This window comes from Camellia sinensis, chromosome 8 (genome assembly GCF_055761805.1).
Source record: "Camellia sinensis isolate YWXY chromosome 8, ASM5576180v1, whole genome shotgun sequence".
NCBI classification, from domain to species: domain Eukaryota; kingdom Viridiplantae; phylum Streptophyta; class Magnoliopsida; order Ericales; family Theaceae; genus Camellia; species Camellia sinensis.
Window position 1 is genome coordinate 122,227,520 of NC_138968.1, and position 72,089 is coordinate 122,299,608.

At 37.0% G+C, this 72,089-nt stretch overlaps 2 protein-coding genes, 1 long non-coding RNA gene and 1 pseudogene across 8 annotated transcripts; 1 reads left to right on the top strand and 3 right to left on the bottom strand.

Annotated features, from left to right (window-relative positions):
• Positions 1-15,987: 15,987 nt before the first annotated feature.
• LOC145798021 (uncharacterized) lies at positions 15,988-19,051 on the bottom strand. Its single transcript, XM_082885466.1, has 5 exons — positions 18,340-19,051; positions 17,974-18,228; positions 16,571-16,670; positions 16,306-16,483; positions 15,988-16,113 (listed from the first exon to the last, which is right to left on the bottom strand). The coding sequence occupies exons 1-5, from the start codon at positions 19,049-19,051 to the stop codon at positions 15,988-15,990; spliced, it is 1,371 nt and encodes a 456-aa protein (XP_082741592.1).
• Positions 19,052-21,717: 2,666 nt separating this feature from the next.
• Positions 21,718-24,587, bottom strand: LOC114284702 (uncharacterized). The gene is made up of 3 exons (XR_003636987.2): positions 24,041-24,587; positions 23,835-23,948; positions 21,718-22,759 (listed from the first exon to the last, which is right to left on the bottom strand). It is a non-coding gene; the product is annotated as an uncharacterized LOC114284702 (long non-coding RNA).
• Positions 24,588-28,344: 3,757 nt separating this feature from the next.
• LOC145797079 (calcium-dependent protein kinase 1-like) lies at positions 28,345-43,551 on the bottom strand. 4 transcript variants are annotated; one of them, XM_082883280.1, is made up of 8 exons: positions 42,118-43,213; positions 37,949-38,092; positions 37,664-37,816; positions 33,668-33,783; positions 33,367-33,534; positions 31,768-31,992; positions 30,980-31,123; positions 28,345-28,616 (listed from the first exon to the last, which is right to left on the bottom strand). In XM_082883280.1, the coding sequence occupies exons 1-7, from the start codon at positions 42,914-42,916 to the stop codon at positions 31,004-31,006; spliced, it is 1,725 nt and encodes a 574-aa protein (XP_082739406.1). In that variant the 5' UTR covers positions 42,917-43,213; the 3' UTR covers positions 28,345-28,616; positions 30,980-31,003. The 4 variants fall into 4 exon arrangements, with proteins under 4 accessions (XP_082739406.1, XP_082739407.1, XP_082739405.1 ...); XM_082883281.1 differs by lacking the exon at positions 28,345-28,616 and adding an exon at positions 30,172-30,448; XM_082883279.1 differs by lacking the exon at positions 28,345-28,616 and adding an exon at positions 43,427-43,551 and having other exon boundaries at positions 30,754-31,123; positions 42,118-42,922.
• A 6,756-nt stretch (positions 43,552-50,307) lies between these two features.
• Positions 50,308-58,663, top strand: LOC145797080 (DEAD-box ATP-dependent RNA helicase 45 pseudogene; annotated as a pseudogene). Of its 2 annotated transcripts, none has more exons than XR_014338131.1 (3): positions 50,308-50,652; positions 50,765-54,583; positions 55,408-58,663. The product of XR_014338131.1 is annotated as a DEAD-box ATP-dependent RNA helicase 45 pseudogene, transcript variant X1 (transcript). The 2 variants fall into 2 exon arrangements; XR_014338132.1 differs by having other exon boundaries at positions 50,567-50,662.
• Positions 58,664-72,089: the final 13,426 nt, after the last annotated feature.

The window sequence follows — 72,089 nt, forward strand, 5'->3', positions numbered from 1 at the left end:
AATTCGCAATTCGCAATTCGAAATTAAAACACGAACAGATCATTTAGTAGTCAAACAGATAGAAATGCATTTATAGACAATACACTCATGCAATCAGTTTAGGATTTCCTCCTAATCAGTTCCTTATCATGATCGGTCACAGTTTAGCAGTAATCAGAAGTGAGGGTTGTCACAATAACAGTTTCAAATTACAAAATGATATCGATATGGAAAACATGGTATCCCTTGCACGGTCTTTCCATTTAAGACATATTGACATCGTCATTCAAACTCCAGCCACGCAAAGTTCAAACGGTATTGGTAACGCAAATCGAAAAACATTTGATGTTACATTTAGTTCACCGGGGGAAGGAGACGAGTCGGACGACGACGATGAACAAGATGATTTACTCCCCAAATTTTGTCTACATGTTGACAAAGTTTTCATGTCCGCTCCATGGGCTAATGGCATTACACATGTGGGTCAAAGCTTTGAGGCGGCGCTATTGAATTTCGTAATGTTCTTCGTAAGTATACGGTTGAATGTGGATTCCGGTTCAAGTATCTGAAGAATGACTCCATCCGGAATACAGCTGTGTGCATGATAAAGGAATCAAAAGGATGCATGTGGTCTATACACGCACGAATCCTGCATGCTGATGAGTTTTTTTACATTCGTAAGTGGAATACAGAGCACAGTTGCGGTGTTGTTCGGACACCAAAAAACCCGAGGGCTGGGTCTGATTTAGTGTCCGATGTTATCTCTGAAGACAAACCGCTAACACGCCCGATCGATGTTGTTTAAGACTTGAAGAAAGACTATGGATTAGAGATAAGCTACCGAGTAGCTTGGTTGGGCGTTGAAAAAGTGCGGGGCGAAATGTTCGATGCACATTCCATTTCTTTCGATCAATTACGGTGGTATAGTAATTCTGTGATGGAAAACAATCCAGGGAGTTACATTGACATTAACTATGATAACCAAAATCACCGGTTCATACAATTTTTTATATCATTCAAAGCATGCACCGATGGTTTCAATCATTGCCGCCCTTTACTATTCTTGGATGGTACCTTCTTGAAGGGGAAATTCAAAGGGAACTTACTAGGTGCAACTGCAAAGGATGGCAATCAAGGTTATTCTCATTCATTCCACACAGTCTGTTAGTTGTATGACTATGTGTGTTGCCTTTTTTTTATAAAAAAAAAAAACCTTTGTAAGTTTCATCCACTTACTAAACCCACTAGCAATTTTGTATACAGGGTTATTCCCATTGGCAATAACAATTGTTGACTCGGAGAACACAACTAATTGGGCTTGGTTCTTGGAACATCTCGCGAACATGGTTACTACGGACAGGACGTTTATATTCATATCAGACCGACACACAAGCATACTGAATCTATTCCAAACACATTCCCATCTACCCACCATGCGTTCTGCTTGCAACATTTGCAACGGAACTTACAAGACAAGATGCAGTACACCAACAAGATGCACCGTGCCAACCGTAACAAAATTCAATTCTAGTGTAGAAAGGTTTAAGACATCGGGCCGGAGTGTGGCAATGAATTTTTTGAAAGATTTACCCCTATCATATTGAGCAAACGTCTACTTTCGGTATGCACCCGTTCACGAATATAGTGCACCAAATTAATTACATATGCTACCTATATCAATGCATGTCTTGTTCACAATTGTATGAACATATTTTTACATTTCATGTTTGTTTGGTAGGGGTGACCGATACGATGAGATGTGTTTCAATGCAGCTGAGTCATTCAACTCATGGATCTGCGAGGCACGTCACCTCCCTATCACGTAGATGGTTGGCAGCATTAAGACAAAAATTATGGATCAAATGTCAAAGCGCAGACGTAAGGCGGCCGCATGGCCTGGAGTTCTTTGCCCCAAAATGGAGTCTCGCTTGGTGAAAGCATACAACAAAGGGTGTGGCTTGTAAGCCAATCAAATGAAGAGGTGTATGAGGTGCATTCGTACCCATTAGTACTTGTCGATGTTGGCAGGGGGCACATATTCGTGTTTCCAGTGGCAGATTAAACGGTTACCATGTGCACACGAGATGGTTGTAATCCGTAACAGTGGATGAGATTTGTACGATTTGGTTGGACCATACTATCATGTGTCCGAATATTGTTTGACATATGCCTCAAGCATAACTCCAATACCAACTGTTGAGAAACCACCTTTTAGTATTAAAGATTTCGTCATACACCCACCAGTTATGAAACACCAACCTGGTAGGCCAAAGAAAAAATGAATTCTGTCAAGGGGTAAAGAAGTGCAGCAAATTTGTTGCGGACGTTGTCAACGCATGGGGAACCACAACAAAAACACATGTAAAGAACTAATTTAGCCTTCACTTTCTGCGACTACATGTCTAGCATTTTCGTCCCAAAGTTTGTCACTTCAGTTTAATTTGTTTTGCTAAATAAATGGGTGCCCAAGCCCCCAACGTATCGTATTATTATGTTTTGCATTATCACGCCGATTTTATTACATTAGTTCACCAAATAAGTTGGGTGGCACACAACTCCCACATGAACCATTTATCCAAATATTTCCATCATTGTGTTGTGCTTAATTTTTCTTTCCCACGGGGGGACATTGGTAAGTACCTTACTATTGCACGATTTTATTTTCCTGTCTCTGTGTGTTGTTTCCGTTAAGTGAATATTACAGTAAAATATGTTCACATTCAGAACACACTCCACATTAAATGTCATTTCAGACAAATATGTTCCCTTTGAATACACATTTTCAAAAGAAAATACGTTCCTCCCACCGTCATACTTGATACACGCTACACTTAATCCATATTGTAATAAACACATTAACACATACCAACTAACTCCCATAAGTTGGGTGGCACACAACCCCCACATGAATCATTTATCCAAATTTTTCCATAATTGTGTTGCGTTTAATTTTTCTTTCCCGCGGGGGGACATTGGTAAGTACGTTACTATTGCACAATTTTATTTTCCTATCTCTGTGTGTTGTTCACGTTAATTGAATGTCACAGTAAAATATGTTCACATTTAGAACACACTCCAAATTAAATGCCATTTCGCACAAATAAGTTCCTTTTCAGTACACATTTTCAAAACAAAATACATTCCTCACATTATCATACTTGATACACGCTATGCTTAAACCATATTGTAATGAATACATCAACACATACAAACCGTAAAACAATTTTTTCAAAAACAAAAAAATCGAAACACTTATCCAGTACACATACGATTTTACACACTAAAATCCAGCAACTGTGACTACATAATATATACACAGCTACACATACAGATACATTTCATATGATTGATTTGTATCTACATAGATATATAACATTCGAACTGAACATTTGCTCACATAAGAGTGCAATTTGTGGTGAAACTCAGAGGGAATATTCAGCAGTGATGTGTTGTTTTGTAATTAATTTCAGGGGGTGAAAAACTGTTTTTTGTATGTTCCAATCCAATGGGATGGGAAGGGATCTAGTTGTGTCTGTTTGTCACCAGTCGTTAATTAGCTTAGGTGAAAGCTACGAAGTGGGCGGGTGTGTACGCATCCCCTACACTGAACATTACACAACGCCTGCTGTGTGGCACCTACCAACTCCAAAAACATAAATCCTACCCGGTGGTTAAATCCCACATACTAATGTACCCAGCATAAAATTTGTAAGACAATCAAACTGACAATTGTCACACTTACCTGCCTAGTTTACTGTTCACCCATCAAACCACTGGTATACAACATCATCAAACAAACACATGTATACTTCATTCATAAACATCAATTTAAATACCAACGTTATCTACACATAGTGGCCACTCAAGGATCGTAAATCACAAAAACAAAATCATGGTTATCATGAGACCACATCGTAACAACTACCAAATTGAAATTGTTCACGTACGGTCACAAAAGAGAATCATAATGCATATACCACTATACTAACCAAAAATATATAAATTTAAGCCACTGTTTTTTTACAGCCTAAAAATATTTCAATCATATCTACTTTTTCAGCCCCCTAATCGTGTCGTTCACAAATCCCTTCACCGTGTTTGCTCTTAACACGATGCTGTTGTTACCTTGCAATGAATGGCCCACATCAAGATGGTGCACATATTTCCGCATCACTGCGCACACAATGATCGCACAATCCAGCCTGCGTTGGGGAAACACAAGGATAACTTGTCAACTACATTGCACAATTACCCAACAAGAAATTTACAATGTCCCAGTGTCAACACCAGTGTACTTACAAGTCAGCTCTTTGTTGGGGGCAGTCTGTAACAGACTCGAGGGGGTGGTTGAAGGTCTCAGCGATGCTTAACTCGCCTATTCCATCCGCTCGCAAAGGCCGCTTCATTACACTAGACACACGTTCCTTCTGTAACACACAAAATCCCCCACACCTTATAAAACCACAAGACGCCCACACTCAATCAAACATAGGAAAAAAAATGTGCATTTTATCAGGACAAGAGCTTCATTGTAATGCATGTCTGATCTGCCGTTCGACCGTTGCCTCATCGGATTAAAATGCTTCCAACTTCCGTCCTCTACATCGTACACCACGAGAGTCCAGTGTGATTGGTTGCATATTGAAAAATGAATGTACCGACAATCCTTCAATGATGCAAAAATTTTCAGCACATAACCCTCTATTTTTTTTACGTTGCTGCTTTTGATAATGTCCTACAGGACAATCAATTGTTTTTTAAAAAAAAAATCTCACACATTGCCCACAGTATAGCAGTGTCACAGTAACACTCACCGTGCAAATACTGCTAAAGAAGTATGATTTGTCTGTTAAATCATCACCCGAATCGACATTCGCCTGCTCTGTCAGCAGTATATCTGCATACGCATCAATTACCTGTCGTGAAACAAACAACACATGTGTTACGAAACTCATCTGTAAATACTGCGTATGGCAACCCACATTGTATAGTGTTTACAAAAATAATACAACACATGTAACAAAAAAGTCAGTACGTCGCCTAACAGTGCCACGTACACTCTCTCTACATACAAGATTTTTTATATCAATAAATACACCGATACACCATTGTCAACCCCAGTCCATATAGCAGCCTTGCGTAGAAAACAAACACATCAATTAACTAAAAACTGTATTCATGACGGGTAATTAAATTTTCGTGTACTCCCACGCATACCCGTCGCCATTCCGTTCATAAGCCTTTGTTATTTTCTCTTTCTCTTCAAACGTCATCATTTTCTATACCCCAAACCGGTTATTCAACTCCAAACCAGACCATTTTCTGGCAGGCACGCCAACTGTGTCAACATCAATCATAGCATAATTCAGATTACATTTGTCAACTTCCAGACCCTCCTCCGTGTGTGTGACTGTTCCTTTTCCACATTCCTAATCTAAAGGGTAGTCACAATCTCTCAGCCTCAGTTCTTCCCTCACTTTGGTCTTAATTTTGCGTACAAACAAATTTTTCCCAGCCACGCCATGCCCACCATCCTCGATGTACGGTGACACTTGCACTTCATGGTCCGACAAACTCACATCACCCACACTACGTAGCAGCGTCGGACTAGAGTCGGACACCGTGTGCACATCTACATGTGCAACACTCCCATACATATTAGCAACACCTCGAATAGGCGTGACATTATGCACGATCGTCACATCGATCCCACTTCCAACTCTGCACCGGCTCGCACCAACAACGGTGACGCCAACTTTACAAAAAGCTTGCGTAACATTGTGCACCTAATGGTCATCCAGCTGGTCCTCCAATATTGATATTGTTTTCTGTATTTCTTTGTTTTCATTTTATAACTTTCGGATTTCCTCATTTTTTACCTTCATTACACACTTGAACCCACCAACAATGTTCACGGCTAGCAACTCCATTTTACTCTTCAACCTAACAACTTTCTCCTTTAGCTTTGTTATCGTCCCCTCATTAGCTTTGTTCCGCATTTCTATGTCTGCCATTGGATTCAATGTTTTCTCCACTTTGGTGGCAACTGCCACATCATTAACTGCATTCTGCACCGGGTTGTACACATCATTTGACTTCACTCGCATGGCATCACTAGGTGGATGAGCCATGCGTACCCTCTCCTCGACAAAATCATCCGCCACATCCATCCGCTCTCCATCAACTTCACCGATGTTACGCTCGTACAAATCACCATTAACATTTATATCACCACCATCTCCAAGGTTGTTTACGTTGCTGTCACAGATGTTTCCCATTGGACCGGCTTTCAATCCATCGTCCGTAGCCAAAATGTCACGTTCATACTCCAAAGACCTTAACCTATCAACTCTTACTTGTCCCAAAAAAAAAAAAAAAAAAAACACAAATATAAGGATGGTATTGTATTGATCCATTACTAACAAATTTTATCCAACAAGGCATGTACCTTGAATTTGCCTGGTGTTAATCCAAACCCCGCATCCTGTTCACCAATGCACCAATGTTGTTACGACCCAAACCCGCCCCTATAAGTTTAGTATCATAACCGGCCAGCAATAATTAGATTACCAAAAGCCTTTTAACAAAATGACATATAATAAGGGGTTGCGGAAGCAATTATAGAAACATACATTGTCTATAAAGTTGCGATAACGTATATGAGACAGAAACTTTCGAATATATATATGTGTCTTAACACAATAATCTTACGTCACCCACATACACTGTTGTGACCAAAAATGAAAACCTGTCTCTATATATAGATAAGCAAAACAAACAGCGAAAACATTCTTATTAGGTTTACAAAACTTGACTTCTTCAAAAAAGAACCTTCCCGAGAGGCACAGTGGTTGGCTGACTCAAACACTCCAAGCAACAACTTAAGCCTGATCACGCGCTTGCTTACCTACATACAAAAAATAAATAGTGAGCGGAAGCCTAGTGAATAATAACAGAGTAAAGGGTTTTAAATGAATAATGTCCATAACAGGTACTGAAATCAAAGATCATAATAGTAACAGATATATTCATGTTCTAGTTCAACTATATACAGAAATCAGAGTTCATGCTTCGTTATACATGGTACATCCATTAGCATTAACTTGCTTGATAGTTCCATTAGGAACCTCCGGTACCGGAAAACTTGTAACTTACTTGAACCATGGTATTGTTACCCCCCGGTAAGGGCCATGAAACCACGGTATTATTACCCCCGGTCAAGGGCCTTACTTATGAAGGTACGGTATTGTTACCCTCGAGCAATGGCCTTATGCTAAGGATGCCACGAATATATTTCAAAAACTTAGACAATTATTCATTGCACGGAATATAACGTTTCATTAAGGGTGTAATAATGGCTCAGCCCGGCCCATTCGGGCTTTGTGGGCTCACTTTTTTTAGCGGGTCAGGCCGGCCCATGGGCCCCAAGCCCAAGCCCGAGCCCACTCATAATAGGGCTGCGGGTTAGGCCTAGGGCCTAGGCTCGGGCCTCGGCCCGTGGACCGGGCCTAGTCGGGCTTTTTTTATAATATTAGAAATAAATTTTTTTAAAAAAAGTATACTAGAGTATTTTAATTACGATTAATAAGATATTTTGTTTGGTTATGTAATGTTTTATGGTGATATTTAAATTTAATTATATATAACTTATGTTTTTTTAATTGTGAACTTATAACTAAAAAAATATGCAATTATGTAATTTTTTTTCTTTCGAAATGAATAATTATATATATATGAAATTGAAACTTTCAATATTACAATATTAAATTATTTATATAACATTTATTGAATGAATAATTTTTATTTCAAAATGAAATAAAATATTACAAAAATTGATATTATTAAAAAAATTAGGTGTAGATTACTGATGATGGCATAGCAATTGCATCACAATAGGTCAAGTACATCCCAACTAGGTTGGCACCTACTAGTCTACCAATCATTTGCATTATACTCCACCTCAATAATCTAATACAAAAAAACAAAAACAAAAACAAAAACCAAGAAAAAAATGAAATGAAATGAAATAGTAAAAAATAAATTGTTGATCAATCATCGGAGGAGACAGACATTTCAGTCACATTGCCCGATGATATGTCATCCAAATCATATTGAATTCACTCATTTTCACTAAAATTTTGTCTTCTTGTAAGCGTGTGCATATGATCTCTGGATATCATCAGTGCCTTAACCATTTCGGGTGAAATCCTGCTTCTGTAGTCACTCAACACCCGTCCACCTGCACTAAAAGTTGTTTTCGATGCAACTGTAGAAATAGGAACGGTTAGTATATCATGGGCCATCTGTGAAAGCACAAGCCACATAGATTCATTTTGTTTCCATCATTCCAAAATGTCAAAATTATAGGAATCATCCACTGACGGGCTTTTCAAATAACGTTGTAGTTCAGAACTACTTACACTTGTATGTTGAGATATTCTTCTACTTTTTATTGTTGTGAAAATACTTAACCTCCCACCTTGAGATTGGACTGCTAGTGTAATGTGTGTAGGTGTATTTACAGATGCAGATACAGCTACCCTGTATTCTTGAAATAATCTGTTGCATGCTTGTATAATAGGGGCAAACTGTATTTGATCAGCGAAAATACGCTCTAAAAATTCTTGTAAACCAATTTCTTTATACCTAGGATCAATTATTATAGCTAAACCTAATAGATGAGGCAAATGATGAAAATATTTATCAAATTTTTCTTTCATTGAAGTAATAATGGTTACATAAAGTTCATTACCCATATATTTTATGAAAACTTTAATTATTTCTGCTAGCATATGTAAAACAAATGGTGAAGTAGGAATATATATATAAGAAAATAATTTTGTTGAAGTATCGAAAATTTTTAAAAATTTTTTATACAAGGCTATTTGGCGCCAATTAAGTTCAGTGGGTGTCAATACTCCTCCCATTGATGTTGTTGCAAAAAATAAATCTATTGCTCTTCTTTGTTTACAAGTTATTTTTAACATATTATATGTTGAATTCCACCTACTATCTACATCTAAAATTAATTTTTTAAATGACATATTTTTTCGTTGACAAATTTTTCTATATTTTGAAATTCGATTACCAGAAGACATAATAGTAACAACTGCATTTTTTATTACAAATACAGAAGTTTCGTATACATGCATAGCTTCTTTAACAATCAAATTTAAAATATGGACACAACAATAAACATGAAATAAATTATCATGAACAAATAATTGTAAAGTTGATTTTACATGGGCTATAGTTTGATTATAATATGATACATTATCTAAACTAATCGTAAATATTTTATTTTGTAAACCCCACTCATATAATACATTTCTTATTTCTACACCAAGCGAATGACCAATGTATGGAAGTTCAACTAATTTAAATGAAATAATTCTTTTATTTAAGTTCTAATCATTATCAATAAAATGTGCAGTGATACATTGATATTCAAAACCATTATTTGACCACAGATCAGATATTAAACAAAGTCTTCCATTCAAATTTTTAAAGATATCAAATAATTCACTTTTAATATCCTCAAATTTCTTTAAAATCCTGTTTCTAGTAGTATTTCTTGAAAAACTTTGATATTACGGTGCAAAACTTTCGTGAATCGTTTCGGTAAAATCAAGACATTCACTAGTACTAAAAGGTTGTTCTTTTTTAATAATATAATCAACTACGGAATTTTGTGCACTTATAGAATCATATGAAAATGTTTGCAAATTACCAGTTGATGAAGCCCCTAATTGCATTTGACGTCAAATATCAAGTTGTTTACTTTGTAAATGTTTGCCAGAATGCCTTTTTAAATGACTAGTACCCTCTGCAGATGCAACACTAAGTAAACGTGCACAATATTTACATTTTGCTTTAACTGTAATTGTGACATCAAGATTATTTATAGATATTTTTTCAAAATGTTCCCAAACACTACTACTTCTGCTTCTAGATGATGATCCAACTGTTGGAAGAGGGATATTAGAAGGAGAATCAACAGATTCATGTGGTGTAGTATATGTATCAATATCGACATAAACATTAGGCATATTAGGATTCATAGTAATGCAAGTAAAACAATATATAAGAATTAACAATTAATTTAAATAATGTGTAAATTCAATCAGTAAAAAATAATAATTAATTATGTGCATAAATAATTAATGAAAAAAATGAGTAGTTAATAAATTTAATTAAACTAATTAATGTTACCGACTGGTGAATGCGATATAGAAATTTTCTTCTTCTGCTAAAAGTTTCTTGTTGCACAATTGCAATAACCACTTAGGGATGACACTTCAAAATTAATTGAGAGTTAAGAGAGATTGAGAGAGTTTAAGAGAGAGAGAGAATGATTTGTTGTGAAATTTATTTTGAAAACTGAAATATATTTATAATAGTTTGAATTCTAACCGTTTGAATTATGATCGTTTTATATATATCCGTTTGAGTTGTAAGAGATGCAAATTTACAATGCAACGACTCAAAATTGAGGCTAGGTTGGTACTATAATAGTAGGTAGGGGGCTGTACGGTGGCATGGCACTGGCAACAAAGTTTTAGGAAATGGTTGCCTCCTTTTCGGGCAACCATTTGGATGGTATTCTTTGGCCAGTGAGAGCCATTACGGGTTCCGTTTTACTAATCGGAACCGTTCAATATGTACAACTCGTCGAGTATTATATGTTGGTTAAAAATCACGTTGATCGGATATGTATAACTATCTGATCGGATTAGTTTTTTTTGTCAATCATTAACTATAACACCATGCATTTTTATACCAAACTGATTTGATCATGTAGTTCGCAATATCCGATTAACGTGATTTTTTACAGGCATATAGTAATGGAAGAGTTCTACACATTCAGTTCGGATTATCAAAATGGGACTCGTGGTGAGCTCCCACGGGCCCAATATTACCTTCAAACTTAGTAAATATATATATATATATATATATATATATATATATTTTTTCTTTCACGTTAGGTACACTTTCCCATCAAACAATGAAGTAAGAAATTTAAAAAAAAAAAAATGAAGGCCAGCCACACACAGACTGTGCACTGCCACTGCCAGCCACAGTGTGGCAGGGCGTAGTGGCGCATTGGCGTGATACATCATTATTTTCCATCAAACAATTATTAATTTGATTTTAATTTAATAAATCATTATTAATTTTTGTTTTATTTTTAATTTATTAACGTTATTTATTTAATTATATTAATTTTTATTTTATTTTTTTATTTTTATAAGATCAATTATTTTATGTTTTTTATTTTTATAAGATCAATCTTTTTATTTATTTAATTATTTTATGTTTTTTATTTTTATAAGATCAATCTTTTTATTTATTTAATTATTTTATGTTTTTTATTTTTATAAGATCAATCTTTTTTATTTTTTTATTTTTATAAGATCAATCTTTTTATTTATTTAATTATTTTATTTTTATAAGATCAATCTTTTTATTTATTTAATTATTTTATTTTTTTATTTTTATAAGATTAATCTTTTTATTTATTTGATTTTTTAATTTTTTTTAATTATTTAACTATTGTAAGTTGTTTTTTATTTTTATTTTTTGAAATTTAATCATTGGTAGAGAGAGGGTTGATGGTTGAGCCGAGTTGGGCCGAGTCGCCCGCGAGGCCTGAAATTTTTTGGACCAGGCCGAGCCCCAAATGGAAGGCCCAGGCCCAAGGTACTGGGTTGGGCTCGGGCCGAAACGGGCTGGGCTCACATCGGGCTTCGGGCGGGCTTTGGGCCGCCCACGGGTCTCGGGCCATTTTTACACCCCTACGTTTCATAAGCAGATCTTAATTCATATCATTCAGAAAATAATTAAAGTTAAACATAGCTAGGGCTGCAAATGAACCGAGCTGTTCATGAACAAACTCGGCTCGGCTCATTAAGGGCTTAGCTCGGCTTGACTCGTTTAGTAAACAAGTCGAGCTCGAGCTCGAGCTCGAATATTAGGCTCGTTTACGAGCTTGGTTCGTCAAGCTCGGCTCATTTATCTTTATTTAAATTATATATTAAATAATATATAAATATATATAAATAATTGTATAAATATATTTTTTTATATATTAAATAATATAAATAATATTAAAAAAATTATCGAGCCGACCCGACCCGATCTCGAGTTTCATTAATGTTAACGAGCCGAGCCGAGCCGGGCTCGAGCCCATTTTCTTATCGAGCCGAATTCGAACTCAATAAACGAGCTCGATAAGTAAACGAGCCGAAGTCGAGCTCAATAAACGAGCTCGATAAGTAAACGAACTGAACTCGTGCTCAGCAAAGCTCGGCTCAGCTCAGTTCGTTTGCAGCGCTAAACATAGCTTTACTAAGTTATTATTCACAGATGGCTCCGCTTGTAGAACAGAGAAATCAAATAACTTGTGGCGCATTACCTACACACACAAAGCAGAAACACACATTCGGTTGGTACTTAACTTCTTTCGTTTCATACTTAGGGTGTTTCTAAGTCTTAACCTCTTATTGAGTCTTAATCATGGCCTAGGAGTGCTTAGGATGCGATAAGGATGCTAAAATGCACTAGAACACATTTAACAAAACTTACAGAAATAGAGGTCATGCTCGAGCGCAACTTTCCATGCTTGAGCGGACTTGCAAACACGTAAGGGGACGCTCAAGCGCAACTTCCCTCGCTCGAGCGGTCTGTAAACTTTAAAAAAGTACTAGTTAAGTGAAATCTCCATTCGATGGCAGCTCGACTCTCGCTCGAGTGTGAGACCCATGCCCTTGCTCGAGTGCAACTCTTGCCGCTCGAGCGGTTTGCAAAACATGCAAACTTCTGGGAGCATGCATTTCATGCTCAGGCAGACTTCAGGTCGCTCGAGTGGAAGTGTAAGATTGCAGAGTGGCCGCTCGAGCATAGATTCTGGCGCTCAAGTGGAGAGCATAATTCTAGAATTTCCAGATTGCTCTTCTCAGCTCAAAACTCAAATTCAAGGTTGTAAAACATGGTCTTTTAGGTCAAACACTTAAGGAAACAATAAGAAACACTTGTAAATAATGAAACCATGGTGAATTCAAAATCATTTCACAAAATCAAGGCTCGAAAGCTTGGCAATTAACCAAAACAAAATCCAAATCTTTGAAAACATAACATTACTAATCATGTATGTAAAGGTGCAAGTTTAAAGCTTTCAAAACATAATCAAATGCGATGAATTGATGGAAAACAAGATGAATTCTCAAAGCTAAGGTAGGATGATAACATGCATGGGAGAATTCTTTGAAAACTTCCTTAAGATGCCATGATATAAACATGCATGCATGGTATGATCTAAACTCCTTCATTTTAGCTCAATTCTAGCATTACACAACTTAATTCTTTGAACTCATGTGCTAAGTGACTCAATCCCAAACTAGAAGGTTGAATTTCTTACCTTAAATGATCAATTATGCTCTATAAAGGTAATTGTTTGAAGTTCCAAGCCAATCACCAAGTTTTATAGCAATTCCTTTGCTTGAATTCAACTCTCTCTTAGTCTCTCTCTCTACACGTTTTAAGCTCAAGGAAGAGGAAATGAGGGTGCAAAAGTGTAAAAGAGGTGTTAAGGGGTGGCCTTACATAGGTTTGTTTAGGGAATTAATTAAACTTGCATTAATCTAAGCAATAACCATTAATTTGTTCTAATTAATTCGTTACAACCCGAATTTCAATTAAATCTATCATAAAATTCTAAAAATCCCAAATAACACATAAATCAAGTTAATTTCTGAATCAGATGCTGATAAGGCCTTTAATTCGCAAACCGAAATGAAAACATGAACAAGTCTTTCTACGTTAAACAGATATAACACAAATAAGGCAACATATAATGCAAAATTTCACTTTAATTACTTATTAGACATAATTAAGCATGGATTAACGTTAATCATGGGTCGGGGTTATTACAGTGTTTCCCCTTAAAGAGTTTGGTCCCTAAACTCGAGTTACCTTCATTTTGGAAGAAAACTGGATTCAAAGGAAATAATTCAGGATATCTTCTCATCATGTCTTCCCCCGTTTCCCAAGTTGCATAGGTCCCTCCGTGGTTTTTCCATTCAACTTTTACCAACGGTATTTCCTTGTTCCTTAGCTTTTTAATTCGACGGTTTACAATCTGCATTGGCTCTCTTCATAGGTGTAGTCATTTTTCAAAAGTACATGTGTTGGTTCGATGACATGGTGTGGATCTCGTAAGTAATCCTGTAACATTGAGACATGAAAGACATTATGCATATGCTCCATAATTGGCGGTATCGCTACTCGATACGTAACCGGGTTGATTTTCTCCAAAACCTCATACGGCCCAACATATCTCGGTGCTAACTTACCCTTAACACCAAACAGCGTTTGTCCTTTCATTGGAGTCACTTTAATAAATACGTGATCTCCGACTTCATACTCCCATCTCTTCTTCGAACATCTGCATAACTCTTTTAGCGACTTTGTGCAATTTTCAAGCGTTGTTGGATTAATTTCACATTTTTCGTTGTTTCTTGTACAAGTTTCGGTCCCAACAATGGTCCGTCACCTACTTTAGCCCAACAAATAGGAGAACGGCATTTTCTTCCATACAGAGCTTCATAAGGAGCCATCCCAATACTTGAATGATAGATGTTATTGTATATAAACTCGGTTAAAGGAAGGTAAGTCTCCCAATTCCCTTGGAAGTCCAACACATACATCCGTAGCATATCTTCCAAAGTTTGATTGGTTCTTTCGGATTGACCATCTGTCTGTGGGTGGTAAGCACTACTCATCCGCAGTTCAGTTCCCAAAGCTTCTTGCAATCTCTGCTAAAACCTTTAGTGAACTTCGAATCTCTGTCAGATACAATGGATATTGGCACACCATGTAATCTCACAATTTCATTCATATAAATGTTAGCTAACTTATCTGCATTATAGAAAGTTTTGACAGGCAGAAAATGGACAGACTTAGTTAAATGATCAACAATGACCCAGATAAAATCCATACCTCAAGGGGAGCGAGGCAACCCCACAATGAAGTCCATAGTAATAGGGCTGAGCAAGGAATCCGTGAAATCCGTAATCCGATCCAGTCCAGTCCAATCCGATAGGTTTGGATTGGTTTTTTGAATCCGCGGTTCGGTTCCGGATTGAAGAATTAAAAATCCGTAGTCCACGGATTGGTTTCGGATTGAATCCCACGGTTCTGGATTGGAACCGATCCAGACCGTATACAAATAGTCTATATTTTTATTATAGATCCTCCCTCATAGTATCTTCTCTTATTCTATATAAAATCTAAACTCAAAGCTAAAACCGTATAATATCTTATTTTATTACTTTTGTTTGTATTTTCTTATGGTTGTTTAAATTCACGAACAGTATGTCACTATTATAGAAAAACATGTTGCTATTATGGAACTGATATAGCGCTATGTTTATATTTTTATGAAATTAAAGTGTTATATATATATATATATTTATTATTTAATTATGTGAATCCGTGATCCTAAACCGATCCAGTCCGTATTTAAATGGATTGGTTCGGATTGGTTCCATGATTTAAACGGATTGGATTGGTTCCAATTTTTCAGGAACCGTAGATAACGGATTGGTCCTGGTTTTACTCCAATCCGGTCCAATCCGGACCATGCTCACCCCTACATAGTAATATGTTCCCATTTTCATTCCGGTACTGGAAGCGACTGTGGCAAAACCAGAGAGGTCGTTGATGTTCAGTTTTAACTTGTTGGCATTGTAGACATCTTACCACAAAATCTGCAATACACTTTTTCATCCCAGGCCACCAGAAATTTTGTTTCAAGTCATGATACATCTTTGTATTCCCCGGATGCATGGCAAATTCGGAGTTGTGAGCTTCAGTCATGATGTGTTTCCTTAAATCAGAACAATCCGGCACATAGAGGCGATTCTGAAATTTTAACACATTGTTCTCTAATGCAAACCCGGGCCTTGGTTTTGAGTCAAGCTCATTCACAATCCTTTTTAAGTATTCATCTTACAATTGTTTCTCTCTGACTTTTTCAATGATTGCAGGTTGGGCAGAGATAGCAGCTATAATTCCACCTTGTTCTCGCAATACAACTTCAATCTCATTCTTTTCCAAATCACATAGCAATTCTTTCTGACCAGTGAGCAAACATAACAAATTTCCCATTGACTTTCGGCTCAAGACATCTACCACAGTATTAGCTTTTCCCAGATGATACAAAATTTGTAAATCATAGTCTTTGATCAACTTTAGCTATCTTCTTTGTCTCATGTTCAATTCTTTTTTAGCGAAGAAGTATTTGCGGCTTTTATGGCCTGTGCACACTTCGCAAGTCACACCATACAGATAATGTTGCCAAATCTTCAAAGCAAAAACCACTGTGGCGAGTTCAAGGTCATGGGTCGGATAATTCCTTTCATGAGGATGGAGTTGCCGAGAAGCATAAGCAATCACTTTTTCATTTTGCATTAAGACACACCCCAAACCTTTATAGGAAACATCACTGTAAATCTAGAACCCATCTGTTCTATTTGGTAAAGTCAGGATTGGTGCAGTTACCAGTCTAGTTTTCAATTCTTGGAAGGCTGACTATCGTTGATCGTTCCAGCCAAACGGTATATTTTTCTGCGTCAACTGTGTCAATGGCATAGCAAGCTTTGAGAAATCTTTCATAAATCTTCTGTAGTAACCTGCAAGTCCCAAAAAACTTCTAACTTCTAACACATTAGTCGGTTTAGGCCAGTCTACAATAACTTCAATTTTCTACGGATCTACTGATATGCCATCCCCGTTAATCACATGTCCCAAAAATGTTACGCTGTCAAGCCAAAACTCACACTAGAAAAATTTTGCATATAGCTTCTTTTCTCTCAGAATTTGTAAGGTAGTTCTCAGATGATTCTCGTGTTCTTCCCTGCTTTTAGAATAGATTAGTATGTCATCAATGAATACAACAATAAACTCATCAAGAAATTGTTTGAACATCCTATTCATCAAGTCCATAAAAGCTGCGGGCACATTTGTTACTCCAAATGGCATGACTAAAAATTCATAGTGCCCATATCGAGTTCTAAATGTTGTTTTCTCTGCATCTTCTGCCTTGACTTTTAACTGGTGATACCCGGATTTAAGATCTATCTTAGAGAACACTTGGGCTCCCTGGAGTTGGTCGAACAGGTCATCTATTCGGGGTAAGGAGCATTTATTTTTCACAGTTACCTTATTTAATTCACGATAGTGTATACATAACCTCAAAGACCCATCATTTTTCTTTACAAATAAGATTGGAGCACCCCAAGGTGATGTGCTTGGGCAGATAAATTTCTTGTTTATGAGTTATTGGAGTTGAGTTTTCAACTCTTTGAGTTCAGAAGTTGACATTCTATAGGAGGTCTTGGAAATAGGTTGTGTTTCTAGTACTATATCAATCGTAAACTCAATTTCCCTATCCATTAAGTCCCCGGGTAGGTCATTAGGAAACACATTAGGAAAGTCACCAACCACGGGAGTAGTTTCCATACTAGTATTATATGAAGACACAGTCAATACACAATACAAGTAGCCCCGACAACCTTTTCTCAACAATTTCCTGGCTTTCATAAATGAGATCAAGTACAGTGGAGGGACTACCCTATTTTCCAGTAAAAATGAATTCAAGCATACCAAGTGGTCTAAACACAACAGATTTACTTACACAGTCAATAGTGGCACAATATTTAGTCAACCAATCCATACCCAAGATACAATCAAAAGGATTATTGCTTAAGGGCAACAAATCAACATACAACGTCATTTCACCAATCAAAATATCACATGTCAGGTAAACATAAGCACATATCATAAAACCCCCAAACGGTATAGATACAGATAGTAAACGGTTCATAGGTTCTAATGGTTTAGTTAATTTTCGAGAAAAAGCATGCGACACAAATAAATGCGTGGAACCAAAATCAATCAGCACATAAGCATTCTGAGCACAGATAAAGATTATACCTGACACCACTGATTCAGAATTCTGTACATCCCCAGGTATTAATGCAAAAACCCAACCTTGTCTCAAAGTTTCTCCCCCAGTATTGGCATTTACATTAGTTCTTGGTGTAGGAGCAGACCCAGCTGAACTTGCTGCAGGATGGGTAGTCATGTCGAGTCTCATCGGGCAATCCCTAATCATGTGGCCCATCTTGCCACATCGAAAACAAGCACCAGATGCACGGTGACACATGCCCCTATGTTTTCTTCCGCATTCTGGACAATTTGGCATAGACCCGCTACTTTGACTTGAACTACTTGACGATCCAGTATTTTTCTTCTTCGAAAATGATTAGCCTTTCTTGAAATTGAATCCGGCCCTTTTACCTCTCCATTCAATCGTTGGAGTTGTAGCTTGTTTCTTGGCTGCTATTATGGCCTCTGCCATCAATGCTCTATCAAGCACTTCCACATAAGTAGGCAATTTCAAGACGCCTACTCGATCAAATACTTCCAGGTCTAGTCCTTCCTCGAACTTCCGTGCTTTCTTATAATCGGTATCCACCATGTGTGGGGCAAAACGAGCTAATTCAGTAAACTTGGCCTCATATTCGACCACTGACATCCTACCTTGTTTGAGTTCTTGGAATTCTGACACTTTTCGATCTCTGAAGCATTGGAGAAAGTACTTGTTGTAGAATATCTCATTGAATTGAGCCCATGTCATATCCTCATTGTTATTTCGGACCAATAACCACCATCTCTGGGCTTCATCCTTTAGGGTGTAGGCGACCAAGAGTACTTTCTGAGTTGCGGAGCAAGGGAACACTTCAAATAACTTTTCTATTTCTAGCAACCAGGTTTCTGCCTTCAATGGTTCAATGCCACCAAAGAAGGTTGGCGGTTTTATTTTCATAAATTTTTTAGTCAAATTGATGATGTCTTTATTGTCCGGTTCAACTGGAACTGGTGGAGGACGTAAAGGTTGTTGTCTAAATTGTTGCGTCATGGCTTTAGTCAAAGTCGCAAGCATCTGTTCCATTCTGTTCATTCGGGCCTCAGAAGGTTCACTTGTATCATTTTCCCTTGTATTCTCCATGTTGCTATAGAGACACCAAGTAATAATAAACATAAGAATAATCTTGTTCATTTCTTTCAATTCATTTGTTCAGATTTAAATTTAGTTTTCACATTTATAAAGATTACCACACACTCACACATGCTGATGAAATGTTCCTAATTCTTTTTAGGACATCCTATAGCTCTTATGGACTCGTGTGTGCGGTATAACTCGTGCTCTGATACCACTCTGTCACAACTCAAACCCGCTCCTATAGGTTTAGTATCGTAACCGGCCAGTAATCCTTGGATTACCAAAGGCCTCTTAACAAAATGACATATAATAAGGGGCTGCGGAAGCAATTATAGAAACATACATTGTCCATAGAGCTGTGATAACGTATATGAGATAGAAACTTTCGAATATATATGTGTCTTAACACAATAGTTTTACGTCAACCACATACACCGTTGTAACCGAAAAGGAAAACTTGTCTCTATATACAGATAAACAAAACAAACAGTGAAAACATTCTTATTAGGTTTACAAAACTTGACTTCTTCAAAAAGGAACCTCCCCAGGAGGTACAGTGGTTGGCTGACTCAAACACTCCAGGCAACAACTTAAGCCTGGTCACGCGCTTGCTCACCTACATACATAAAATAAATAGTGAGCGGGAGCTTAGTGAATAACAACAAAGTAAAGAGTTTTAAATGAATAATGTCTATATCAAGTACTGAAATCAAAGATCATATTAGTATCAGATATATTCATGTTCTTGTTCAACTATATACAGAAATCAGAGTTCATGCTTCATTATACATGGTACATCCATATTAGCATTAACTTGCTTGATAGTTCCATTAGGATCCTCCGGTATTGGGAAACTTGTAACTTACTTGAACCACGGTATTGTTACCCCCGGGTAAGGGTCATGAAACCACGGTATTATTACCCCCGGGCAAGGGCCTTGCTTATAAAGACACGGTATTGTTACCCCCGGGCAATGGCCTTGTGCTAAGAATGCCACGAATACATTTCAGAAACTTAGACAATCATTTATTGCACGGAATATAACGTTTCATAAACAGATCTTAATTCATATCATTTAGGAAATAATTAAAGTTAAACATAGATTTACTAAGTTATTACTCACAGATGACTCCGCTTGCAGAACAGACAAATCAAATAACTTGTGGCGCGTGACCTACACACACAAAGTAGAAACACACATTCAGTTGGTACTTAACTTCTTTCGTTTCATACTTGGATGTTTCTAAGTCTTAACCTCTTATTGAGTCTTAATCATGGCCTAGGAGTGCTTAGGATGCGATGAGGATGCTAAAATGCACTAGAACACATTTAACAAAACTTGCAAAAAACAGAGGTCACGCTCGAGCGCAACTTCCCACACTCGAGCGGACTTGCAAACACGTAAGGAGACGCTCGAGCGCAACTTCCCTCGCTCGATCAGTCTGTGAACTTTGAAAAAATACTAGTTAAGTGAAATCTCCACTCAATGGCCGCTTGACTCTCGCTTGAGCGTGAGACCTATGCCCTTGCTCGAGCGTAACTCTTGTCGCTCAAGCGATCTGCAAAACATGCAAACTTCTGGGAGCATGCATTTTACGCTCGAGCAGACTTCAGGTCGCTCGAGTGGAAGTGTAAGATTATAGAGTGGCCGCTCGAGCGTAGATTCCGGCACTCTAGCGAATAGCAGAATTCTAGAATTTCCAGATTGCTCTTCTTAACTCAAAACTCAAATTCAAGGTTGTAAAACATGGTCTTTTGGGTCAAACACTTGAGGAAACTATAAGAAACACTTGTAAATGGTGAAACCATGGTGAATTCAAAATCATTTCACAAAATCGAGGCTCAAAAGCTTGGCAATTGACCAAAACAAAATCCAAATCTTTGAAAACATAACATTGCTTATCTTGTATGTAATGGTGCAAGTTTAAAGCTTTCAAAACATGATCAAATGAGATGAATTGATGGAAAACAAGATGAATTCTCAAAGCTAAGGTAAAATGATAACATGGATGGGAGAATTCTTTGAAAACTTCCTCAAGATGCCATGATATAAACATGCATGAATGGTATGATCTAAATTCCTTCATTTCAGCTCAATTCTAGCATTACACAACTTAATTCTTTGAACTCATGTGCTAAGTGACTCAATCCCAAACTAAGAGGTTGAATTTCTTACCTTAGATGATCAATTATGCTCTATAGAGGTAATTGTTTGAAGTTCCAAGCCAATCTCCAAGTTTTCTAGCAATTCCTTTGCTTGAATTCAACTCTTTCTTAGTCTCTCTCTCTCTACACATTTTAAGCTCAAGGAAGAGGAAATGAGGGTGCAAAAGTGTATAAGAGGTGTTGAGGGGTGGCCTTACATAGGTTTGTTTAGGGAATTAATTAAACTTGCATTAATCTAAGCAATGACCATTAATTTATTCTAATTAATTTGTTTCGAACTGAATTTCAATTAAACTTGCCATAAAATTCTAAAAATCCCAAATAACACATAATTCAAGTCAATTTCTGAATCAGATGCTGATAAGGCCTTCAATTCGCAAATCGAAACGAAAACATGAATAGGTCTTTCTACGTTAAATAGATATAACACAAATAAGGCAACATATAATGCAAAATTTCACTTTAATTACTCATTAGACATAATTAAGCATGGATTAACGTTAATCATGGGTCGGGGTTGTTACAAATGTCCCATTTCAGGAATCTTGGGAACATATTCTCCGTTTCTGGCTTCACTATCATGGAATGTTCACAGATCCAATACTGTGTTTCAGGCACAAAAATCATTACATTACGTCGTTAGCAAAACAACAAAAGCATGGGTAAAACAATGCAAATAGTCGCAAAACATTGAACACTACATATCAGCATGATAACAACACATCCAGTGACCTTTTCCGACGTATGGTGAAAATCTTTGATTAAACCCATCAACATTTGTAGTATTGCACTAGTCCAATTGTATGCACGAACAGTCTTCAGGTCATCTATGTGTTGCACAAATGCCCAACTTATTGTTTCCCTATAATTAGCAAAGAACAGTTTCCCATACACATACAGTGTCAACAACTTCGTTGCGTCCTCCTCGTCTACCTTACTTCGCCCACATACAGCTTCTTCGAACAATGTCTTCATAATCTTCGATATTATGCATACGGTGTTATGACCTCTCTGCTGAATGAAATCAGATGTCGGCCTCTGACAAGGGGAGAGATCAAGATGCTTAGTACCACACTGGATCCCAAAACAAAAGTTTTACACCACTCCTACAGAGCTTCAACAACTCCCCACCAATGTTGAATGCGTCATAATTTTTGTCGTACGTTCGTATGATTTTCAAAATTGCATCGTCAAACTTCCTAAAATCATTGTGATTCAGTTTGTTTATTCGCAGAGCCTCAATCATGATCCAAAATAAAGTCTTTTTCAACTATTCAAAATGACCACCCCTCAACGGCGATGTTGTTACAAGCTTAACAATGCTCGCAATGTTTGGACGGAAATTAATCCATGTAGGTGCACTGCATGACGGCAGGCCAGCATGATTAACACCTCGTTCACTAACTTCCTGCTAGATGACTTTAGATTTCTTGAACAATATGCGTCCTTGCATGTTAACACCAAGCCTGTTTGGTTTTAAATCACATGCACCTTTGAGATGTTTTCGTTCACATGAATGCGTCCACGGACTCCAGCTGATGTCAACATCTGTAATAGCACAAATAACATATTAATTCGCTACCAGTACATAACATAACACACCATAACCAACATACAAATTCCACAACGCATAAATACAAACAACATGCATGACACCCCAGCCCGATTAAACAACCATGCCAGATATAATGTTGCAACGTCACACATATAAACACATGAAGCGACATCTGAAATTCCACACAGCCAGCCCACACAACCAACCAATAATTACGGACAAACTTAAATACAAACAGCGGAAACCATGTCCACTATTAACACTAGACAATTCACAACCATCCAATGCAAACCATGCCAGAAACAATGTACCCATTGTTCGGTAAACATATGACATATACCAACTACTTCCACTACATACTAATTGGCACTATTTACACCTGTTTCCATACTCACACTCACATCTCTTACATCGCTTAAACCCCAAAATTTAACAACACTCCATGTGTACACACCACAACATATTTTCACACACATCACACAAAACTAAAAAACAAGATCATTGCACTAAACAAAACCACACATATAAGCAACATTGGTCATCACCACAAAGCACTTTTGACATGTTCACATTCGGCACTAAACAACGTGAATCATAAAATCACAATACACACAAAGTACCCACACACCCTAATTGAGTCGGACCCACGTGCCACATACCATATACATCAACAAGATTGCACAAACCTGACAACACCACAACTCCCTTGCTACAAATCACATTGAAACAGGATAAAAATGTAACGCTGTCTCAACGCACATCGCAAAACCCAATTCATCGACAACATACAATCACCCAAAATATACTAACCCAATAAATAATAGACACACCCAACACACATGGGTTCAGATATGTGAAACATACACCTTACCAATATACACAGAACACGGTAAATAAGTTGCAATATACAAACACACACACACACAATGCCATCGACATTTTTCAATTAATACTCATCTGATATGGACACATCAAACAAATATCATCAAACCACAACCACCTAATGTTTCAACCATACATGGAACATATCGACCATGGAAACAGCGAAAAAACAGTGGTGTCACGTACCTTCCCCACCCATCGTTCCAACGGCCGACAAATCTAAACACATCCTTCAACGTCTCTCCCGTTCCCTTTGCGAACTTCCTTCGACTATCGTTATGTTGTAGTGCCACTAATCACCTTCCAATGTCATACATACAAACGATCACAACTTTTCAATTCTTGGAAATAATTCAAATAGAATCGCAACAATTAGGGATTTCAAATCTTACCTAATCCACAATCGCCAAAAATTATGGTTGTCAAACCTTGCCTAATCCATACCCAATAGGGGATTTCATCAATAGGATTATGTGTGCCACATGGAAAGCATGCCCCCCAAAGTAAGAAAGCACAAAAAGCCTTAGTGAACTTTCCAATGTTGTGGCACCTAGCGATCACCCTGAATATGACACGTGGCAAATACCAATTTGGGAAACACACCAACATGTGGTTGTGCCACACCACACAATCACCTATTCACGCATTCAGAAAATATATAGTGGTATTTACGTCATTCAGCAATAGAAAGGATCAAATAGATCAAAAGAAAAAAAGTTGAGACTAAATGGAGCACAATTTCAACATATAGGATTTATTGGTAACTTTCCCATGCTTTTATTACTTTCATTATTATGATTGTATTTATAATATGTTCTATTTTCTAACTTTGATATATGTCTAGATTGTACGGTGATTTTTACTTGCCAAAAGTGTTGCGCAACTGATTTAGAGAAAGGTCTTCAACAAATTAAAATAAGGTATGTTACGTTATTATTACAAATTACAATTTCATTGTGAGTGAGTTTTGAAAATTCTATTATTTTGTTGAATTTAATTATTTTTTTCATTTTTACATTTATATTTTTAATATATATTAATATATTTATGATGTAATTATGACGTCACGGTTCGACCGCCTTTCAACCACTTTGACCTGGCGGTTGAACTAGTGACCCGTTCACCCGGTCTCTTTTTCGGTTCGCTCATCGATCCGGTTTTCAAAACATTGCACACACATGTTTGTTTGGACGCACTGAATAAAGGGAGTTATAATTTAGTGAATTGTTAATTTTGAGATACATAGTCTTTGGATTATTGGATTAAAAATTATGTGTATTTTATATTTATTTAGCTATAAAATTAGATGTTAAAAAATAACTATCTTATTAAATCCTATGTTTAGTTACAATATTATAAAGAATGATAAATACTTAAAAAATTATTTTGTCCTTTTAATTTCTTACTAGGTAATAGTAAATTTGACTTATAAGTTTTATTTTATTTTTTTGAATATAATTTACAAAAAAATTAAATAAATTTATTTTACTTTTTGATTGAGATTTTAAATTTTATTCTATTTTATCAAATGCAATATATAACATTAAAAAGATTGTCAAAATTTGTATTTAAATTTTTTAAAAATTATTTTTTATTTTTTTATTTTCTTCATGAAACTAGTTTTTGTTTTTATTTTTTTTTAAATTTAAAAGTAATTTTTGGAAACCAAACCAAATATATTCTAAATATTCATAGAGTAAAATTTTCTTTTTACCAGCTAATCCAGAAAAGGGATGTCCAAGGACTGTGTATCCCATCTTTCCCCTAGAACAAGGAAAGAGGGGTCACTGCTGTGGTTAAGGCACAGCAGTGACTGTTGTACTTCAATTTGAGATGTATTATAAATATATTTTTATGATCCGAATCGTTCATTTTGTAGGATTTGTTGAGTACTTCATGTCTACCAAAAATCATATTAATCGGATATCAATAACTATATGATCGATAATCAAAAAAATAAATAATAAGTTTTTCTTTTCAGAAATAGCATAAAAAATATACTAGTTGATCATATATTTATTGATATCCGATTAATATGATTTTTGGTATGAATGAAGTACTCAACAAACCCTATAAAATGAACGGTTTAGATCATAAAAATATATTTATAATACATCTCATATTAAGATACAACAGTCACTGTTGTGCCTTAACCACAACAGTGACCCCTCCTCCTAGAACAAGATAGTCCCACATATGAGAGACTAATAATCTAGTCCCGATCTATAATTTTTCAACCAAATAATAAATTACTTTATATGGTGGACATAAACTTCAATCCTTCCAAGCAAACGTCCCTAAAGGATGGTGAATCAGAGGTGTGATAGCTTTTTTTTTTTTTTTTAATGTGAAATGTATGGGAATGATCCTATATTTACTGTAATTTTTTAATAAATTATAATAAATCTTACAATTTTTACATAATTACAGCTACTTTAATTTTAATATTGAAAATTCTACCATACACTTCTTATTATATGCACTCTTAAGTTATGTTATTTTTCCCTTTAGTTATGATTAATTTTCTTCTTTAGTTATAACCTTATTTTAGTTATGACTCGTGAAATTTTTGGTTATGCCTCATGTATTGTTTGGTTATGACCTTTATTTATTTATTTATAATTATGACTCTGAAAATATAAAATTATATAATTTTCTTCTATAGTTGTAAGGTGCATACAGTACATACCATTTAAGGAATGTGCACCATAGTCTTTCCCTTTTAATATAGTTAAATAGACCGAAACAAATGTAAATAGTGTGAAAATACAAAAATAAAAAACAAATTACATAGACCTCCTTTAAGGTTTAGAGAAAATACAGCAAATCTTACAGTTTTGACATAATTACACTGAGTTTTCTTAATGCTGATGATATAAAGACACAAAGATGTGCATGGTAAAATATACATTTTATTATAAAAGATATGATAATACCATTTTTTTTCATTCATAACAAATTTATGATGAAAAGAGGACCGAGTGTTATATTAACTAAAATCTTAAAGAAACTTAATATAATTATGTCAAATTTATGAGATTTTTCTTCAAATTTCAAGAGATGTCTGTTTAATTTACTAAAAAAAATAACGTAAAATATACATTTTCATGTAAAAAATATGTTGACATCAATTTTTTCATTTATATATTATTGATAAAAAAAAAAGTCTAAGTGTTATGTGAATTAAAAATCAAGGATTATGTCTAACTTTTAAAGTTTACTGTAATTTTTGTAAAACTTAACTCTTGTTTAGAACGAGCTAATTTAGCCTATTTTTTAGAACTTTTTTTGTTGTGAGAGAAAATTAAAGGGTGCCTCTATTTACACACCATATTTGCTCTCAAGGCACACCACTGCCCAATTCACACCTTTAATAATTTGAAAAAATATAATTTTTCTCAACACACACCACAACGTTCTATTTTTGCCCTTAGTTCCACACCATTTAGTACACACCTCAAATTCAAAAAAACAAACTTACCACCAGCAGTACACCCACCACCTCATAGATCGCCGTCACCCTCCGGTGAACCACCCATAGCTCTCCTCCCCCTCTGGCGAGACTCGCCTAGTCCTCCTCCTCCTTAGACAGAGATAAGAAGTGTAGTGAACCAAGACCAACGCCTCTCCTCCACCCAACAAAAAGATAATATATGCCTTTGGAAAGGCCTTTCTCTCTTCTCCACTTGTAATTCTGGCTTGTGTAGTGAATGTGTTTCTGAATTTTTCTCTTCTAAATCTAATCACACACTCTCTCAAATCCATGGTTGCATTAGCCTTATCATCCTCTCTCCACGCCTCTAATTCATCAATCTATGGTTCAATCAAACTCAACCCATGTTGTCCCACACCATCACTCCTCATTGCAACAAAAATTTCTCAGAATACTACAAGGAAAAACTCGTCTCGTTCTCGCAGATTGACAGTCTTTACAATGACCGAGGGCTCCAGCAAAGAGAAGGAAGAAGAATCAATACCTTCATGAGCTAGACCAGACTCGAACGAGCCTCCTCCTTGGGCTCGAGACGAAGCTTCTCAGAATGCTTCGCAGCAGAGCTTTCAGATCTCCTTCTTCGTCTACTTGCTTGCCTCTGCTATCACTGCAATTGCCGCAGTGGGCTTCCAAACCCAATCCTTTTTTCTTTTCTTTTTTTTTTTCACTCATTTGTGTTTAGTGTTTTGGGTTTTTTGTTTTTTTGATTGAAATTTGTGGGTTTGTACAGATTGGTTTTGTTTTTTAGTACTTGAATCAAAAATTTGTTTTTGGTGTTTTGAGCTCAGAGCGTCTTTTATGCTCCGTTGCTCGGATTCTTTGCAATGGTGGCTAGGGTTAGGGCTTGGATGTGTATTCAACTATGGTGTGTATTCAGTTGTGGTCATTTTGGTCATTTTAAATAAGGTTATTATTGTAATAAAAAATAATCAATTAATGGTGTGCCTTGAAACTAAATGTGGTGTGTAAATAGAGGCACCCAAAATTAAATGATTGTATTTTAGATGTGACACTTTGTTTTATTGGCTAAATTAGCCTATTTTGTTCTTATTGACTAATTTAGTCAAAATAGCTTATGCCAAACGAAACCTTAATGGAGATCAATGTAAAAGAGAGACACTATGGTACACCACTTTCAAAAGATGTATACCATATGTACCTTATAATTGAAGAAGAAAATGACATAATTTTATACTTTCTGAGTCATAACTAAAAACAATAAAAAAAAAATGTTATAACTAAGCACAACATGAGACATAACTAAATATTTGATGAGTTATAATTAAAATAATGTCATAACTAAATAAGAAAATTGATTATAACTAAACAAGAAAATTTGCACAATAAGAGGTGCATATGACACATCGTTTTGAAGAGTGGGCAGATTATAATTTCTCATAATTATGAATTTATTTGCATCAAATAATAAATATAAAAATTCTATAGTTATTGTAGGGCTGCTTGTTGAATGCTACCTGCAAAAGTAAATGGAAAATTGTTAAAAGTAATTTAATCTAAATTAACCAAAAAAAGTTACTTATTTTAGTGATGAGTGGATTTTATTTCAGATACTAAAAGTATAACATCAATATGTAAAAAATTACAAATTTTATTTGTTTATGGGGGTGTTTGGGAAGAAAAAAAATAGCCTAGTTTAGGCTAAAAATTACAAAAAGACAAAATAGGTTAAAATAGTTAATAAGACAAAATATCACATCAAACCCATAATCATTTCACTTTTTCTCTCACAAACATCACATCCAACCACAAAAAAATCCAATCATCTTCCCAAATACAAAAATTTTAGTCTACTAAAATAGTCAAAAATTAAAATAGCCTACTAAAATAGTCACTTCCCAAACGAGGCCTATATATCATTTTCAACTGGTATATACATAATATTGCGATAAAATACAATTAAAAAAGAGAGATTATACATCTACATTTTATCCTCTCACATAAATTTACTAGTATATTTTTTTAATAACAATTATAATAATTATGTCATAGCTTAAATCAAGAGTTGCTTTTTTTGTTTTTCACCGTTTATTGGTGTTTTAACTTATTTTCTAAATTTACGTTGATTTATGAAGTATATTGAGCCTTCGTTTGAGATGTAAGTTGATTTTTTAACTTTTTGACTTTTTAGGACTAAAAAGTCTCGTTCGAGATGGGGCATTTTAGTTTTGTTTTTGTTTTTTTTTTTTTTTTAAACTTTTGTGAGAGAAAAATAAAATAATTATGATATGGATGTGCTATTTTATTTTATTGACTTTTTAGCTTATTTTATCTTTTTGTGGTTAAAATAGCCAAAAAAAACTTATGCCAAACATAGCATTTCCCAAATTGAAAGTGAAAAATTATATCATTATTCTTTAATAAATTAATGTAATTGAATCTCACCTATTTAGCTTTCCATAATCATGGGAAAACTTATAAGGCATACAACTACATCAATTCATTAAGGAATAAATGATATCAAAACAGAAAAATGTGAAAAGTGCAGTGTGTTTTAAATATAACTCGTGTAATATTTAAGATAAATCTCGGCTTCACCTTCGATCTTAAATATTTAAGGTAGTTTACATTGTCTAAGAACAATACTTTAGGGGAATGTTTGATTGGAAGGATTAAAGCATGGGATTAGGATTATTAATCCATGGGCCCAATCATCCTATGTTTGTTTTGATATTTTGGTTTAGGACTATTAATCCAATGAATAATTAATCCAACAAATTTGTAGGATTATTAGTAATGAGGTAGGGGTGGGATAGTTAATACCACACTAATTTAATAGGATTATTAATACCTCACTATTAGTATTATGAATCAAACATGGCCTAGGTACTGATTTACTTTGTATACAGAAGATTGTAGAATTTCCATACAAAAAGATGTGCCCCTTATCCTCCTTTCATTTCCAATTCCAACTAAAACACCCTTCGTTACAACTTACAATTTTAGCGTTGTCACCGACATCATTTTGATAAAGTGTTTTTTTTTTGGGAAGGAAATTTTGTTTGTAAATTATTTTCATAGATAAAAAGGTCGTGTTTTGATATTTTGTGAATTTTCTTGGCACAAGCCTATATTGCAGCAACAATTGGTGGTGCTGCCACCTCTACGCGCACAGAGAGAGAGAGCTAGCGGCGGCTTGGAAAGGGGAGAGAGAAGAGATAGTAACATGAAAAAAACTCGACTGCTCATCTTATCTGCAACTTGCATGGAACTGCATCACGAGAGAGACGAAGAGAGAGCAACTTTTGGCAATGTCCATCCATCACCTTGCCAAAAGTTTGTTTCAATTCTGCAGGCAATTTACAATGCAAAATTTTACCATACTAATGCTGTGTTTGGTTGAGGGATTTGAGGAGAGATTTGGAAAGGGAAATAGAAAAAGTAGGTGAAATGTGAATAAAATATGACTTCACCTAATTTCACACACTTTTTTCCTTTCCTTTTCCAAATCCCTCCCCAAATCCTCCAACCAAACACAACGTAAAGGGCTTCTAAAGATGCCAAACAATCTGAACGAGAAGATATCAAGACATTAATTTCGCATTGTATCAATGACAATTAAAAAATGAATAAAAATTTGAAGGAACAAGGATCAAAAGAAATAACCAATTAGCCATTTTCATTGACTAAGTATCCAAGTTATAACATAATAGAGCTCAATTCAGTTCAGTCGCAAAACAAAATAAAATGGAAATTTGAATGATTCGTTAATGTACATGAAAGAGTAGGGCTGCCTCGTGGGCGAGCACTGGTGCTCCATACTATAAAATGCAAACACTGCGAATATACTTTCAGGAAAAAAAAAAAAAAAAAGACTCACCAAAGCCTATATATGCTGCTATAGTCATAATGCCCCTCTAAACCCAATGCTGAAATTGTTCTCTAGACCCTTCTTTCCACCACCACCACTCGCATTTCCTGTATGCATCATGGCCACAAACTCATTGTAATCTATGCGCCCGTCCTGAAACATCGAATTACAACACAGATAAATCATATAGCACATGAAACCTGCATTTCACAAATATAACAGAATTATCCATTACAAATGAACTTTGAACGGAAATATCACCTACGAGACAAGGAATCAAGAACACCCAAGGACAATATGATAATTGGACCTTCAATTAATTATGGATTCAAATGTGATAGGTTTAAAACGCACCAGAACTCTGGACCGAACTCGAGTAAACTCAAATACCTAGAATCCAAATAAGGGAACCTCCCCTATCACAAAAAAAAAAAAAAGGAAAAAAAAAAGAGGAAGCCTATGGATGTCTGGTATAAGTATATTGAGTGAAGTACAAAATTTCAAAAACAAATCATCGAAAAACCATGACTTGGTGTGACTACAATGGATCAGATCGGTTGACAAAGTTGTCAAAGGTGTTCTTGAATAAGTTTTCAACAAATGAACTCAGAACTTGACTGTATTAATAGACTTGGCTAAGTTTTAAGTTGATTTGGCAATTTTAGCTTATTGGTTCCGTGCATTGTGGATTTGAGTGAATTCCTTAACAGTCAAGATGAATGGCTATTTCCACACTATCCAATCGCTATTTCATAATATAGTAATAAGTGGTAATGTTATGCAAATGAATAATTTACGTTGTCTTGGTCAACTTCTCGGATCATATCTTCCAAGGTGACGTCCTCTATGCCAAACTCCTCACAGGCTTGTTGGAGCTCATCTGGGGTGATATATCCACTTCCATCCTTATCAAAGTAGGAGAACGCCATAAACAGATAATCTTCTCTCTCAACCTTGTTTAGATGCAATGTAGCAGCTATGAACTCCCCATAATCAATTGTTCCACTGTTATCAACATCTGCCTGCAATTTCAGAAAATGCAGCAGGATCAGAGGCAATTTAAAGAAACAAAAATTCTCTGATTGAATTGCATAGGAAAGCTTTAAGAATAACACAACCTTTGGAATATCATATCACTTTTTTCCCTCCTCCTGTTGTGCAAGATAAAGAAAATCCATATGTTGCAAGGAAGAAAGTTTTCAAGAGAACTAGGCATATTGAAAATAAAAGATTTCAATATGTCACGGACTACATCAATGTTGTTTCTTAATCAATTCCAAAGGAAATAAGTGCAAAAGTAAAAATGAAGCTGATCAATTGATAGGATGTAGTTCAATTTCAGAATTGATTTTTCATATCAAAATTTTATGATGTGTATGAGGTGAGACACAAGCCTCAAAATTCAATATAGCAAAAACTTTAGGCTCCTGTCTGAATCTTCGACAGAGCATAGAAAAGAAAAGAAGCATGCTCATACATGCTTTACAAAAATATTTCACCTTTAAGCACTCTCTTTTTCTTTCCTTCTTTTCAAGATCTAAAAGGAGTCTAAAGAACGGCAGAAGAATAAAAGGGCTAAAGCAATTTACTGCAAACTATGATTTTTTCCCCCCCCCCTTTCTACTTCATCTTTACCCATGTTGTTGCTCCAGGTAGGCAACGTCGTTCTCTTAAGCATATCATGTGATATTACCCTAATTTTAGTCTCAATGAAAATGATTATGAGATGAACCTGTCTAATCCTCTGTTGCTCCAAAAATAGAATGTAAGAGGCCTCCCAAATCCAGCAGATAATTTTGCGCTCAATAGGGTTGAATTCTCTCCCCCCAAAAAAATTGAGTATGGTTCATTATATTTACTTTTTAAGGGATGAAACCACCATTAACTCAATGATCACTCTTAATTCTATACAAGTTGACTTGCAGGACAAAAGAAGCAATTATGCTCTCTGCAAAATTCATTGACAAACACTATCTCTATCATTAGTTTTTATTGATCTGAATGTACATGTGCAAATTTCCAGTAGATAAAACTTTTAAGAAACAGACAAATTGATGACTCTTCAATTGAATGTAACCCTTCATTTACTTAGGTTAAAATAGGTGGGTAGTTTTGTGATAACATAAATTTCAAGTGTAAATGGATGGAAATTGACAAAAAAGAAAGAAAAAAAAAAGATAAAGAAAAGCAAAAGCAACATCAAGTTTTTGTTGGGAATAATCTTCCTCTCTCTTTGAATTTATATTATTCTTAATCCAGATTTATCAATAATGCTACATTTTGTATACTGGTATTTACTAATAGATTTTTAACTATTTGAGAAACACCATTTTTTCCAACTACAAAGAAAATATTGCCTCAAACATAACTAAGACTTCCTTTGATCTGATACTTACTGCTTGCATTAGATCATAAATTTCAGACTCCTTAAGATTAGCGCCAACTCTTTTCAGTCCAGCCTTAAGTTCTTCAAAAGTGATTTGACCACTATTGTCAGTGTCTATCATCTTGAACATTTCTTTCAAGCCAGCAATTTCTTCTTCAGATAGGTGCTCTGCAATAATCTGCAAGAAAAGTATATTTGTTTGGTATCAGAAATCCTGAGGACTAATATTTCAGCCTGAATTGTCTATTGATCTTCGATATAAACAAGTGGTAGTTATTCCAAGAACATGTCTTGCCCATCTAGAGACTTACTCTGAGGGCCATTTTCTTTAGCTTATTCATGGCAGAAAATTGTTTCATGCGACTTAGAACTGCTGAATCCAGAGGTTTGTCCGGAGCCACACCATCAACTTGAACCCATGGGTGGCCTGCAAAGAATTTTAGAATATCAATTGCCTATCATAAATAAGGTTTTCCAAATAAAGATATTCATTATATTCTAGGGAACTAAAGGAAGCTTAGGGCTTTAATAATGAAATCAAATCCAGCATACTAAGGCTGTGTTAGGATCATGGATTTGGTTAGGGATTTGGAAAAAGAGAGAGAAAAGGTAGGATCATGGATTTGGTTAGGGATTCAGAAAAAGAAAGGGAAAAGGTAGGTATATTTCATTCATCTTTCACCCACCTTTTTTTCCTTTTCCTTTCCAAATCCCTACCGAAATACATCATCCAATTGAATGGGAATAATAGAGATAATAATATAAAACAATCATCAAACATTCCGGATAGTCAAAATATTAAGAGAAATTTGAGAAAAGGTCAATTAAAAAGAAATGCAAACACAATTTGTGAGGAAAAATGTCTAGCTAACCCTTGGTCATTTTTGTGTTGGCAATTTCATTCCAAAGCTTGAATGTGTAAATTTATTTTAGGCTTGGTTGAGTCTTGAACATGTTTCATAATGAAATGTGTCATGTAACTTAATTAGCCATCGGGCTTGACTTTAGAATGCAATAATGGACTTTTAGGCTTTGAGAATTTAAGCTCATAGTGTTGATCAGATCATTAAAACTTGTACTTATTTGAACGCAAAGCCATTGTGCATTAGAAAGCAAACCCTTTGTGTGCAAAGTTAGAGCACATTTGAATGAGAAAGCAGTTTCAGAGACACATAGAACATTAACCTTACACGACTGAACACAAGACTGGTCCATTCAAATACGTCATCTGAATTTGCATTTTAAAGCACCAAGTGTAAGACAGTTGTCTCATTGTTCGAACAAGGTATTGCACTGTTTGAACGCATGTTGTTGGAACATGTTTCCTTGGCATATCTAGAACAAAAAATCCTTTGTGGTTCTTGATTCCTTGTTCCCTTAGGGATTTTTTTTTTTTTTTTTTGTTCAAATAATTACTTGTTCCCTTAGGTTTTCCCTTTCCTATAAATGTCTTTACTTATTTGTTATAGTGTGACACAGAGTTGAGTATACATTGAGCATCGATAGCACTTGAGTGAGGGTCATATTGTCCATATTCTCTCTTCTTTCACATTCTTGAGAGAGGGTTGATAGGTCTAGAGCATAATTGATAAAGCTTGAAGAATGAAAATTGTATTTGTGTGGTGTAATACAAGTTGGAGACAGATGTGGAGGCAGATTGATCTACAAAACTGCTCAAATGCATGAGTAGGTAGTATCTGTGAGTCTGGATCTTGGTAAGCTTTGCATTTGATATTAATTACTAGTGGCTAGTTTGTGTCTCTGGTTCTTTTCTTGAGTTAGGGTTTCAATGTAAATCTTTGGCTCTCTTCTTGTGATTTTGCTCTTTTCATTATATATGCTCAGTTTAAATGGATAAATAGCTTAGATTAATCTGAATTAAATCTGTTGGATTTAAACATTCCTGTCAAATTTTCTAAATTGAAAAGTAACTAAAGCTATTTGCAATCAGACGAAAACTTCTTTTTCAAAACCAGCTTCACAACTAAAGGAAACAAGAGAAATGAACTCTTGTAGCTATTGAAGGCTTCATCAAAAGTGAATGAAAATGAAGTTTTTGAGTAAATTATCAACAAATGACAACTGAAATGCATCCAAAGGAGGGGGCAAAAACTAAACTCCTAAAAGAAGAATAAGAAGAAAGATCAATACTAATACATAAAAATAGTTCTCTGTTCACAACTAGCTGGTGACATTAACCTCAAAGGTTACTCTTTTAGATGGACAAAAAACTAACATGAATATCACAAGTACTTAAAATTATTCATTGGTTGGTGAAGTAAAGTAGGGGGAAAAAAATTCATTACACCCTGGAACAAGTAACTACCCTTCTACTTCAATTATTTTTTTAAGGTAATAGAAATGTGACTAACACAATCACAGGGTGCCCTCGTAATCAAAGATCCTATTGCTCTTAGGACTCCTGCATTATTGTACCAAGTTTTTGAGTTTCGATTGGGAGTTGATTAGAAATTTGTAATTTTTTTAAGTTTGAGAGCTGAATTAAAGTTTACAAACCATAGAAAGTTACGGGGAAAAAATTAAATAAAAAAATAAATAATTCAATTGCATAAATCTCTTGTAATCTACAAAAGACAATATTCTGTGGTGATTTCCTAAAGCTGATTCCCAAGAGGATTTAGAAAAGTAATATCCTTTTTATTCAAATGTTCTGGAAAAATTAAGGCTATGTTTGGTTTGATTCTCAAACCATGATTCCACACTAATAATCAACCCTTTGTTTGATTACAGTTTTCAAATTATGATTTCAAATCAATTTCAAAACACATTTTGAAAACATGTTTGGTAAACCAGAGAGTTTTTGAATTTTTGGTCTACCCGGTCGTCAGTCCAAACATCCTCCTAGACAGTTTTTTAAGTTTTTGGGTCTATCCGGTCGTCCGCAACAGTGTTTTTCTTTTTTATTTTTTTTAACAATTGGCACCTGTTATTTGAAAATATATATATGTGTATATATATATTTGTTTTTGATATTTTTTAAGTATAGAAAATATTTTTTTGAGACCAAAATGACAAATTATTTGGACATTTATTTAAAATTAACAAAAAAAAAAATTAGATAAAAATTAATTTGTCGCAATAATTTTTTTTTTTAAAAAAAACATTTTTAAACAAAACAATTAAAAAAAAATTTCAACCAAATATACAATAAAAAGTAATTTTAAAGTACTAGCTGAACATTTTTGTTAACAAATAATAATATTTTTTTAATATTTTAAATTAAAAAAAATCGGAATTTTTTTAATTTTTTAAACAAAAAAATTATTATTTTCAATAATTATTTTTTTGAATTGAATTTTAAAAAGAGTTTGGTTATGAACTTTGAATAGAATTTTTAATCGAGTTTTGAATTGTGTGTTTGGTGGTTATGAGTTATAAGTTTTTAAATTAAGTTTTAAAAACTCTTTTCAAAACTCATAATCAAATAACTTTTCATAAACTCAATACTGATTTCAAAAATTCAACACTCAATTCAAAACTCATAACCAAACAAATTTTCTCTTTTCAAATCATAATTCCAAAACTCACAAGCTCAAAATACAACTCCACACTCAAATCATAATTCTAAACACAAACCAAACGCTACCTAAAAGGCGCCATCTCTATTGTGCAAATTACTTGACAGGGCTGTGGTTAGATCACTTTGATTATGTTATCAAAGTATGAAATATTGCATTAGTCAGTAAGTACTACAAGTCCTTGAGATCAGTAAGAGTTGTTAAGAAAGAAAAAAAAAAATATACCATGGTAAATATTTCAATTTATTTTATTGGAAACCAACAGTACTATGATGTTGCAGGAAGTCCCATACGCCTCTGGTATAGACCTCGTGTTCATACCTTCACATCACACTTTAACAGTTACCACTAGCTCTGAAATCAACAATAAAAATGCCATTTCAGTGTTCAAATACTCTGTGATATTATTCCACACATAGGTCAATGTAAGATTGCAATGTAAGAGTTTGTCCCACAAGAAACAATGGTATCACCCTGAACAGAATGAACGGGAAATGGAAACAACTATTAAGTGTATGTCAAGTTTTAACACTGTGTCCGCTATTGTGATTCAATTTTCAAAAATGACTATTATCACCCAATACAACTTCCCAGATTTATTTCTGGTTTGCTTTGTTTTGTTTTGTTTTTCCTCTTATTGTAGTAATGAAAAAATAAAGAACTTCCTTATTCATCAAAACAAATAAATAAATAAATAAAGAACTTCCATATGTGAATCCAATGGTCCTTAGATAATCAGCTAAAAGCAATACAATCAGTAAGACTCACATAAAACTTCATGTGCAGTTAGTCGCCTTCTGGGGTCTCGAACGAGCATTCGCTTCACTAAATCTTTTGCACTTTCTGAAATATTTGGCCAAGGATCTAATGAGAAGTCAAGCTCACCATGGAGGACCTCTTCAAATATTCCTTTCTCGGTTTCTACATGATCACAACGAGAAAGAAAAAGAAAGAAAAGAGTATAAATGGTTACAATCAGCATTGAGAGTTAGATAAAATGTAAAGACATAAAAAGGATCTAATTTTCAATGGCAAAGGAATTCAAATTCTCACCAGCCCAGAAAGGAGGTACTCCACTTAATAGAATGTAAACAATTACACCAGCACTCCAGACATCTGCTTCAGGACCATAGCGCTTTCGCAACACTTCTGGAGCAACATAGTATGGGCTGCCAACCAGATCATTAAATTGTTCAGCTGAAAGGGTAGATCAATCAATATGAAACACATCAGAAAGTGGAATCTATAGGAACTACAATGAGTAATTATAAATTCATTAAAGTGTCAAAGACAAGGGAAGACTGAAACCACAGAAATGGTGACTAACTACATACTCTATGAAGAAAGCCATCATTTAATGAATAAACATAACTGCATGTGCAGGTGAACTAAAATTATATTGTTGATTAAGATATTAGAAAATCAACTACAATTTAACCTAGAACTGTTCAAAAAATAGATTTCAATCTTCCAAATTGTCTAACCCTCGGAATCCGTAGAGGGATGATGTTTGGAAAGAAAATCTCATGTTCAATAACATCTAGAGATCAACCAAAATTAGGAACCGAAAAAATGTCAACCAGAATAAAAAAATAAAATGAGCAGAAAAAGAGGAAGTAATGTGGTTCAGTAGACGTAGTCAAACTAGGGACTACACCAAGGGTTACAATGATTTGCAGTTTTCTATTTTGAAGATTACACCAAATTAAATGACATCTAGCAAGCCAGCTTGGAAGGCAACTTATGACACCAATAGATTGACAATCCTTATCATAAACATTTTTTTTCTGATGAAGTACACCTTTAACTGAGCATAAACATCAGGTATGAGGTTCGACTCCCATTGAGTGCTATCAATCCCTTGCATTGTGTTTGGATCATGGATTTGCATAGGGATTTGGAAAGAAACAAAGAAATGGAGAAAAAATTTCGCTTGCATTTCATTCAACTTTTTTTTCCTTTTTCTTTTCAAATCCCTACCTAAATCTACGATCCACATACAACCTTAGGCCATGCGCACGGGCATAGCCCGACCCACGTGGAGGGAGTGCTTTGCGTATGCCTCGGGATTAGTTGGGTTTACCCGGATACCCAATTATTTAAAAAACCATAAGAATCTGGTGGATTCACTTGTCAGATCCGATGCCCAGCTCTACACCAGAGTTGCAGCAATATTCTAGTCAAAACAACCAACAAAATAATTGATTTAGTGGACTTGGAAGCTGATCAGTTTTTAAATAGTGAATCCCCAAATAATCAATTAGACTCCGTGTCGCATGAGGGAAGGGTAGGCACAGAGAGGAAAAGGGCAACATAGATGGTTTCCACCATCTAGTTGGGGGAAATCTTTTACTCGCATTTTCGCTCTCTATACAACTCCATTGTATTAATATGCTGCTGTATAATGGTAAAAGATACCTTTTTCTTCCCCTTCCCTTCTTCCTCTCAACCGACCAACCAAAGGAAATGGCAGTATCCTTGCCCTGAGGGTATCTTTTCAGAACCTCCAACTTTTCCTTTATCTTTAATTTCAATTTCTTCAACCGAATGAAGCCTTAAGGTCTTTTGGCCTGAACAAACTGTTTTCCTACAGGACTACAAAGATATAAGCTACAATATAAGAGATAGTGCCAACTGATTAGAAGCAACTGTAGCTAGAGTTAAACTATAATTTAAACTTTATAGCATAAGTCTATATGTGGAAGTGGTAAGAGAATGGATAAATCCTTTTTTGCTAGTATAAACTTCGAATATGGAATAATCAAAAAATGATATAAAACAATTAACATCAATGAAGAACAACAGGATTTATATCACACAACTTCTGGTTCATTCATATAAATTCCACACGAGATTTGAATTCATCGTGTCCATTAGATTTTGAGAAATGTAGAAAGACCTCATGTAGTTATAACATGGTGAAATCAAAGTTCCCCAACAAGGGAAATGACCAAAATTGAAAAGGACATTTATTGAAACAAATTTTGGGTGGATAGTACTGGTGGAAAGGCCAAGATAATTAGCCAATAGTAAAGTTAATGTTAAATAAAAAAATTACAAAAAATAAAAAATAAAAAAGGATTAATTCATTCAAAATCTAAAAGTAACCTAATAAATTAAGTAAATAGTTCTTCACAGTGATATCTGTTAGCATGATATGTTATTAATTGGTTATTATCTTGTAATTATGCTATGCCTTATGGCTCTCTTGTAATTATTAATCTTCATTAATATAAATAAGGGATGGTATCCTAATCATTCCCTAATCTTGAATTCCTAAAATTATTGGTTTGAGAGATTTAGGCCTCGTTTGGGAACATGCTATTTTAGTAACTTTTTTATTTTTTACGAAAAGATGTGCAGAAAAGTAGAGAGGTGATGTGACAACTTTTAGTAACTTTTTAGCTTTTTGGATAAAATAGCCACTCCCCAAACGAGGCCTTACTCAGGCGATGCTTAAATATGGCTTCAAACAGAGTCAGGCAGATCACGCCCTATTTGTGAAACATTCCTCACGTGGTAAGACTACAACACTTATTGTTTATGCAGATGACATAGTTCTTACGGGCGATGATAGTGAGGAAATATCTCTATTGAAAAAATATTTAGCTTGTGAGTTTGAAATCAAAAACTTGGGAAGCTTGAAGTATTTTCTGGGAATTGAAGTTGCTCGCTCCAAGGATAGGATATTTATCTCACAGAGAAAGTATGTGCTTGATTTGTTGAAGGAAACTGGGATGCATGGCTGCAAGGCCTGTGACACTCCACTGGAACCCAATCAGAAATTGGGGGATGATGACGGAGGAGAAGTTGTAGATAAGGGAAGTTATCAGCGATTATTAGGTAAGCTCATTTACCTATCTCACTCCCGTCCTGATATTGCTGTTGCTGTCAATGTGGTTAGCCAGTTTATGCATACTCCTCATCAGATTCACTTCGAAGCTATCATGAGAATTTTGAAGTACTTGAAATTTGCTCCTGGTAAGGGTCTTTATTTTTCAAAGTATGATCATCTTCGTGTGGAAGCCTATACAGATGCTGATTGGGTTGGATCAGTAACTGATAGGAGATCGACTTTAGGGTATTGCACCTTTGTTGGAGGCAACCTAGTTACTTGGAGGAGTAAGAAACAGAATGTGGTTGCCAGGTCAAGTGCAGAAGCTGAGTTTAAAGCTATGACACAAGGGGTATGTGAGCTCTTATGGATCAAGTTATTGTTGAGTGATCTAGGTATTGATCAGACGGACTCCATGCGGTTATACTATGATAATAAGGCTACTATCAACATTGCTCACAATCCGGTTCAACATGACAGGACAAATCATGTTGAGATTGATCGCCACTTCATTAAGGAGAAACTCACTAGTGGCACCATATGTACTCCCTTTGTGCAGTCTAGTGAACAACTTGCTGACATCCTCACCAAGGGAGTTGGGATTAAACCATTTCATGACATCTTAGGTAAGCTGGGCATGAGAGATATTTTCGCACCAGCTTGAGAGGAAGTGTTAGCATAATATGTTATTATTTTGTAATTATCCTATGCCTTAGGGCTCCTTAGTAATTATTAATTTTCATTAATATAAATAGGGGATGGTATCCTAATCATTTCCTAATCTTGAATTCCCTAAAATTATCAATATCTACATTTATATATAATATCAATTTCTAATATTTCTTAAATATCAACAGGAGTTTCCTTTTTCTAAAAATTGTCAGAAAAATCTGATCCAAAAGCATGATAACCTTTTGATTATCTCTTAGCTGCAATGCAGGACTACCTAACAACATGATATGGATATGAAGGTTTTGATGTCTGCACTTCATAAGACAATTATGCAGCTCGGTTGGTCTCTATATACACGTGCTGTGCAAATGTACGTGAACTCCATTCCAATGCTATTAAATTAACAATGCAATAGCGAAATGACAAAAAATGCATTCTATTTCTATATACTACAAGCACAAATTGATCATCAATTCTAAGCTGACTACTTCTGAAAAAATGATAGAGCTTAATTATAAGTCAAGTTCATTTTGTTAAGTTTACAACAATAGTCAAAACTTAATTTCTATTTTGCTTTTCAAAGATTGGTGAAACTGGTGTATTTACTAGAACCAGTGGTTTAACTCGATTCCAATATGGAAAATCTAAGCGTATTGATAAAGAATCAAGACATATCACAAGAACTGCTTCAACAATACTCAAGATAGAAATATACCTGGCTTGAAAAACACTGACAATCCAAAGTCGATTGTCTTGAGAAGCGAATCCTCCTTCTGATCAACAAAAAGAAAATTCTCGGGCTTAAGGTCACGGTGCATAACCCCAAGGGAATGACAAGCTTCCACAACTCCAACTATAGTCCTAGTAAGCTCAGCAGCCTTTCTCTCCGTATAATGCCCACGTTGAGTAATCCTATCGAAAAGCTCACCCCCGACACACAACTCCATAACAACATGAACAGCCACAGCATCCTCATAAGCACCTTTGATTGATATAACATTTGGATGCCCAGCCAAATGGTGCATTATCTGAACTTCCCTCCTCACATCCTCCACATCATCTTCAGTCAACAACTTCCTCTTAGCAATCGATTTACACGCGTATTCTTTCCGGGTAGCTTTCTCCACACAAAGAAATGTCATCCCAAATTGACCCTGCCCTAGTTTCTTCCCCAAAGAATAGAACTCCTTCAAATTACCAGTATTCGTCTGTAAAACCGATTCAGTCCTAAGCCCTGCACTAGAAACCCTCCTCATGTGTGGGGTTTTCTTGGATTTTCCTTGTGGCTCTTGTTTTGTTGGTTCAGTTTTTGGAATTGTGACTTGTTGAGGGGGTTTTCTCTGGACCGGCATAGACGATTCGGGTTCATTGATTGAAGATGGTGTCACAGGGACACTTTCTCCAGTAGGAGTAGAACCATCATCACCCTGGAATCGGGTCCGCCAAACCGCGGTTGAAATCGATTGAATGAAAGCATTCCTTGAAAAACTTGGTCCAACACAAGTATTCCCCATATAATTCTACAAACCACAAATACACTTAATCGATCCTCATCTAAATCTAGTTACTTATGCTTGAAGAACAAAGGAGATCTGATCTTTGATGAACAAATTAAAAAAAAAAACCCTCTAAATTCAAGTCAAACCTAGTCTAAATTTTACTCTAAACTTGTCAAGAAATTGAAATGAAAAAAGCTCAAATCAGCTTGCAAAAGCAAAGCAACAACAAATTCAAGTGAATTGTGAGTAAAATTGAAATCAAAGGCTGCAGAGCAAGCTATAAATCAAGTGTTTCAAGTGATTAGCAAACGAAACGATAACAGAACATAGAAGTTAACGAGTCAAATACCGATCAAATCGAAGCTGTCAACACAAACAAAAAGAAAAAAACACAGTTTCCTTTGTTGTTTCTTGAACAATTCAATTAGGAAAGTCACAAAAGTCAAAAAAAAAAAAAAAATGCAGTACAGTGAAGGAAAAAGATTTGACATATTGATAAGAATTGAGTGACAACAAGAACAACACCTTAGGGAGTGTTTGGGAGGTGAGAAATGGTAGAGAACGCTTTTTTGGGGTTTATTATACAAGTGGATGAATGATTCAGACAGGTTGGTTTGTCTGTTTGAAACTTTCACACGACAAACGCAGAGAGTATTGTGAGGACATTCCAACCTCCAGTTTTAGCGGTTTCGACTGTTGTGGCGGCGCTAAGGCTACGTTTGGATATTTACGAGATAAAAAAGGGAAAAAAATGAATTAGGCCTTGTTTGGGCAGGATTAAGGAAGTTAAATTAATACAAAAAGACAAAGTAGGTTTGTCAAGAAGATAAAATTTTATATATAAATCATAATCATTTCACTTTTTCTCTCACAATCATTTTATTCAAACAAAAAAAAGTCAAAAATTTCTCCCAAATGAAATTAATTTAAGTAGGTTAAATTAGCCAAAGGCCCTATTTGGTATGGGTTATTTCTAACTTATTTTAGCTTTTAGCTTAATTTAAGCTATTTTGATGTGTTTTGGTTCAGTTTAATAATACAGCTTATAGCTTTTTGTAAGTTAAAAATCAACTTATTTTTTGAGTGGGAGAAGAGAAACTTTATAAGTCAAAAATCAGGTTATGTTCACAGTTATAAGTTATAAGCTGTTAGGTTATAAGTTATAATCACTTTACTATAACTCTACCAAACGAGGCTAAAAAGTCAGGCTAAAATAATTCTTCCCAAACATAGGCATAGTGAAGCTCAACTTGTTTTGGCGTAAAATATGTTTCTTAATGGTAAACTCTAAATCATATTTGGATATTTGTCCAAAATATGAATTATTTTATGTGATTTTAGAAATTATAAATTTTTTATTATTATAATTTTTTATTTAATAAAAAAAAAATCAACTACAATCATATATAATAATAAAATTATTTAAATTTTTAATTGAAATATATTTATAATATTATTAAAGATTGATAATTGACTTAAACTCGGTTTGTTTGGTCAGAAAATATTTTCTAAAAAATATTTTTCATATTTTCTAAAAAATATTTTTCATATTTTCTAGTGCTTAGTACAATGGAAAACAAAAGTTAACAAAAAACAAATTTTATTATCAATGAAAAGCAAACCTATTTGGATATAAAATATTTTCTACTTTTAAAAGGCGAAAAACGTTTTCAAAATTAAAATTTTACCAATGTCACCATACCACCACCACCACTCTCATCTCCACCACCGTCACCGCAGTCACCACCGCCATCACCGCCGCTGTCGCCCCACTACCATGCCATCATCTTTACCTTTGTTTCACCATCACTACTACCATCAAACATAGAAAAATATTTTTAAAAAAAATCCTAAAAAATATTTTTCATATTTTTCACGTAAACAAGCAAAGCGTTAATGATTTATTAATAAAATTGATCTTTTATTATATAATTAGAAACTTGAAAGGACACGATATAATTTTTAAAATTATAAAAAATAATTTGTATTTTAAACGAGTTTCATAAGATATATTTGTGATTTAATAATATTTTATATATTTTTTGTTTGGTTGGCCAAAAGTAGGTAAGATATTTTTAAGTAAAATACTTGATATCATAAAGTGTAAAATATATTTAAAATTTTCATAAGCTAGTATTTTTTTTTTCTTATCACAATTGATACTCCACGATGTACAGATTAAGTTTCACTATTGTTATCTCCATTGAACATTTTTTTTCTCTCTCTCTCTACATATATATATATATATATATATATATATATATATATATTAGCAATTAATCCGTATAATACACGTGTTATTTTTTTAAAAAAATATTTAATGACACGATGTGTTTGTTATAAAAGAATAATTTTAATGTTAATAATATTGACGCTATTGGATAATCCATTAAAATAATAGTTTTCAAAATATTAATAATTCCATAATTTATAATATTCAAAAGGTAAGATACAAAAAAATATTCTATACCTTTCTAACCTAATCCTCTCCTACTATTTTTATTTCCTTTAAAAAAAAATAAAAACTTACTTTTTACTATATTACTGTATTATTCATGCCATATATATCTACTCTTAAATCTTTAAAATTTATGATAAAAATTATAAATCTTCAAAATATTTTAATTTAATTACACACATTAAATTTCTTTTGTACACAATTTTTTTTTTCTTTTTTGGTTTGTTTTATGCACTCATATGCACTAATATTTATGTCTAAGTTATAAATTTTTTAATAAATGTAATGGGTGTTAAAAGAAATTGATTATAAGCACCCTTCCTATTAACCACATTCATTGATTTTTTTTTTCAAATAAAATAAAAAAATTAAAAAAATTCTATATCTCATCAATTTAATTCTCTAGTTTATAGATTTTATTTTTAATATAGAACTTGATCAAAGTCTCAAAACAAATCATAATTTTCAATTTAAATTTAATTTTTTTTTATTTAATACAAATTTTCATCTAAAATATTTTAATATTTTAAAAATAATTAATTATTTGTTAAATGAAGTTGCCATTATAATAATTCACTTTTTTCATCTTTTTTGGATTATAAAATAAAAGTTAACAATTATTTGAACGGGAAATTATTTCTAATTAAGCAATTAGTCTTCAATCTTTAATCAGATCAATTTTTTGTTTATTTTGAATCAAATAAATCTAACTATCATATTTTGTAAAACCGCTAAAATCGTGGTTAAACCAACAAATCAGTCAAACAAAAAATGATTCAGCCTAATCAGCTAGGTCAAAAAACTAAACAACCTTACACAAAAATCAATTAATTAAAACTTTTAAATTTTATTTTAAAAATGAATAATGTTATATGCACCAATTGATACATTAATTAGTGTACTAACAGATGATATGACATAATTTTATAAGTTTTGGGTATTTATAATTTGTATAATGGGTGTGGTCAGTAATAATGTTGTAATACATGTTGGTACACTAATTGGTAATAGTTTTTGATACATGTAGTACCATCGTTTTAAAATTTAAACTATATTGAATTGAAAATACACAACACTACAATATTAAATGGGAGTATATAATTCACTTTATATAAGTGGAACAACTCACTTTTTCCTTCATTTTTACTATGTGGGATAATGAAATAAATCATAGACTAATTAGAGTTTATTTTTATATGGTTAAATGGAAGTTAGCCAATGTAGATTTTCTTAATTGTTTAAAATTAAAAAAATTAATATGAGATATTGAAACTTTTACAAGGCTCCTTAAATTAGTTTTTATTTTTTTAAAGTCAAATATGGCGACAACTTTGATATCATTATTAAATCAATCGAATAAATCAAAAAATTCAAAACTGAAAACATTTTATATATTAAATATATCGATCACACATTAAAATCCTAACAACCACCCATTACATGATTATCATCCAAACACATAATAAAAATTACTTTTGTAAAATAAATAAATGTCTAAAAGATTTATCAATTTTACATAATTTTATCTTCAGTGGGTAGAAATAATTTTTAAAAATTTTAAATTAATGATTTGCCATTTGAAATTAAGTAATAGTATTTTCAATTATCCTTATTTATAACAAGATTTAAAATTCATGATCAAATGCGTCATAATTAAAAAGTTAGAGATCAAAATAATATAATTTTAAATAATAAATTATAATATATTGTTCAATTTTTATAAAATATATATAATATCTATTGAGTTTTTTATTATATTATATATATAATATAATTTTAATATATATACAATATATAATATATTTTTGTAATTATAAATAGTATTTTTAGTTTTAATTATTAAATTTAAATATTTTTGTTAAATTTCTTATTGTGTTGTGGATCGGGTAAAGTCGGGTGTGGGGGGCAAGCGGAGGAAATGGAGGTGGAGGTGGAGGTGGAGGTGGAGGTGGGGTAGGGGCCTTCGACCCATGCCCTACCTGTTGCCTTACCATCCCTAGTTACGTGGTTGTTAATGTGTTATTTTCTGTTTATTTTTTTTTTATATATATATAAGGTAGATTTGAAATAAATTGATAAAAATATAAAATATAAAGGGTTAAAGTGAAAAAAAACGCTTGAAGGACTAAAGAAAAAAAGTAAAGTGCAATTTACCCTATATGTATATTATGGTTGAGCAATTTATTAGGGTGTGTTTGGTAACGTTTACGTTTTCAGTTTATATTTACAAAAATTTTATAAACAGGTTTTTGTTTATTTTTAGAAAAACATAAACTACAAACGTGTTTGGTAATTGACAAAATGTTTTAAAAAAATTTAAAATATAAAAAAGAGTGAGAAATGGCAAGCGGCGGCAAGTGGCGGCGAAAGACGGTGGTGAAAAGTGGTGACGGTGGGTGGTGGGTAGCTGGTGGTGGTGGTGGTGGTGGTGGGTAGGTGAGTGACGGTGACGGGTGGTGGGTGGTAGCGAGTGGGTGGTGGTGGTGGTGGTGGTGGTGGCAGGTGGTTGGTGGTGGTGGCAGGTGGGTGGCGGATGGCGGTGGTAGGGGGTGGTAGCGGGTGACGGGTGGTGGCGGTTGGTAGCGGGTGGGTGGTGGTGGTGACGGGTGGTGGTGGTGGGTGGGTGGGTGACGGTGGTGGGTGGTAGCGAGTGGGTGGTGGTGGTGGTGGTGACGGGTGGTTGGTGGTGGTAGCAAGTGGGTGGCAGATGGCGGGTGGGTGGTGGTGGCGGGTAGGTGGCGGGTGGTGGTGGTGGTGGTGGGTGGCTGGGTGGGTGGGTGACGATGGCAGGTAGCGGGTGGTAGCGAGTGGGTGGTGGGTGGCTGGGTGACTGACGATGACAGGTAGCGAGTGGTAGCAAGTGGGTGGTGGGTGGTGGTGGCGGGTGGTGGTGGCAGGTGGGTGGTGGGTGGCGGATGGCGGGTGGTGGCGGGCGGGTGGGTGACGGTGGCAGGTGGTAGGTGGTAGCGAGTGGGTGGTTGTGGCAGTGGTGGCGGCAGGTGGTGGGTGGTAGTGGCAAGTGGGTGGCGGGTAGTGGTGGTGTTGGTGGTGGTGGGTGGTGGGTGTTGGTGGTGGTGGTGGTGGTGGGTGGGTGGGTGGGTGACCGTGGTGGGTGCTAGGTGGTAGCGAGTGGGTGGTGCGTGGTGGTGGCAAGTGGGTGACGGGTGGGTGGTGGGTGATGGTGGTGGTGGTGGTGGTGGTGATGGCGGCGGCGGCGAGGGGTGGGTGGTGGTGGTGGCGAGTGGGTGGCAAGTGGGTGGTGGTTGGTGGCTGGTGGTGGCAGGTGGGTGGTGAGTGGTGGTGGCAGGTGGGTGGTGAGTGGTGGTGGCAGGTGGTGGTAGGGGTGGGTGGTAGGTGGTGGTGCCGGAAGACGGTGGTGGAAAATGGTGGCGGGTGGTGGCTAGTGTTGGGTGATAAAAAAAAAAAAAATCAAAACGGAAACACATTTTTCGTGTTTTCATTTTTTGGCCAAATTTATAAACTGAGACAACTAATTTATAAATCAAAAATTTTACCAAACAAGTTTTTATTTGAGTTTTTAAAATTTTTGTAAATATAAACAGAAAATTAAAAACGTAAGTGTTACCAAACGACACGTTAGAATTAGAAATTATATTTACATTGCAAGTTCTGACACTCTTTTAAATTGCACTTTTCAAATTATTATTATTATTATTATTATAATTATTATTATTTTTTATCTCATACACTTATCATAATTTTAAATACTTTAAACTTTATACCAATCAGCTTGCTTGGTTCCATTTTTTTAAAAACAATTTTTAGAAAATTCTACTTTCTTATTTTCTGTATTTTTTTATTTTTACTGAATTTTTTTAATATTTTATGCAAATTTTTTACCTTTTAGACACACCTAACATAAATACACTTAAAAAGTAAAAAAATTGTAAAAAAAATCTTTTAAAAATTCACTAAATACCAAAAATATAAAAAAAAATATAAGAATTCTGTATATTTTTTATATTTTTATGTATTTCTTAATTTTTAAAAATATTTTTTCACAATTTTTTTACTTTTTAGATACATCTAAGTAAGGTGCATTTTAAAAAGTACAAAAAAATGTTTAAAATTTTAAAAAATTCACTAAAAACAAAAAAAAATACGAAAATCAAAAAATTCAGTTTTCAAAAAACTTAATCCAGAAAACTCAAACCAAACACACTGAATAACTTCTAAAGTCTAATTCCATCTCTACATTTGGTTTCTACAATCCCTATCTCCAATTATCATGACGTTCACCTCTCATTGTGAACTTTTTCTCTAGCAAATTTTCTCCCCTAATCTCCTCTCCATGCTGAACTCCTAATACTCTTACAACATCACAAACAAGATCTAAGATTTTCATATATAGAACCAATTTTAAAATTTTTAGATCTAGAAAAAAGAACAAAAAATTTAGATTACCAGAGCTAAACCACTAACTTAGGCCTAGTTTGGGAAGATTGAAAAAAGACAAAAAGTCAAAAAGTCACTATCTTATTTAAATCACATCATCTTATTTAAGTCATATCACCTCTCTAATACATCACTTCAAACCCAACCCAAACCCAATCCATTTTTCATAAAAAGTCAAAAAATGTACTTATTTAGTCTTCCTAAACTAGGCCTTAATATTTAGATTCAGGCAATCGAAATTGAACCAATGACATCTATTTAGTTTCTTAATGTCAAATTGATTGTGTTATTTGAAATATCAACAAACAAATGAAAATGGGAAGGTCAAGGAATTGATTAGAAGTGTTGAAAACGCAGGGTGTAGAAGGAAAAGACTAAGGCCTAGTTTGGGAAGACTAAATAAGTGCACTTTTTGACTTTTTTTGTATTATGTGTAGAAAAAGTAGAGAGGAGATGTTGATTGATGTGACCCAAAAAAGATAAAAAGATGAAATAAGTGCACTTTTTTGGGAGTAGTCAAACTAGGCCTAAGTATAGAGGAGAGGGTTGGAGGTGATATTTGTCGTAACGAGGGATGAAATTGTAACTTGTTAAAAAAGTATAAGATTTAAATGTAAAATTTTAAAATTTAGAGTTCAATTTATTATAGGAGAAATTTAGAATCCAATGTATTATAAGAGTCATATCTCTTGTTATTCAATAATTTTCCAAAAAAAGAAAGAAAAAGAGCTGATTTATTTATTTTAAAATTTTTAAATAGAATAGGATGGAGAGGAACGAAACGAAGAAAGAAACAAGGAAGAGCGTTGCAGGGAAGCGATATTAGGGTTTCTGAACTGTTGCCTTCCTTTCTCTTCCAATTCACCATAATCATCAGGTATATCAAGGTTTGGATGTTATGTTTGTCTCATCATATATCTAGATTTGTAGTTTACGAATTCACTGACTTTTTTGTTTGTTCGTTGTTAACATTGAATAATTTGTATCAGATCTATCTCTTGCACTGTTTGAGAATTTCTCAAACTATACTAGGGTAATCGAAGTATTGATTCATTCAAGCTTGGATTGCACGCTGTGAAAGTTGTTGCAGAGCCAACTAGGGTTTGCTTTGCCATTGCAGGAATTATATATATAGTAATAGAGGTTATTGTTGATTGATGTTCAGTTTATAGTAGTAATGGTAGTGATGGAAGAGTCGAAACGCAAATCATCTAGGAGGGAAGATTCAGAAAGCAGGGAGGATTCAAAGAGTAGGAGTCATCGGAGGGATAGGGAGGAACGTGATCATGAGCGGGAGAGGAATGGAGAGAGGCACAGAGATAAGGACAGAGACCGCCACCGTGGTTCTTCCGATAAGAAGAAAGACAGGGAGAGTAAGCGATCCGAGAGGGAGAAAAGCATTGATGATGACAAGTGTCGGGAGCGGGAAAAACACAAGGATAGGCATAGAGACAGGATCAAGGAAAAGGACAAGGACAGGGAGAAGACGAGGAGCCAGGATGATGAAAGAGCCAAAGATAGAGATAGGGTAAAAGACAAGGAGAGGGACAAGGAGAAGGAAGATAAAGTAGAGGCAGAAAGAGAAAGGGAAAGAGAAAGGGAAAGGGAAAGGGAAAGGGAAAGAGAAAGAGAAAGGGAAAGGGAAAGGGAAAGAGAAAGAGAGAGAGAAGAGAGGGAGAGGGAGAGGGAGAAAAGAGAGAGGGATAGGGCAAAGGAGAGGGAGAGAGAGAGAGAAAGGGAGAGGGAGAGGGAGAAGAGAGAGCGTGAGAGGGAGGAGAGGGATAGGGAGAGGATTCGGGAATCGGAGAAGCGTCAAGATGATAGTAGTGATGATGGTAATGTAAGAGATCATGATAGAAAGAGGCGGAGGAGGGAGGATGACAACAGGGAAAGGGAGTCCGAACGGAGCAGCAGGTCCAAGAGGCATAGGGAGGACATTGGAGATAGTAGCCCCAAGAAAAGGAGTGGTGAAGGCTCATCCGAGAAGAAAGAGGCGAGAACTCGAGAAGAGGATATAGAGGAAGAGCAAAGGAAATTGGATGAGGAGATGGAGAAGCGGAGGAGGAGAGTTCAGGAATGGCAAGAGTTGAGGAGGAGGAAGGAGGAATCAGAGAGAGAAAAGCTTGGAGTAATGTCTAGTGCTGATGAACCTATGGCTGGAAAGGCCTGGACTTTAGAAGGAGAATCTGATGATGAAGAAGCAGCTGCCGAGGAGAAACCAGAAATGGATTCGAACATGAATGGAGATGCCAATCCTATGGATGAGGATAGTGATGCAATGGTACTTGACTCTGAGAGTGGAACTGCAGCACCTGCTTCACAAAATGAGGGTGATGGTGATATGGTGGATGAAGAAATTGATCCATTAGATGCTTTCATGAATTCTATGGTATTGCCAGAAGTTAAGAAGCTGAACAATGATGTTGTACTTTCTGCCTCTGACGAGAAGAATTCAGAATTGAAGAAAGGTAAGAATGATAATCAAAGTAATGGAGAACAGCCCAAAAAAGGTTTGAATAAGTCAATAGGAAGAATCATTCCTGGCGAAGATTCTGATTCAGATTATGGGGACACTGGGAACGATGACGATCCTATTGAAGATGAAGATGATGATGAATTCATGAAAAGGGTGAAAAAGACCAAAGTTGAGAAACTATCAATAGTTGATCATTCAAAGATCGAATATCTCCCATTCAGGAAAAATTTTCATATTGAAGTGAAGGAAATCTCAAGGATGACTTCTGACGAGGTTGCTACGTACAGGAAGCAATTGGAATTGAAGATACATGGAAAGGATGTGCCCAAACCAATTAAGACCTGGCAGCAGACGGGATTATCAACCAAAATTCTTGAGATGATAAAGAAGCTTAACTTTGAAAAGCCTATGCCAATCCAAGCTCAAGCGCTGCCCGTAATTATGAGTGGTCGAGACTGTATAGGTGTTGCAAAGACAGGATCTGGTAAAACACTAGCATTTGTGCTGCCAATGTTAAGGCATATAAAGGATCAGCCACCTCTGATGTCTGGAGATGGGCCTATTGGGTTGATAATGGCACCTACTAGAGAGCTTGTTCAGCAGATCCACAGTGATATCAAGAAGTTTTCAAAGGTAATGGGCGTCAGCTGTGTGCCTGTATATGGAGGTTCTGGTGTTGCTCAACAAATTAGCGAATTGAAGCGTGGGGCTGAGATTGTGGTCTGCACTCCAGGTAGAATGATTGATATACTTTGTACCAGCAGTGGCAAAATTACAAATCTACGTAGAGTTACTTATCTGGTCATGGATGAAGCTGATCGGATGTTTGATATGGGTTTTGAACCCCAGATCACTCGAATTGTTCAAAACACTCGACCGGACCGTCAAACTGTACTCTTCTCTGCTACTTTTCCCCGTCAGGTTGAAATATTGGCACGTAAAGTGTTAAACAAACCTGTGGAAATACAGGTTGGTGGTAGGAGTGTTGTGAATAAAGACATTTCCCAGTTGGTTGAGGTGAGATTAGAAAATGAAAGGTTCTTGAGACTGTTAGAACTGCTTGGTGAATGGTACGAGAAGGGGAAAATTTTGATTTTTGTACACTCACAGGAGAAATGTGATGCTTTATTCAGGGATTTGCTCAAGCATGGTTATCCTTGCCTCTCCCTTCATGGTGCTAAGGATCAGACCGATCGTGAGTCCACCATTGCTGATTTCAAAAGTAATGTATGCAATTTGTTGATTGCAACCAGTGTTGCTGCCAGGGGTTTAGATGTAAAGGAGCTTGAACTGGTAATCAATTTTGATGTTCCGAACCACTATGAAGACTATGTTCACCGTGTTGGTCGGACAGGACGAGCTGGCCGAAAAGGCTGTGCTATCACATTTATTTCTGAGGAAGATGCAAGATATGCACCGGATCTTGTGAAAGCATTGGAACTTTCTGAGCAAGTTGTGCCGGATGACCTGAAAGCTCTTGCTGATGGTTTCATGGCAAAGGTGAATCAGGGACTTGAGCAAGCCCATGGGACTGGTTATGGTGGAAGTGGTTTTAAATTTAATGAAGAGGAGGATGAGGTGAGAAGAGCAGCAAAGAAAGCACAGGCAAAAGAGTACGGCTTTGAGGAAGACAAGTCAGATTCAGAAGATGAAGATGACGGGGTCAGAAAGGCAGGCGGTGACTTATCTCAGCAAGCAGTCCTTGCTCAAGCAGCTGCCCTTGCTGCTGCATCTAAAGTGAGTGTGGGTATGTCGGTACCTGCCTCAGCTGGTCAACTGTTTCCAAATGGTGGATTACCTGTTTCTCTGCCAGGTGTTCTTGGTTTAACAATACCTGGTCCGGCAGCAGTTGTGACTGGGACTGCAATTACCGCAGGTGATGGGGCCGCTAGGGCAGCAGCATTGGCAGCTGCCATGAACTTGCAACATAACTTGGCCAAGATTCAGGCCGATGCCATGCCTGAACATTACGAGGCAGAGTTGGAGATAAATGATTTTCCTCAAAATGCTCGTTGGAAAGTGACGCACAAGGAAACTTTGGGTCCGATTTCTGAATGGACTGGAGCTGCCATTACGACTAGGGGTCAGTTTTTTCCTTCTGGTAAGGTTCCAGGACCAGGGGAACGGAAGCTGTACTTGTTCATAGAGGGCCCTACTGAACAGTCCGTGAAAAGGGCAAAAGCAGAACTGAAACGTGTGTTGGAGGACATCACGACCCAAGCATCATCTCTTCCAGGTACAGCCCAGCCAGGCAGGTACTCGGTTTTGTAAGAATCAGGCTTGATTCTCTGGATGCTGGAGTATTGTTTATTTCCTGCTCTGATAACTCAAGGTTAGTTGCTTTAAGTTTAATTATGGTTAATAATTTGCTTTTGGCATTTAGTTTCATCCGTAGGTTTTTTTTTTTTTTTTGTGGGACTTGTATGGAATACCTTTTTTTTATGATTAAAAGCCAAAGTTCTTGGTCAGTTTTCAAAATTGGGAATTGCTATTAGTTATCCACTCACGAGCTGTGTGCTATGAAATCTACAAACGAAACAGTTTAGATTTTTTTTTTTTTTGGGAAAAAAATTGAAGCAGTTTTGTATGGCATGACGGTCCTATGTAATTGTTCATGTGTTGGCATTTTCAGAAATTAAAAAAAAAAGGATAATAAGCTTCACCAACTTTAGTTGTAGGCTTTATATAATAAATACAGATAATTATGAAATGTTTTGGAAGTATTGGTCATGCATCCATAGCTTAGTACTTTCCATAAAAATCAACTGGACTGCTCTGTTTCCATGTGCTTACCTGCTTGCCCTTTTTAGCATGAGAGAGAACTTGCAAGATTATGGGCAAGGGTGCCTATTTTTGGTTCATATCATATCTAAATCTTTATAATTCTTTATTAGTCATCGCCTCTTTTGCTAAATAAAATATCCTTGTCCTTGCTTCAAGGGAGGATTCAAGCCTATGCTTGAGTCTGCTATGTTCTCTATGCTTGTTTTCTTTGCTATAACAGATTATTATCACAATAGTAAATTTTTTCCCCTTTGAGCTTCCTTTTGCTGTAGTCCATTTTAAGCATGCAGTTCTGACTTGTCTTTTGTTGCATTTTCATTCATTTTGGTTTTCACTGTTGGATCTGGTGTGAATAATCTTTTCTGTTTGTAGGTTGGGGAAAGGGAGAAGCATTGAGAGAGAAATTCTATTGGCATATCTTTTTGGCAAATCTTGTTCAGGAACTATGGATATGATTATATAGTATTCTGATATTCCGACCAGATTGTTACAGATTTATAATGTTGATGCCATTGGATGTTCGTTGCGGAGCTTGTTCTAAGTTTTGTAATTATGAACCTCCTAGTCAACCAAAAAGGAAAAAGAATTATAATGTTTGTATTGATACATTGATTAGGCACTGATGCCTCTACTTTAAAAAGTTTAGTAAGATAGTAATGCCTTTTTCTTTCTTCTTATTTTTTATCTGATTTAAATCTAAAAACCCTCAGATTTATTTTGAAGACTGGAAGATTAATGAAGCTTTCATTCTGAAAGAATTCAAGACAATCACTGATTTAGGTGGTGGACTTGAAGCTTTCGGAATCCTTATATGATCGTCTATAAATGCAGATATAGATTAGGGATATAGTTTCTACTCAAGGTACTGCTGCGCTAATATGAATCCCATCTCTGTCTCCTTCCATACCATGGAAGCCCTTTTTTTCTTGTTATCCTTTGTCAGTAGCCCAGCTTTTTGCAATGCCCACCAACAGCAGAATGAGATTTTCCAGCGACAACATGACTATCAACCTAATCTTCATACATCATATGCAACATCAGCATCACTATGAATTGATGCAAGTGATGATTTTGGAAAAGACATCAATGCCACCACTCGATATGCTTGCCAAAAGGGTCAAGACTACTGCGAGAGGTCAGAGACTGCTTAAGCTCCAGGAATGTGAATATAATCATGTACAAATATTCTGCTTGGAGCAAGTCATCTCTCTCTCTCTCTCTCTCTCTCTCTCTCTCTCTCTCTCTCATATTAGTGTTTGAATGATAGTTTATCTATATGATTCCTATATTTTGGCATTACATTTTTCCGGAACATGCATTTTTTTTACATTTTCGTGCAGAGTGCTTGAAGATGCCTGCAAAACTGATGCCAATGGCTGAGCTATTTTTGGTGGTGGCATTGACAATCCTGACCTTGCAGCGGAAATGGGTATTGCCTCATCTACTTCATGATTCATCTCCTTGTTTATAGTCATTGCTGTTGCCCCAACTATCGTTCCTTTATATAATACTTATATATGTATATATCTGTTGGAGTGTTTATTTGGTCGAGTGTTCTTGAACATGAACCTCAACAAGCAATGAATTCACCTGTTTTCCCCCTGCTGGTGAACTGTTGACTTTAAGTTAGGTTCTTTCTGTAATGAATAATGTTGATGTGAACATGATGCTAGGATGACAATTTCTTTGCCATGCCTTTATTTTGTTCTGGTATTAGTAATTTAAATACTAAATATATCAACTTTCAACTAATTGAACCATCAATAGATATGAATTATGATGTATCAAGAATGACCTAGGTATACGACATATGGTTATCTAACTATATGTTGTTACACTTGCACACAATTCCGTTGCTAAGCACGAATGTAGATATAAGGGAGTGCATTGCTTAATAAATGAATATGCTTCGGTGGTGCTTGTTAAAAGAATGGGTTAATTTATTATAGGGTGTTTGATACATTCTTAGCATCAGGAAAAAACTTGCAAAAAAAAAAAGAGGAAAAAACGAAAATTTGAAAATCCGAACAAAAAATCTGGGTAAAGTAAAGCACTCTAAACCAGAGAAGTTACCACCAATGGTAAATGTCACCACCACATATTTTTCATAGAAGATGAGATATAAAAATTCTGCAAAGATAGACTTTTCCTTGGCTTCTTATTAGTTACATTTATAAGAAGTTTTGGTTATTAACATGTAATGGATAGTGATGCAGATGGAACTTTAAGGATTATATATTTTATTTTTATTATTATAAAACTTGTATGTGATTAGCTATGAAGCACCGACATTTTAAAACTAGTGCCGTATCCGTGTCGGATATACAGACATTTCGGAGACACTTGGACACTTTGGGAATACATATAGAACGCACCACGTGGCGTGTTCTTTTATTTAATGAATTTATTTTTAGGAGACACACCTAGAACACTTCGGGGACACACTAGGGACATGTCAAGTTGTCTTTTTTCTCATTTTATTTAGTGCTTTTGATGAATGTTAAATGTTTATTATTTTTTTCTTACATTTAAATACTTAATAGATCATTCATAAAAAAAGATATAAACTATAAGTGTTCATTTAAATGTGCTTTAAGAAAAAATAATAAAATAGAATTAGAGTTAGTTTTTGTGAATGTTGATTGCTTGTGGATGTAATATTAATCTAAAAAGCAAATAAAAATATATGAAAAAATATTTTATTGTTGTGTCTCTGTCATGTATGTGTCACAATTTTTTTGAAATCGCCGTGTCCCGTGTTTGCATCCATGTCCGCATCTGCATCTGTATCCGTATCCGTATCCGTATGTCGTGCTTCTTAGTTGATTATGAATATTTCGATTTAATGTTGAGTTGTCTAGAATTAGTATTTGTTTGGTATTTATACTATTCTACTGTAATTAGTATTACTTGATCTACAAGACTGATCATTAGTTTCCTAATATATATTTTCCCTTTTTAGTATTCCCTAATTGGATTTATATTATTATGAATAAAGTTGTAATCTTTAGGGCTCTTCAATTTTGTCCTGGAATTCTTTTGAGAGTTCTTTACCGTTTTCTTATAATTTTAGCAATCATAGGATTTAACAAATTTGTTGAAGAGTTGTGTTTGTATTGCTTTAGATTCTGCGCTTTACATTTTTTGTTACGTAGAGCCTTGGTCGATTCCTTATGGTACTTGAAGCTTGTGGCGGTTACATGGGATGTACAACTAGAGGCATAATTCCAACACTTCAAGCTTTGTCGATTGAAACAACAAAAATCGCTTGGAGGTTTGCTTTGATGTGGTGACAGAGCAGCTCGTTGCCTTGCCATTGCTGTTGGTCAATCTCAGAATTGTTTGTTGAATCGACGATATGTTAATAGAAATCATGCTAGTGATTTTTCCAGTCGCTTTTTGTTACCAAAAATGTTTGGGGATTGGTTTGAGGGGCTGATAGAGCAACTCGTCGCTTTGGCCATTGCTATTTGTCAATTTAAGAATGGTTCACTGAATTGACGATATGTTAATAGGAATCACTATTTTGTCGACTTCAGACTCGTTAGGAATCACTATTTGTCAACTTCAGAATCGTTCGTTTAATCGATGATATGTTAATAGGAATCATGGTAGTAGATTTCTTCAATAGTTTCACTCAAGTTCCTCTATTTATATGGGTAGAGGGAACCCTCTGATATTTATTTGACTGAACGCTCTTACACTTGATCCATTTTTAGTTGTATTTGGTATCCAATACAGTTTATATTTATGTATAATTATGTAGGGAGCTACTATATGGTGCACCCTTAAGAAAGGGAGTATTGTATGTATCCTTTATTAACCACAACGTTCGTAACAAATATCATAATTTTTCCCTTAGCATTTGTCACTGCAAACATTCAAATAACACTTGCATCAATTTTAGTTAAAGATTTAAGAAGTCATTAAAAAAAGTCAAAGAAAGTCAGAATTTTTCTCTTTTCTACATTTTATATATATAAACAGTAAAAAATAATCTCTCTCACATTTTTATATATAAAAAATTATAAAGTCATTTTTAAATATTTTTTTACACACACTTTATATTTTAATAAAAAAATCACTAAAAAATTCACTTCTCAAATAGCGCAGTCTCCAAAATTGAAAGTTTGTCTTGGTTTTTGAGGTTGCGTTTATGTTGTGGAAAAGTAATTTTGTGTTAAAATATTTGATATGAATCAGTTGATATTGTGTGTATTAAATTTTATAATTATAAATAAATATTTCTAATAAATATTATATTTGTAACAATCAAATATCCAAAATATAGCGGTATTGATATATATTAGGGGTGAGCAGCGGATATATTGATTTGTCCAAACTGATTGAACTAAATCAATCCGCTGCATTTTGGACGGATGCGTGATGACGAGCGAATGATTGCGAATTGATTTTTTCTAATGCGCCTAGTTTTGGACGGATGACGGATTTGAGGTTCATTTAGCTGCAATAGAATCGTCATATTGCGAGCATTCTTAGTAATTTGTAAGGCTTTGTGTTTTCAATTTGTGTAGACTGTTTGTGTTTTCAATTGAAAAAGAGTTTAGATATTCTGTTGAAAAAGAGTTTTTAACTTGAATATATATTTTAAATTAAAAAAAATTAATGTATTATTTATCTATATTTTTTGATTTTTAAATCTAATTTTAATAATAATAAATGAAAAAGATGATTGTGGGAGCCGAATAAATAGAAGAGTCGGAAGGTACGTATTCCAGAAATTAGATATTATTCGGCTCCATATTGCGTGATTAGGATACCGAATACGTTAGGAAGGCCGAATAGCCGGAGATCGGTAGCTCCGAATAAATAAAAGGGGAATGGGATAAAAGTAGGCTCAGGCCCCGAGGCTCAAAAAGCAAGTATAAATATAAGAATCACAGATTTAGAAAGGTATGTAAGAATCACTTCACTTAACTTAGTAAATAAGCTATCTTGAGTGTCTGAACTAACTTGTCCGTCAGAGTGCTAATTCCGGCACCCCCGACCGGAGTGTTTGTATCTTTTAAGGTGACTAGCTGAGGATCACTAGCGTCTCCCAGAATCTGAAGAGTATTTCCAAACTACTTCTCTACAATTGGCACCGTCTCTGGAAATACTCAAATACATCTATGGCAGGCGTGACTGAAGATCCTTCGATAGCCACTGACGAGACCACACAGAGAGATGACCTCACTCCAGCAAACTCGCTTGGACCAAAAACCATCGCAGCAAGACTTGTCTTAGACCTCTGCTCATCTTCAAACCCGACGCAAAAGACAATACAAGCGACCACGACACAAGCTAGGCAAACCAAATAGAGGTTGGACAACATCATCGCTGAGAACGAACGCCTTTGTCGCGATCTGGCCTCGGAAATAGCAAAATCCAAACAAACAGTGCGCCAGGCTTCTGAGCGACCCCCGAGGGCAGATGATCGACGATCTCGAGCCCGACAGCAAGAAACTGACGGCCGCTATGCCTCAACAGATCATCTTGAGGAGTTGGCAAAGGACGAACGTCTCCAACAACGCGTCCAGAGGAGTGCGATCAAAGCACCTGCCCTTCCGAAGGATGCATTTTCGCTTGACACCGTCCATATGATATACAGCCTGCCAGCAGCCCTGGCCGTACATGCGATCCAATCACATCTAGGCCCCCAACAGTAACTCACGCCAGCAAAGCGGCCCCGAGAAACGCCAAGTATCACCTTTGACGACTCCGATTTGATCGGCTTAACACTTCCTCACATCGATCCATTGGTTGTTGAGCTACGCGTAAACCGGTTCACCGTCGAACGCGTTCTTATCGACCAGGGTAGTACTTCAGAGGTTATGTATTATAAAACCTTCATCAAACTTGGATTCAACGCGTCAGACCTGAGTCCTGCTCCTTATCCACTATTCGGCTTCAATGCCAATCCAGAGTACCCATTGGGAAAGATCAGCTTACCCGTCCGAGCAGGTTCCAGAACGGTGGATATGGAATTCTTGGTCGTCAGGCTGCCATCGCCATACAATCTCATCATGGGACGATTGTGGTTGCATACCTTGTAGGCCGTCCCAAGCACCTATCATCAACTGCTACGTTTTTCAACAGAACACGACATTGAGCAAATCCGCGGCTCCCAGAAATCAGCACAAACATGTTATCTCCTTGCCGCCAAAACACCAAAGGAACTGCAAGTAAACTCCATTGAGGTGCCGAATTGGGAGATCCTTGATGACGTTAGGCGACATCCAAATGAGAAGGCCACGGAAGGTTTAGACCGAGTGGACATCGATGGAAGCCCAGAAAAGTTCCTCATGATCGGCGCTTCTCTGAATCAGGTCTACAGGCAGCAGCTGATCTCTTTCTTGCTCAACAACTTGGACGTCTTTGCGTGGACTCCATACGAAATGCCGGGAATAGACCCGTCAGTTTCACAGCACTATCTGAACGTCGATCCCAAATGTAAGTTGATCATTCAGAAAGGCCGGTGGTCAGCCGCGGAGCACACTGCCGCCGTTGTTGAGGAAGTAGACAGACTGCTTGACGTCGGGGCAATTAGAGAAGTCACTTACCCTACGTGGCTCTCCAATACAGTGGTGGTAAAGAAGAAAAATGGGACTTGGCGAGTGTGCATTGATTTCACAGATCTGAACAAAGCTTGCCCCAAAGACTGTTTTTCTCTAACCAGAATCGACCAGCTTGTTGATGCGACGGCACGCCATCAACGCATGAGCTTCCTCGATGCTTACAGAGACTACCATCAAATCGCCATGCATGCAGATGACCAGGACAAAATTGCATTCCTCACCCCAAGAGGAACCTACTGCTATAAAGTTATGCCTTTTGGGCTGAAGAATGCAGGGACAACCTACCAAAGACTGGTCATCGCCATGTTCAAAGAGCAACTCGGCCACACTATGGAAGTATACATCGACGATATGGTGGTCAAGTCCAAAGAAGAACATAATCATATTGCCGATCTAGAAAAGATATTTAGCATCTTACGCAAATACAGAATGAAACTGAACGTTTCCAAGTGTGCGTTCGGAATCGGCTCTGGCAAATTCTTGGGTTACATCGTCAATCACCGAGGAAAGCCAACCCGAGGCAAGTCACAGCAATCTTGGAACTCGGCTCCCCCCGTTCAGTAAAAGAAGTCCAAAAGTTGATGGGGATGGCCGCTGTACTCAACAGGTTCATTAGCCGGTCTACAGATCGCTGCCGACAATTCTTTTAGACACTACGGCAGGGTAAGGCTTTTGAATGGTCCGTCGAATGCGAAACAGCTTTCAACGAACTCAAGACCTACCTCTGTTCAGTACCTCTCTTGACAACACCCGCCTCTGGTGACTCGCTCATTCTATATCTGGCAGTTTCCGATAGGGCTGTCAGCGCCGTACTGCTAAAAGAGGAGGAGGGAGAGCAACGGCCAGTGTATTATGTGAGCAAGGCAATGGTTGACGCCGAAACACGCTACCTTCCGCTGGAAAAACTCATCTTAGCCCTAGTCACGGCGGCAAGAAAACTGATGCATTACTTCCAAGGACATAGCAGTGGGGTGCTAACAGATTATCCCCTCCGATCAATACTACGGAGTGCAGAAGCATCAGGACGTTTTTCAAAATGGACTCTTGAACTCGACTAATATGACATTCAGTTTTTACCTAAAACCTCAATCAAGGGGCAAGTGTTGGCCGACTTTGTTGCCGAATTCACCGGCGAGCTTGCCAACCTCAAACCTGATGAAGTTCGACCAAAGGCTGAAGTTCGACCAAAGCCGAACTGGAGAATTTATGTCAGGGATATTTGACAATTATACTGTGATGGATCGTCTAACCAAAGGGGCAGCAGCGCTGGAGTTGTAATCATATCTCCAGACGGTGCAGTAATTGAGCAGGCCATCAAGCTTGGCTTCGAAGTATCAAATAATGAAGCTGAATACGAAGCCCTTCTAGCCGGTTTGCGGAATGCGCACCTTCTCGGCGCTCGACGTCTGCTTGTGTTTTGTGATTCAAAATTGGTAATCAGTCAGCTAAAGGGGGAGTACGCGGCAAGAAACGACCGTATGACGACCTACATGAAAACGACCAATTCCTTGCTGGCAAAATTTGACCATCACGAACTGAACTAATTAACACGCGACCAGAACACGCACGCGGATGCGTTGGCGTGCCTAGCCTCTGCCATCAATTCTGAGATCAAACGGACTATCGAAGTAGGTTTCATCCTGGAGCCGAGTATTGGCCCTTCGGAGGAAATCCATGTCAATGTTATAGAATCCGCACCAAGCTGGATGGACCCCATTGCTGCATTCCTCTCTTCTGAACAACTCCCAGAGGACAAAAAAGAAGCATGCAAGCTGCGAAATAAAGCCCTGCGATACTATCTGGATCCGCAAGGAGGGCTTTATAAAAAGTCCCTCTCTGGTCTATATTTGGAATGCGTACACCCCGACAAAGTGGAGGAGCTTCTGACAGAGATACACGAGGGCAGTTGTGGTGCCCATTCTGGCGGACGCTCCCTGGCCCATCGAGCTATAACACAGGAGTATTATTGGCCGACAATGAGAGCTGATGTGGAGAGTTATGTAAAAAAATGCGAACAGTGCCAAAAGTTCTCCCCATTAACCCATCTGCCTGCCGAAGGGTTGAACTCTATCACCAGCCCATAGCCGTTTGCTCAGTGGGGACTTGATATCGTAGAACCATTGCCGAGGGTCCCAAGGAACAAGCGATTCTTAATCGTCGCGACAGATTACTTCACAAAATGGGTTGAAGCGGAGGCTTTAACACATATACGAGATGCCGACATTAAACGCTTTGTATGGAGAAACATCATAACACGATTCGGCATTCCAAGAGTTCTCATCTCAGACAATGGCACCCAGTTTGATTGTAGCGTATATCGAGAGTTATGTAGCAAATATGGCATTCGGCCTTACTTCTCTACACCGGCCTACCCCCAAAGCAATGGTCAAGCCGAAACCTCTAACAAATCCATCTTGGACGGCATAAAAAAGAGGCTGGAAAAAGCTAAAGGCAAATGGGTCGAAGAATTGCTGAGTGTATTGTGGGCTCATCATACTATGCCGGGGAGATCCACTAGAGAAACGCCGTTTGCTCTATGCTTTGAAACCCAAGCAATCTTACCCCTGGAAATCGGCCTCCTAACTCTGAAATCACAAGTTTTTGATACGGGCCGAAATGACATGATGCTTGCCCTGGATCTGATTCTAATTGAAGAACGAAGAGACCGCGCCTTGGCATCCATGGCACGGTATCAGCAGCAGCTCGCCAAGTCGTACAATCAGCGAGTTTAGTTGCGCCGATACACGCCAGGAGAGTTGGTCCTAAAGAAAGTACTTCCAGCCGATCGGAGACCGGCTGATGGAAAATTGGGTCCAAACTGGGACGACCCCTATCAAATAGAATCCATCGCAGGAACAGGGGCATACCGGCTCTCAGACATGTCAGGAAGAAGCCTGCCACGGCCTTGGAATTCAACACATTTATGTAAATTTTATCATTGACCCGACTTGTGGGCTTGATATTTGTACATATTCCACCGTTGCAATACAAAGCTTCTCATTTTCTCAAGCTCGCTCCCAAGCCTTTAAGGGCCGATTAAGCCTTCTAAGGCCAAAATAAAGTCTCCGGATTCGGAGGCCCCTTTTGGTGCATGACACCTTAGGACCGATTAAGTCTTCGGATTCGGAGCGCCCTTCGTGGATATCACGATTGGCCAAATTAAATTCTCTGGATTCGGAGTCCCTTTTGGTGCATGACACCTTAGGGCCGATTAAGTCTCCGGATTCGGAGCGCCCTTCGTGGATATCACGATTGGCCAAAATAAAGTCTCCAGATTCGGAGCCCCCTTTTGGTGCATGACACCTTAGGGTCGATTAAGACTTCGGATTCGGAGCGCCCTTCGTGGATATCACGATTGGCCAAAATAAAGTCTCCGGATTTGGAGCCCCTTTTGGTGCATGACACCTTAGGGCCGATTAAGTCTCCTGATTCGGAGCGCCCTTTGTGGATATCACGATTGGCCAAAATAAGGTCTTCGGATTTGGAGCCCCCTTTTGGTGCATGACACCTTAGGGCCGATTAAGACTCTGGATTCGGAGCGCCCTTTGTGGATATCACGATTGGCCAAAATTAAAGACTCCGGATTCAGAGCCCCCTTTTGGTGTATGACACCTTAGAGCCGATTAAGACTCCGGATTCGGAGCGCCCTTCGTGGATATCACGATTGGCCAAATAAAGTCTTTGGATTCGGAGCGCCTATCGTGGATATCACGATTGGCCAAAATAAAGTCTCCGGATTCGGAGCCCCCTTTTGGTGCATGACACCTTAGGGCCGATTAAGACTCCAGATTCGGAGTGCCCTTCGTGGATATCACGATTGGCCAAAATTAAAGTCTCCGGATTCGGAGCCTCCTTTTGGTGCATGGCACCTTAGGGCCGATTAAGACTCCGGATTCGGAGCGTCCTTCGTAGATATCACGATTGGCCAAAATAAAGTCTTCGGATTCGGAGCCCCTTTGGTGCATGACATCTTAGGGTCGATTAAGTCTCCAGATTCGGAGCGCCCTTCGTGGATATCACGATTGGCCAAAATTAAAGTCTCCGGATTCAGAGCCCCCTTTTGGTGCATGACACCTTAGGGCCGATTAAGCCTCCGGATTCGGAGCGCCCTTCGTGGATATCACGATCAGCCAAATTAAAGTCTTCGGATTCGGACCCCCTTTTTGGTGCATGACACCTTAGGGCGGATTAAGTCTCCGGATTCAGAGCCCTTTTTGGCGAATGACATCTTAGGGCCGATTAAGCCTCTTAAGGTCGATTAAGACTCCGAATTCGGAGCCTTTGTGAGATGCATTCGGACCACTCCACTGGCCGAATAAATATTCACTGAGAATTGTTCTTAATTCGAGCCGGTCAATACATGTTTAAACATTTGCACCACGCAACACAAAACTTGCCAGTAAGTTGAAATAATACGTTTAATTAAGCACATAACATTTCGAGATCAAATACGAACGTCGAAAATAAAAGAAATTCTATTTGTTTGGTGCGAAGTCTGTTCTCGCATTCCAAAGTCTATTTATTCGGCACTCTCATCGTCGCTCTTTTCAATTTCGAAATCGGAATAGGGTAAGTAGTGACGATGATACAGGGGTGAAGCCGAATCAATGCCCACGGCTTCGAGAGCTTTCTCGGTTTGAAGGGCCTTGATCTAGCCGTGCTTGAATCCACGATTTTCACATCGGCAGACCTCCTAGGCAAGGTCTTGTTTGGCCTTCTCTATCTCGACCTTCAGGCCGTCCTGAAACCCCTTTTCATAACCCGAGGTCCGTTGGGTCATTCTCTCCTTAACGACCAATTTAGATTGACCGATTGCCATCGACGCGCTTGTTTGAACATTCTTCAGCTCCCGAAGCTCACGCTCAGCCTTTTCCGCGCGAATATCCAGACTGCGATTCCTTTCGTCATTTTTCTCACTCTCACGTCGCGCTTCCCGCAGACGGATGCCGACTTCATAAGCAGTATATAGTCCTTTCACGACCCCATGTATGCCGTCTCGAAATACTTCGAAATCTTGACGTCCGACCATCGATTGTTGGACTTTCGACGGGAAGATCTGTCGAGCGAACTCGACTGCCACACCTGGGTCTTTAATGATAGAATCCACCTCCGTCATTGGTCTATTCCTCACAAAAACCACAAACTCAACGGTCGTGGCATCGCATCGGGCTCGATTCTCGGTCGCGGGCGCGGAGAATTTCCCCGCTGTTGCCTGTCCTTTTGGGGCGATCTGTTTCGACGACTACGAGGTTGCTGTGTTTCCCGATCCTTGGACGTCCTTCTTCTCGTACGCATAGGCTCGCTACTGCGACTCATTGCAGCGCCTAATTCAGCTAATTTTCGTCCCTTCCAAGTTGCCTGAATGGAAATAAGTAGGGCCTCTAGCGTGCACCCGCCCCATTTATCCTTCAATGTATGCAGCTCTCCCGAGGCAACATTCGTAATCCCAAACGTCAAAAGACGGATGAGGTCGGCCATGTTTTCAAGCGCAAGCGCCAATTAGTCTGTGCCTCAGCCAGCCCACGAGTTAGGCCCATTCGGCTTCCCAAGTTCGCGCCCTGGCTAAGGCAAAGGCAGCTTTACTAATCTGGTCGGCCATGTTTTCAAGCGCAAGCGCTGATCAATCTATGCCTCAGCCAGCCCACGAGTTAGGCCCATTTGGCTTTGCAAGCTCGCGTCCTAGCTAAGGGCAGATTTACTAATCTGGTCGACCATGTTTTCAAGCGCAAGCGCCGATCAGTCTGTGCCTCAGCCAGCCCACGAGTTAGGCCCATTCGGCTTCGCAAGTTCGCGCCCTGGCCAAGGCAAGGGCAGATTTACTAATCTGGTAATCAGTCTGTGCCTCAGTCAGCCCACGAGTTAGGCCCATTCGGCTTTCTAAGCTCGTGCCCTGGCCAAGGCAATGGCAGATTTACTAATCTGGTCGGCCATCATGATTTAGGCCCATTCGGCTTCGCAAGCTCGCGCCCTGGCTAAGGCAAGGGCTGATTTACTAATCTGATTGGCCATGATTTCAAGCGCAAGCGCCAATCAGTCTATGCCTTAGCCAGCCCACGAGTTAGGCCCATTCGGCTTCGCAAGCTCGCGCCCTGGCTAAGGCAAGGGCAGATTTACTAATCTGGTCGGCCAAATACCTAAGCTAAGCAGTCGATCTAACCATAACCGAAAGCAATATCATTCATTAACAACATTTTCCTTAGCAAGTTAAGCACAACTCATGAAATTTTATATACGCAAATTACTAAACAAAAAGCTACAAACTCGCATGAAAATGTCTAGCAAAAAACTATGACTGTAACAACACATGAAAAATACCAAATTAAAAACTGTAAAAATACATTCGACATCCTAAAAACTATGTCAGTCGCCCAGATCAGTCATCAGAATCAGACTCCAATGGCTCAGCATCCACTTGCTCATATGGTATTGGCATAATCAATGAAACTTTAGCAGCAGCAAGGGCTTTGTGCCAGCCATGTTTGAATCCCTGATTTTCAAACTTGGGGACTTGGTCCAAATACTCGGCGAGTCCAGCATTTTTCCCGGCCTTGAATACTTTGGAAGCCTCCGAGTCGGCTATTTCCTTCGCCGCCTTCATTTCAGCCAACTCAGCCTCTAATTTGGAGACCGCCTTCTGGGCCAATTTGAGCGCATCTTCGCTCGCGTCCGCCACCTTCTCGGCATCCGATCTCAATTGATCCGCGCTACGAGCCCTCTCCACCTCGGCCTCGGCCCTTGAGGCTTCCTTGTTCGCCCTCAAAGCTTCGACCTCGGCCCTTCTCCTCTGGCCCTCAACTTTCTTTCGTAAACAACCAATCTGTTCGACGGTGTCGCGATGGCGACGGCCCATATCAGCTATCCTTCCGACGGTCTGTAAAACAAGAATTTAAAACCATAACTTCAACAGTATTTGGATTAAGTGAAGCAAAGTCCAAATATGTACCAAAAGCGCCGATTGGGCGGCTAATACTATCGCATTCAGATCTGGTTCCACCCGGAAAGCCTCTCTGTCAGACGGCAACGACACGGACGTAGCCAAGTTGAATGCGACTTCTGGATCTTTAAGCACCGAAGCATCAGAAGAAACCGGTATGTTTTTTATCATCGGCTGAATGACAAAAAAAAACGATCACATTCGATCCCTCTAATCGAGGACGTTTGCTGCCTTGTTCTTCTAAGCTAGCCTCAAATTCGGCAGGGCGTTTCTCTGCCTCTTCCTCAACTTCTTGGCCGTCTTGCATGATCAAAGTTGATTCGGCATTCCGATTTTTTGCCGTCTCCACCTCAATAACGCGCAAGGACTCTGATTCGCTAACAGACAGGGAGAGTTGAGATTCGGTGGTGGGTGGTACTTCAGACGGAAGGACCTCTGCTCTTCGCCGCGCGGCCAACCTTTTTGCATTCGCCTTCCTGGCAAGTTTTGTCAGGCTTAACCCGACCATGTCTTCGGGGCCTGCGGCGGGAAGATCCTCTAAGCCGTGAAAAACGCCGTCAAGTGAAGCATTCCTTCGGCCCGAAGCGGATGGAGGATCGGCCGAACTCAATACCTCGTCAGACTCGTTTTCGTACTGATCTGATTCGGTAACATTAGCTACATCCTGCTCCGAATCAGACCCTTCAAAACCAACCTGCCTCAAGTTTTTGAAGTCGGACAAAATAAGAGCGATAAGAGAATCTTCACCCTCTGGAACCGGGATATTTTCCGCCGCCGAGAAGGTCGTATATGTCGGCTCGTAATGAAGTAGAACGTGGGCCGCCCTCCTTTGTTTCTGAAGACTTCGACGGCCGAAATACTTGAGCGCGACTTTGATATCCGAAAGAACGGCGTCGTCAGTCGAAGACAGGACTTTCTTCAAATCGTTCCTTGCACAAGCCAAGCCATAACATTTCAAAGAAGAGGCTTTACAACAAAAATAAACAAATAATAAAAGCGAGAAGGCAATCGGCCACCTGGCTCGCCCCTCTTTCTAGGAATAGGGTTGACGTGATCCTCCCCTTCGCCAAATTCCCAGTTACCCTGGACAACGACCATAACATCATCAACTCGTTTCCTAGAACTGGAAAGCATAGTAATTAGCTGATGGTCGATATCTTTGGCCCTAAGGAAGAAACGCCCGTGCCGACCAGAAGACTTAGCCAAGGCATAGCAATGCCGGATGGCTGGAATGCCAAGGTTAATTCTAAGGCGACGGTTGTGCGCTATAACCCCCATTATAATTCTAAAGAAATTTACATTGAATTAGGAAGGGATTAAACCCCAATGGCGAAGCACAACCCTAAAAAATGGGTGAAGGGGAAAACGGACTCCACCCTCTGCGATTGACAAAAGAGGAAAGACAATCGAGGTTTTGTCCTCCCTCTCCATATCAAGAGTGCCGTCTGCCACAAACGATAGACGGACATCATCAGGAATGGAGAAATGGCGTTTAAAGCCAGCAATTCGATCTGACGAGAGGAGGTGTTTTAAATGTTTCGCCATACCCTACAGTTTATAAGAATATGCCAAGGAAGGAATAAACCAGAAAGAGTCTTTGAAGCAAGGAAGGAGAGAACTTACAAAGGACGAAGAGGATATCGGAGAAGAGAGTTGCAGGGACGATTCAAAAGGTAATTCAGCGACGAGCGTCATAAAATACATACTAAAAAAGACGTCAAAAATTTAAATCGCAATAAATAGACACGTACAAGAGCGCGGGAAGTCGACACGACAACCGAAAGGGGTGCGCTTAGATATCCGCATGAGGATGAGGCCAACCACCGAATTTTGGCTCTGGTTTTTCGAAATTCGGAACCAAGCACTCCAGCCAACTGTCGTTGGTAAAGTTCTTGGGGGGTAATTATGGGAGTCGAATAAATAGAAGAGTCGGAAGGTTCGTACCCCAGAAATCAGATATTATTCGGCTCCATATTGCGTGACTAGGATGCCGAATACGTTAGGAAGGCCGAATAGCCGGAGATCGGTAGCTCTGAATAAATAAAAGGGGAATGAGATAAAAGTAGGCTCAGGCCCCGAGGCCCAAAAAGCAAGTATAAATCTAAGAACCACAGATTTAGAAAGGTATATAAGAATCACTTCACTTAACTTAACTTAGTAAACAAGCTATCCTGAGTGTCTGAACTGACTTGTCCGTCGGAGTGCTAATTCTGGCACCCACGACCGGAGTGTTTGTATCTTTTAAGGTGACTAGCTGAGGATCACTATCGGCTCCCAGGATCTGAAGACTATTTCCAAACCACTTCTCCACAATGATATATGCTGGTTGGTTTTTGTTTTCAAAAACAGATACAGATATAACAATACAGAGGTATATAATCTCTACTACTGCTCTGTTCATAGTTTTGGTGGTTTGAATTGTTTTTATATTTTAAGAACCACATATATTGTAATACTTTATTTGGATGAGACATGCTGTGATTGTAATGTGTAGATGAGGCATACAGTGATTGTAATATTCTAAAGTTTCAAACTTTTTTTTTTGGATGAGGCATGCAGTGATTGTAATTTTTTTTAAGTCATTGACTGTAATATTTTTTGTTTTTTGTTTTTTATTTTTAGGAAGTGCACAAGTTGAATTACATTGAAAATTTATAAAATTTTAAACTGCCAAATCGATTCGTATCCATTCATCAATCCGTTCAATTCACATCTGCCAAATTAATAAATGAATACGAATTAATTTTCTCCAATCTATCAATTTAATGAATAGATGACAAATTAAAAGTTTCGCAAGGTCAACCTAATATATATCGTACTACTAGTAAAAATCGTACAGCGTTTACAGTAATGGATTGGAGAACAAAATTCCAATTAAAGCAAGCATGATTGACGGGTAACTATAACAATAAAATATTTGTCCACCCAATATATAATAAAATAATTTGACTACTTTATATTTTCGTAAAAAGAATCTCTTATTAAATTTTATGGAAGAATAATATTAGAGATTTTAGAAGTTCTATTAAAATTTCTATCAAATATTTTATATGAATATGGAATACATATGAGACTTATATAGTGTGGGTTCTACATCCATATGAGACATTTGATATAAATTTTGATAAAATTTTTAAATTTTTTAATATTTTTGTTTATAAAATCTTATAATGTTTATAAGCAATTTAAATTTTGAAATCCGCATTAGATGAAGATCAATGTTGAGCTAATTGTTAGAGAAATCATCAAACTATTTTCTCCCACTCCCAATCACCTTAGAACCTACAAGCTTTCTTTCAGAGATTAATTTGCATTAGATGGAGATCAATGTTGAGCTAATTGCTAGAGAAATCGTCAAACTATTTTCTCCCACTCCCAATCACCTTAGAACTTACAAGCTTTTTTTCAGGCGTTCGGATCCTCTAGAGTTTTTTTTCCTAAGGTGATCTCTAGAGTAGTTCAATGTGGTGCGACACCTGTCCTACTTGAGTAACCAAGGGTTGAGATCAATTCCTCTTAAAAATGGCGTCGTTTTGGTGATG

Bases quoted from the DNA above. Each gene is read 5' to 3' on its own strand.
- LOC145798021 (XM_082885466.1), bottom strand. From the start codon at position 19,051: ATGGAGAATACAAGGGAAAATGATACAAGTGAACCTTCTGAGGCCCGA. The intron at 16,671-17,973 runs GTATAATCTTTA...TGGGACTTGCAG, and splicing joins TTCTGAATCAGTGGTGTCAG to GTTACTACAGAAGATTTATG. The intron at 16,484-16,570 runs GTCAGCCTTCCA...CTAGATTTACAG, and splicing joins GGCTGGAACGATCAACGATA to TGATGTTTCCTATAAAGGTT.
- LOC145797079 (XM_082883280.1), bottom strand. From the start codon at position 42,916: ATGGGGAATACTTGTGTTGGACCAAGTTTTTCAAGGAATGCTTTCATT. The intron at 33,535-33,667 runs GTAAGTCTCTAG...CTTTTCTTGCAG, and splicing joins TAAAGAAAATGGCCCTCAGA to ATTATTGCAGAGCACCTATC. The intron at 31,124-31,767 runs GTAAATTATTCA...TCGATGTTTCAG, and splicing joins GAGAAGTTGACCAAGACAAC to GACGGGCGCATAGATTACAA.